Source organism: Papaver somniferum, chromosome 3, assembly GCF_003573695.1.
Source record: "Papaver somniferum cultivar HN1 chromosome 3, ASM357369v1, whole genome shotgun sequence".
Taxonomy (NCBI): Eukaryota; Viridiplantae; Streptophyta; class Magnoliopsida; order Ranunculales; family Papaveraceae; genus Papaver; species Papaver somniferum.
In genome coordinates, this window is record NC_039360.1 from 141,223,099 (window position 1) to 141,295,187 (window position 72,089).

The window sequence follows — 72,089 nt, forward strand, 5'->3', positions numbered from 1 at the left end:
TCGATTCCATCGTGGATTAGTAACCACAATAATTAGCTCTAGCAGTAGGAGCTGGCAGTGCTCGGACAAGGATTTGAGCTTGTATTTAACGATATCTAACTTCATCATGGATTAGAACAAAACATCGATTGCAAGCACGAAAGAGAAGACGGGGATAAAAGGCAGACATAAAAAAAGATTTGCTAGGAGTATTAATAACAACCTTTCTAGTCAATGGAGAGTTGAGAGGAACCATCAACTTAACCTCAAACATGTTACCAACAACAGATTCAGCATTGACAAAGACTCTAATCTGGTCCATAACTTCTCCTGCCTTCCTTTGTTTACCAGATCAGAAGGGATGGATACTTGCACTGGCATAAGTGTATTTTCCCATACCAGATCAAAGATATCCTCCAGCTTGTTCAAAGGCTGAACTGCAAAAAGCTTACCAAAAACCAAGGTAGGACGAGCCGAGAAGGTAATATTCCTATCCTGACTTTTCTTAAACAAGACATCAAACAGATTAGGATAACGCATTCCTTGCATAAAGGGTTTTGCAAGCTTAAAATCAGCAAAGTCAATTGGCCAGATCATATTAAGATTATGCTTCACTGAAGTTTTGTAGTAGCTTATAGTATTATCACATAGCAGAATAGCAAATAGATGTGGAAATTTTTCAACATCCTCATCTAAATCTAAAACTTTAACTTGTTCAGCAGCAAAAGCCATTTCAGAAAGAGAATGTGAAAACTATGGATAGATAAGTATGAATAAATTCAGGAAGATAGAAGTTTCATAATCAAAAACTTGAGAGACAAAGGTATAAATAGATAGGGGACTAAGGACAATGCATTAAGACACAGTCTAGGAAATGGAATGTGAAAGACCAGTCAATATGATAACCATCACGCCCAACATGAATTAACAACAGATAACAGGATGTGAAGAGACTGCAATGAATATTCACAGATTACAGAGAATCAAAGAGCAATAAAACTGGATAACCAAATTTGCCAAGTGTAAGACTTCCTCTGATGCAACCACCCTTTCCCAATGAGAATTAGTGTCCAGAATAAAAAATATCTAATCTCAATTAATAAAAAATTACCACTAAGTGGAAGCATAATAATTACATAGCTTTTGATGAAGAGAATCAGAACTCTTGATATCCATAAGTAATTTCAGAGTATAATAGTAGAGAGATAACTTTCATAAGTTCCCAAGCTAATCTCTAATACCATACTTAAGAAAAGACTACACCATGCAAAAGAAGATTTAACATACAACAACACTCAAGAGAGAGAAAAGAGCTTCAAAGGCTTTAAGATAAAAGAATCTTTATTATTCATAAAACTATAAGATACTAATACAATTCCAACAATAATAGAGTCACAGAACCCCCCAAAACCATTGAAAGATATATCTTCAAAACTAGCAGCTTTAACAGAGAAAGAAACTCAACATACAAAAGCCATAGACTTGATCTAAACCCTACAAGAGTAGGTTCTCAGTACCTCCAAATCCTTGAGAGAAAAAGCAACAAAATATTCTAATCCCTAGTAAAGTAGGGTCTCAAATTCCAAAAAAAAAACAATAATGAAAATTCCAGAGTATGAAGGATTAAGGTCTAAACAATAATCTTCAAATTAAACCCCAAATTACAAGTCCCATCACTGCCCAATTCTCTAAATAAATCGAACCTTATGATGATTATCAGAAAACCCTATGACTGCACCTCCACTAGCTCATGACCTAATAAAAAGAACAATGAGAAAACTCGTTAAAAGGAACTGAGTTGCAGAGATTAATAAGAACTAAAAAGCACTAATCAATAACTTATTTGCATCGAAAATTAAAAAAGATAGAAATCAGAAAAACCCAAAAAATTCTGAATTGAAAAATTAGGTCAAAAATAACGAGAAAGAAAACCTAAATCATAGGATGACAAGGAACTAAATAACAAAATTAAAAGATCAACAGTTACCAGTAGTACATAAAATCAAAGGGTTAATTGATTTGGAGTTCAGAAATCATCCAGAGATTGAAGCAGAAATCGCGTTTGACTAAGTCAACGTCGCAAGAAAAATCGCCTTCCAACACTCTTGACTTAGACCTGGCGATGACTTAGACCTATTTCTAAAAATAGAAGTCAATAATCAGTGTTACTCTTTTAAACAGTTTCTTTCGGTAAATTTGAGAATTAGGGTTTTCAGTACTGACTTTTTCTGTTCTGATTTGATGATTGTGTTGTGTCAGATTTTTGTGGTTTTCTAAGCGTGAGTGAAGATGGTAAGTATCTTTTTCCATTTTCTTTTAATTTAGGGTTTTTTAAGGTTTATTTGCTCGCTCTGATTGATTTTGTGTTTGCTTGATTGAGTACAACTTCCTCTCTCTTTATTAAAGACTGCCCAAGGGCATCCTACGGTAATATAAACGATTTCAGGCGATTATTTGGTTATAGTGGTTTGGTATGTAAATTTTGATTTACTTTTTGTTAATTTTTTATTTTGGGTTTACTTGTTCTAGTTGGTGGAGTTGAAGAATGGTGAAACCTATAATGGTCATTTGGTGAATTGTGATACTTGGATGAATATTCATCTTCAAAAAGTCATCTGTACTTCTAAAGTAAGTTGTTTCACCATGAAAATATCTCTTTGCTTATTCCCACAAATGTAGCATTCAGGCATCCTCCAAATCTCGTCTCCATCATGTATTCAGTGTCTATCAGACAACATAATAAACTAGTACAAAGAGCAAAGAGAATTTGAGAATTTGGTGTGCAAATACATTTTTTTTCTTTTTTTAAACCATTTTTATTGGAAATTACATGAAACTAGTTGGAAGCCTAACAATTAACAAGCTAAGCTCCAACGACATGCTACTACATTAATTGAACAAGTTGATGTGCTAACCTACCAGCGAGCCTCATAGGTAATCTAGCCAAGGGAGCCGTAAAGGCGGGAGAGGGGCCTGAGATTGTATCACAATGGGGCATACTAACACTACCTTCTATGTTAATTCCTGCAATATTACGCCATTGGGGACTCGAACCTGGGACTTCCTGGAGCGCATTAAACTTTGGGGAACGGGGATGACCAGCTGAGCTAGGGGACCGTTCTTAACTAGTTGGAAGTCTAACAAGCTAAGCTCCAACAACGCACTACTACATGAATTGAACAGGTTGCCGCAATAACCTACCAGCGAGCCTCATGGTAACCTATCCAAGGGATCCTAAGCGGGGGGGGGGGGGGGGGGGGGGGGGGGGGGGGGGGGGGGGGGGGGGGGGGGGGGGGGGGGGGGGGGGGGGGGGGGGGGGGGGGGGGGGGGGGGGGGGGGGGGGGGGGGGGGGGGGGGGGGGGGGGGGGGGGGGGGGGGTGGGGGGGGGGGGGGGGGGGGGGGGGGGGGGGGGGGGGGGGGGGGGGGGGGGGGGGGGGGGGGGCTGAGATTTTATCATAAGGGGGGCAATCTAACTCTACCATCCATGTTAATTCCTGCAATATTACATCATTGGGGGATTGAACCTGAGACCTCCTGGAGCGCATGAAGACTTTGGGGAACGGGGATGACCAGCTGAGTTAGGGGCCCGTTCTATTTTTTTTTTATGTTTTTACGTGTAAGGCTTATTCCTACGTACAAGGTTAGAGAACCATCAAGTGTCCTGATGGTTCTCATGCTCCTTTCCTTGAGGAGGTACGGGTTCGAACCCTGGACCTTGTAATTGTTAGTAGTATCTAGGGGCCACAACTAACCGCTTTACTAATCCATCCAAAAAATGCACAAGGTTAAAAAAGTATGTTTGCCATACCAATTGAATTGCGCATTATGAGTGTGAATACCAAATAATGGGCGCTAGTTCATCGACCAGATATGAGGTAGCAGAGTGGACCCAACAGTATTGATAAACCCGCAATGTACCAAAGCATCTTTTTAAGTTGCTTTATCTCATCACGAGGTGGGCAAAGATCAACGGAGATAAATGAGAGACAAAGCATAGCTTAGGCACTCAGAGGCGTCTGAGAGGTCGACTCAGCATAAAATGCAACGGAAAAATGTAATGACAGCGTGTTCTTCTCTCATGTGGAGTCAATGACATGGCACCCTTTAGATGGACGAGGTCAGCGGCCAAGATTGACCATAGACTATCAAATCTCGATGGAGCTAAAGACAACAAAGATGTGCCTGATTGAGAAGACGCTATAAATACTCAGCCTCTTCTCAAAATAATGGACATGCAATTACTAAGAAAGAGAACTAGGAAGAGATTATACTTGTGTTGAATACTTAGAGATTGTGTTCTTGTACTTATATTATTTGGCTTGATTTCATTCATTTCATAGCATTTAAGAGTTTGTAACCACACTCAAACCTTAATAAATAATCACTACTCATTACCCTGTGGAACCACGTAATCTCGCCATTGATTGTTAAATTAGTAGTATTTACTTTATTATTATCATAGTAGTTAGCTTATCTTTATTATTCTAGTTAATTGGCCAGATCATATTAAGATTGTGCTTCACTGAATTTTTGTAGTAGCTTCTAGTATTATCACATAGCAGAGTAGCAAAAAGATGTGAAAATTCTTCAACATCCTCATCTAAATCTAAAACTTTAACTTGTTCAGCAGCAAAAGCCATTTCAGAAAGAGAATGTGAAAATTATGGATAGATAGGTATGATTAAATTCAGGAAGATAGAAGTTTCATAATCAAAAACTTGAGAGACAAAGGTATAAATAGATAGGGGACTAAGGACAATGCATTAAGACTCTGCATTAAGACACAGTCCAGGAAATGGAATATGAAAGACCAGTCAATATGATAACCATCACGCCCAACATGAATTAACAACAGATAACAGGATGTGAAGAGACTGCAATGAATATTCACAGATTACAGAGAATCAAAGAGCAATAAAACTGGATAACCAAATTTGCCAAGTGTAAGACTTCCTCTGACGCAGCCACCCTTTCCCAATGAGAATTAGTGTCCAGAATAAAAAATATCTAATCTCAATTAATAAAAAATTACCACTAAGTGGAAGCATAATAATTACATAGCTTTTGATGAAGAGAATCAGAACTCTTGATATCCATAAGTAATTTCAGAGTATAATAGCAGAGAGATAACTTTCATAAGTTCCCAAGCTAATCTCTAATACCATCATTCAGAAAAGACTGCACCATGCAAAAACAGATTTAACATACAACAACACTCAAAAGAGAAAAAAGAGCTTCAAAGGCTTCAAGATAAAAGAATCTTCATTATTCATAAAACTATAAGATACTAATACAATTCCAACAATAATAGAGTCACAGAACCCCCCAAAAACATTGAAAGATATATCTTCAAAACTAGCAGCTTTAACAGAGAAACAAACTCAACATACAAAATCCATAGACTTGATCTAAACCCTACAAGAGTAGGTTCTCAGTACCTCCAAATCCTTGAGAGAAAAAGCAACAAAATATTCTAATCCCTAGTAAAGTAAGGTCTCAAATTCCAAAAAAAAAAAACAATAATGAAAATTCCAGAGTATGAAGGATTAAGGTCTAAACAATAATCTTCAAATTAAACCCCAAGTTACAAGTCCCATCACTGCCCAATTCTCTAAATAAATGGAACCTTATGATGATTATCAGAAAACCCTATGACTGCACCTCCATTAGCTCATGACCTAATAAAAAAAACAAAGAGAAAACTCGTGAAAAGCAACTGAGTTGCAGAGATTAATAAGAACTAAAAAGCACTAATCAATAACTTATTTGCATCGAAAATTAAAAGAGATAGAAATCAGAAAAACCCAAAAAATTCTGAATTGAAAAATTAGGTCAAAAATAACGAGAAAGAAAACCTAAATCATAGGATGACATGGAATTAAATAACAAAATTAAAAGATCAGCAGTTACCAGTAGTTCATAAAATCAAAGGGTTAATTGATTTGGAGTTCAAAAATCATCCAGAGATTGAAGCAGAAATCGCGTTTGACTAAGTCAACATCGCAAGAAAAATCGCCTTCCAACACTCTTGACTTAGACCTGGCGATGACTTAGACCTATTTCTAAAAAGAGAAGTCAATAATCAGTGTTACTCTTTTAAACAGTTTCTTTCGGTAAATTTGAGAATTAGGGTTTTCAATACTGACTTTTTCTATTCATATTTGATGATTGTGTTGTGTCAGATTTTTGTGGTTTTCTAAGCGTGGGTGAAGATGGTAAGTATCTTTTTCCATTTTCTTTTAATTTAGGGTTTTTTAAGGTTTATTTGCTCGCTCTGATTGATTTTGTGTTCGCTTGATTGAGTACAACTTCCTCTCTCTTTATTAAAGACTGCCCAAAGGCATCCTACGGTAATATAAACGATTTCAGGCGATTATTTGGTTATAGTGGTTTGGTATGTAAATTTTGATTTACTTTTTGTTAATTTTTTATTTTGGGTTTACTTGTTCTAGTTGGTGGAGTTGAAGAATGGTGAAACCTATAATGGTCATTTGGTGAATTGTGATACTCGGATGAATATTCATCTTCAAAAAGTCATCTGTACTTCTAAAGTAAGTTGTTTCACCATGAAAATATCTCTTTTCTTATTCCCACAAATGTAGCATTCAGGCATCCTCCAAATCTCGTCTCCATCCTGTATTCAGTGTCTATCAGACAACATAATAAACTAGTACAAAGAGCAAAGAGAATTTGAGAATTTGGTGTGCAAATACATTTTTTTTTCTTTTTTTAAACCATTTTTATTGGAAATTACATGAAACTAGTTGGAAGCCTAACAATTAACAAGCTAAGCTCCAACGACATGCTACTACATTAATTGAACAGGTTGATGTGCTAACCTACCAGCGAGCCTCATAGGTAATCTAGCCAAGGGAGCCGTAAAGGCGGGAGAGGGGCCTGAGATTGTGTCACAATGGGGCATACTAACACTACCTTCTATGTTAATTCCTGCAATATTACGCTATTGGGGACTCGAACCTGGGACTTCCTGGAGCGCATTAAACTTTGGGGAACGGGGATGACCAGCTGAGCTAGGGGACCGTTCTTAACTAGTTGGAAGTCTAACAAGCTAAGCTCCAACAACGCACTACTACATGAATTGAACAGATTGCCGCAATAACCTACCAGCGAGCCTCATGGTAACCTAGCCAAGGGAGCCGAAGCGGTAGGGGGGGCTGAGATTTTATCATAAGGGGGGAAAGCTAACTCTACCATCCATGTTAATTCCTGCAATATTACATCATTGGGGGATTGAACCTGAGACCTCCTGGAGCGCATGAAGACTTTGGGGAACGGGGATGACCAGCTGAGTTAGGGTCCCGTTCTATTTTTTTTTTATGTTTTTACGTGTAAGGCTTATTCCTACGTACAAGGTTAGAGAACCATCAAGTGTCCTGATGGTTCTCATGCTCCTTTCCTTGAGGAGGTACGGGTTCGAACCCTGGACCTTGTAATTGTTAGTAGTATCTAGGGGCCACAACTAACCGCTTTACTAATCCATCCAAAAAATGCACAAGGTTAAAAAAGTATGTTTGCCATACCAATTGAATTGCGCATTATGAGTGTGAATACCAAATAATGGGCGCTAGTTCATCGACCAGATATGAGGTAGCAGAGTGGACCCAACAGTATTGATAAACCCGCAATGTACCAAAGCATCTTTTTAAGTTGCTTTATCTCATCACGAGGTGGGCAAAGATCAACGGAGATAAATGAGAGACAAAGCATAGCTTAGGCACTCAGAGGCGTCTGAGAGGTCGACTCAGCATAAAATGCAACGGAAAAATGTAATGACAGCGTGTTCTTCTCTCATGTGGAGTCAATGACATGGCACCCTTTAGATGGACGAGGTCAGCGGCCAAGATTGACCATAGACTATCAAATCTCGATGGAGCTAAAGACAACAAAGATGTGCCTGATTGAGAAGACGCTATAAATACTCAGCCTCTTCTCAAAAGAAGGGACATGCAATTACTAAGAAAGAGAACTAGGAAGAGATTATACTTGTGTTGAATACTTAGAGATTGTGTTCTTGTACTTATATTATTTGGCTTGATTTCATTCATTTCATAGCATTTAAGAGTTTGTAACCACACTCAAACCTTAATAAATAATCACTACTCATTACCCTGTGGAACCACGTAATCTCGCTATTGATTGTTAAATTAGTAGTATTTACTTTATTATATAGTAGTAGTTAGCTTATCTTTATTATTCTAGTCAAATGCTTTGCGAACATACATTTTATTACTCACATACCAAGTCTCCTGGGGTGTCTTAATTTCGTAGCATAAGGTCACCAGAGTAAATTGTATTATGTAGACTATCGGGAAATTAGTAGTCACAATGGGGAAACTACGGAGCGATATAGAGATTCTAGGAAACGATCTTGACAACATCGCAAGCGATAAAGTCTTTATCGCCAATGCTACCATGAATACCGCTTGATATGAGTCTAGTGCATGCGTTATAATCAATATTGCCGACGTTCGACTTTCTAACGCCTATAAATACCGCACTGTCTCATCTATTCCCTCCACACTTTACCTTCCCTTCCCTTTTCAACAATTATCTGCTCTTCTGTTCTCTTCGCTAAGAAAATTCTCTTTAGCTTTACTTCCTAAACAAATATGGCGAGTGAGAAAAGAAAAAAACACAGAAAGGATATATTAATACCCCAACCAATGGATGAAGTTTTGTTGTGGATAAAGAATATGAGTTTAAAAATATTAGACAAGTAGCTGGTGATGGTGTACTCACTATGTACATATCTGGCCATCCGAAGCGAGTTAATTCAATATTTCTAAGAGGTGGATGGTTTGAGTTCCGTACGATGTTTGGGTTACTTCCCCCAGTTGTACAAGAGAGAGTTTGAAGATATTATTGGAGATATTTATAACAATTATAAATCAAGTTATATTATAACGATGGTGGAAGACTACAAACACTTTTTTTTTTTGCAAAGATTTTGAATGCGGTAAGTTAGTTTTTTCTAGTAATTAAATTTTTAGATTATGTTTTTTTTTTTTAAATAGAATTCAACAAACTCTAATTAGGAATATGTTGTTAAATAGGATATACTGATAGATTTGTACATGTTAACGGAAATTCCATGTGCTGGAAACTTACTTCTATTTAACATATTAAATTGGTTATCAGAAGATAGATGGAAGCAAAGACTTCCTTTATACTCAAATGATGCAGAAGGAAGTCAATCATATAGAAAAATAAAAGCGCATGGATCAAAAATGGTTGGGTTGAAAAACTTTACAGCGTTATGCTAGGAGAATGGAACAATTGAGGTTTGATAACCAACCATATTTGTTCCCTGACCATTATGAGGAGCTCGAACGCCTGTTTGTGTCGTGGACACTAGGCCAGTGTCTATTTCCAAATGCTAGCTCAGTGGTGTTAATTGGTTTTCTTGAAGCATTACAAGATTAAGAGCAAGCACCAAGATATGATTGGGGGTCTCCAATTTTATCGGAGATTTACATATCCCTTGGTGATTACGCGACGTGTGTTAAGGATAGTTTTAATGCTTTTTGGGGACTGTTGGAGGTAAGAACCAATATTTTTCACACTATTTATTTGTTATTTTGACATGAAAAATATACCAACCAATCATATTATTATTTTTAGTATTGGTGGTATACATATTTCCGTGTTTTGGAACCTTCCCTTAAGATTCACACTAATGTTTTTCGGTCGTGCTGAAGTACGATGTCGATAATTGGCAAGCAGAACCAATTAACGATGGTCAACATACTGTTATTTTTCAGAGGATTCAACAGTTGTGTAGAACAAGCCTTAACCTTGTCCCACACCATATAAAGCAATCCCTAAGTTCGAAGAAGAACAAGCTCACAGAATGGTACAACTAAGCCTTAAAAGGATTGTGTTATACAACCTTATTTCTGAAAAGGGTGCTTGGTATTATGGTGAAAGACTACTTATTCAGTTGCAAAAAAGAACAGTGATAGTCTTCAACCCATATCGAAGTAAAGAGGTTTCTGAAGATGACTACCTGAAATTGATAAGAGAAGTCCATCATTAGGAAGAAGCTAATGAATTGATCTAGAAGCCGATAGACAGAACTGACTACCTGTACTGGTTTAACACTATATTCCAGCCCAGTACTGTTGTGCAACCGTAAAGTTTGGGTCGGATGGATTTCCCAGCTTTAGGTAGGATGCCACTATTGGTGATGAATTTCTTCCTTCCCAACCTCCATCATAGACGAGCGACGCATTTGCATATCCTACTCAAGCGGGTTCATCGTCAACTACGCCACCAATTTATTGAGATGTACATACTCTATCCACCATATATGGACATATTGTTACTTATCCAATTGTTTCTAGTGTACCTGATCAGACTTATCCATATCGGGGGATCAATGATACAACAGAGCAGTATCAGACCTAGTTGAACGATTATCTTGTTGTACTACATGGATTTCAGAGATTCACTTAGATGAGTTGCAAAAACTGAGGGAAATCATGATGTTTGACATGAATCCAGGATTTTATGATCATGATGGTACAAGTAATGGTAGAGGCATGTGTCCCAATATTATATGAATGAGTCCCAGTAAAAACATTGGCATGGATGCAACTCCTACAAGTCTTTTTATCCAATTGCCAACTGACACAATGACTCTTGGTGGTGTGAACATGAAAGCAATTAGGAAATCGACGTGTGTCAAAGATGACTAAACCATCTTCTGTTGTCTTTAGTAAACTTGGTATGAGCTCCAAATTTTAGTTCTTCAATTGACAACCCAGCTGTTTGAGGGTGAAAACGATTTCTGCTGATTTCGGTAATTTCGGGTGTATGGGTGAGAAACGAGTTTAAACCCAAAACAATGTACTGCAAAGGAGTACTTTTAGATTCGAGATATCAATCTGTACAAATCCGGCCTAAACCAAGAAATGGCCGTTCCAGACTTGCTTCGGTCACAAAGTGAAGGAGAATGGGTTGGTTTTGGGGAGGAAGCGAAGAAAGTGTTGAGACCAGGTTGGTTCTGGAAGAGTAGTTGTTTCACGACTTGTATCAGAAAATGGGAAGCTCACTTATGGAGAGCTAGCGAATGCTTCTGAGTGTTGTCTTGCTCCTGATTGAACTTGTCGTTCGGTGGAAATAGGTAAGACCTATTTATACAAGTCGAAGTGAAACGTACTCTGGTCTCATTAAGGAATGGAAAAATGGGTGAGTAAATGGGAGGAGGTGGTAACCGTTAACACATGGAATTTATGATCCATAAAATATAGTGTTTCACCATTACTCCCTGTATTTACTAACCGCCTCATCCTTATGACACTTCCTTATGACGGGCGTAGTGTACGCCGCACGCTGTAAACCTCCAAACCAATACCCAAAGAGGATCCCCCAGTTTGTGATATGTGTTGATGGCTCGAATGTTTTTGTGGAAAACATGTAGCATATTGTTGTCGTCTGGCAAGTCGAGATTGGGAGACTTGCTAGCTTGGTGACCTTCGACGGTCGAGATTTTGCATCTTAAGAGGAAAGGTAGTCGTTGATCGTCACACGCTTTCATTTTTGGTAGCCGCATAGGGAAGGCCAGCATGGTGGCGCGGCAAGGTTGGCATGCCTTGGCGCGGCCAAACTAGGGTTTTGGGTCAAAGGTTACCATGCGTTGTCTGGTAACCTTGGACGACTAGAATTTGCTCCTGGGATTGAAGGGAGACCGTTGATTGTCGCACGCCTTCGTTTTGGTAGCCGCATAGGGAAGTCCAGCATGGTGGCGCGGCAAGGTTGGCATGCCTTGGCGTGGTTTGGCGTGGCCAATATAGGGTTTTGGGTCAAAGGTTACCATGCGTTGGCTAGTAACCTTGGACGGCTAGGATTTGCTTCTGGAATTGAAGGGCGACCGTTGATTGTCGCACGCCTTCGTTTTGGTAGCCGCATAGGGAAGGCCAGCATGGTGGCGCAGCAAGGTTGGCATGCCATTGGTGTGGCATGTCTTGGCGTGGTTTGGCGTGGCCAAACTAGGGTTTTGGGTCAAAGGTTACCATGGGTTGTTTGGTAACCTTGGACGACTAGGATTTGCTCCTGGGATTGAAGGGCGACCATTGATTGTCGCACACCTTCATTTTGGTAGCCGCATAGGGAAGGCAAGCATGGTGGCGCGGCAAGGTTGGCATGCCTTGGCGTGGTTTGGCGTGGCCAAACTAGGGTTTTGGGTCAAAGGTTACCATGCGTTGTCTGGTAACCTTGGACGGATAGGATTTGCTCCTAGGATTGAAGGGAGACCGTTGATTGTCGCACGCCTTCGTTTTGGTAGCCGCATAGGGAAGGCCGGCATGGTGGCGCGACAAGGTTCGCATGCCTTGGCGTGGTTTGGCGTGGCCAAACTAGGGTTTTGGGTCAAAGGTTACCATGCGTTTTCTGGTAACCTTGGACGGCTAGGATTTGCTCATGGGATTGAATGGCGACCGTTGATTGTCGCACGCCTTCGTTTTGGTAGTCGCATAGGGAAGGCCGACATGGTATAGTGGGGTCGCGGATTTGGAATGCCATGAGCGCATGGTGTGGATAGCATGGCTAGGGCCAAGGCAAGGTGCGTTTGGCTTGGCATGGTGGGGCCAAGGGCTTGGCATGCCATTGGCACATGGTGCGGCTAGCATGGCTAGGGCCACGACAAGGTGGGGCTTGGCATGCCGTTGGCACATAGTGCGGCTAGCATGTCTAGGGCCATGACAAGGTGCGGTTGGCTTGGCATGGTGGGGCTAAGGGCTCGGCATGACATTTGCACATGGTGCAGCTAGCATGGCTAGGGCCATGGCAAGGTGCGGTTGGCTTGGCACGGTAGGGCCAAGGGCTTGACATGCCGTTGGCACATGGTGCGGTTAGCATGGCTAGGACCAAGGCAAGGTGCGGTTGGCTTGGCACTGTGGGGCCAAGGGCTTGGCATGCCGTTGGCACATGGTGCGGCTAGCATGGCTATGGCCAAGGCAAGGTGCGGTTGGATTGGCACGGTGGGGCCAAGGGCTTGGAATGTGGTTGGCACATGGTGCGGCTAGTACGGTTTTCCATTGGCATAGTGGTGCGGCTGGAATGGTTGGCATGCCTTGGCGCGGTAGATGTGGCTGGCACGGTTTTGCCATTGGTACAGTGGTGTGGCTGGCATGGTTGGCATGCCTTGGCGCGGTAAATGTGGCTGGAACGGTTTGCCATTGGCGCAGTGGTGCGGCTGGCATGGTTGGCATGCCTTGGCGCGGCAGATGTGGCTGACACAGTTTGCCATTGATACAGTGGTGCGGCTGGCATGGTTGGCATGCCTTGACGCGGTAGATGTGGCTGGCACGGTTTGCCATTGGCACAGTGGTGCGGCTGGAATGGTTGGCATGCCTTGGCGCGGTAACATGAGAATTAGGTTTCCGGTATAGGCGAAGTCAATGCTAGGGTTCTGTCGTGGAACATGACCCGTGTAGAAAAAGATACCCTAGTAATTCTTACGTAAGCATGCTGATTGATTCAATAAATGTGCTAATGGTCAATAAATGGGCTAGAGGTCATGGTGACGTCATGCCAGATGCACAATTTTACGATTTTAACCCTAAGCTAAAAACCACCATCAACATTAAGTCCCCTGCTTAGCTCGGAATATGAGCATAGTTGCGAGGTAAGCATAAGATGGTGACAGGATATGAAAAAAATCGAAACAATAAAGTTACGAATAAATGGTTAGGAAAGTTTAACTAACCTTTTTCGAGAGATAAATAGAGTTTGTGTTTCCTGTGTTGGAGGACTTACATAAATCATACTGGTGGTGCAGACCGTGGAGTGGTGAGATGAAAATTGTCAGCTTAGTCTGGCTATGCATCACCTTGGCTAGGTTAGGGAACATCGTGACGTTAGCTTGGCGAGTTGTTGGTGTTGGAGAGGCAAGTCACGACATCGACGGCTTGGCATGGTGGGGCCAAGGTAAATGGCGTGGTTTGGCGAGGCGCAGCATGCGCGAATGTCAGCGCAAGTCATGACACGGTTTGATGAGGCAAAGCATGGCGCGGACGGCTTGGCGTGACAAGGCATGACGCGGACGGCTTGGATCGGCGGGGCCAAGGCGATGACGCGGTTCGGTGAGGCAAGCATCGCGGACAGCTCGGATCGGTGGGTCCAAGGAAATGGCGCGGTCCGGTGAGGTAAGCATGGCGAACGACTCAGATAGGTGGGGCCAAGGCAATTGCGCGGTCCGGTGAGGCAAGCATGGCGGAAGGCTTTGCATGATGGGGCCAAGGCAATGGCGCGACCGGTTTTTGCATGTTGATTGGTCTTCGCGGGCCCGATTGCCTCTTTCCCTAACTTGACTCAAATATGAATTCCTTTCCTCATTCCAACTCCCATGTATCACGCCTATAAAAGGGGTCGTCCTCTCCTTCTTCACACCTTTATTTTTATTTCATTCTGGCCGCGTGGTAGCAGTAAAGCGAGCGAATCCCAGGTATGTCCTCCAGCGCTTCCTTTTTAACTAGTTTTTCTTGTGTCCTCGTGTTAGTGCAAACCCTAGCCATAGGCGTGTCTTTTCATGAACCTGTAGAAATATTTTTCTTCTGAGTTGGTATGAATCTTAGCCGTAGATATGCTTTGCATGAGCTCGTAGTAACATTTAGGCATGAATACTATAATAATGTTGGCCGCCTTAATTACTGCGTAAAGTAGGCATGCGTGTGCTATTAACTGTTATCCCCTTCCCGCGAAAACTTAGCTTCTAGGGTTTCCCCCTTTTCCCGGTGTGGCCGTGTACATGGTTCCCAGGGTGAGGCGTGCCTCCTCGGCCGGGGGCAAATTTCCCGCTGCATGGTATGGCCCTGACATGAGGTGGCGATATAGGGTCTGTAAGTCCTCATTCCTTTGCATGCGCGTGTTATGACTTTGTATCAAATTCGCTTGTGTCCGGAATGGATCCCTCGTGTCTGATTGGTAGGCTTTAAAAGGGGACAGAAAATAAGAGCAAGAGGAAGCCTACATGTTATAACCGCAAGTGCACGGTGTCGGTTGTAGCTTGTGCAAATACGGGTCGAATCCACAGGGACTAGGGTGTGTAAGTTGAAGTTTCCTAAACTAGTTAATCTAAATGCAATGAGTGACAATGACACAATGAAGCAAAGAGAGCAAAACAGGGCCTACACAAGGTGAGTTAAAGGTGACAGTGGCATATACAATGGTATTTAGGCAGTGGCAAAGGCAAAGCAAACCAAGGCAGTGAGGGAAACAAAGATAATGAAACAGAGGTAGACATAGGCTTTACAGGGCAGTGACAGTGCATATTTACAAAGCATAGTGTAACAATAAGAGTGACAGGGGCATACAAAGAGAATGAGAGACAATAAAACAAAGAAAGAGATACAAAGATAGTGTTACAAAGAAGATGGTGACATTTACAAGGCAAGGCAGTGAATTTACAATGGAACAACAATGGCATATACAATGGTATTTACAGGGCAGTGATAGTTGCAAAATAAACAAAACAGATGCAAACCAAGGCTACAAACCAAGGCTACAAACCAAGGCTGCAAAATAAACAAAACAGATGCAAAGCAATATGGCAAAACAGTTAAGAACCAAGGCTGTAAGCCAAGGGCAGGGAGGAGTTTGTGCACTGATTTCAATGCACAACAGCTACAATTTGCAAGAAAAACTGAACAAGATGGCTAAGAAATTTAACTGAGCAGGGAATCAAAACAGGCTTGAAATTATAAGTGACTGTAAAAAGATTTGTGGCTAAGCCAAGGCTTAGAATCCACCTTGTGACCTAATCAAGCAATTGAATTCTAGGTTGAGTTGAAGACCTTGAGCATATATTAGAATGGGAGGAAAATCAGCTTGCTCACTGATATGCCCCTAGTATTGACTGTCTTTTGACAGCACAGTCAATCACAGGCATACCAGAGCACTGATTACTTCCCATTGCTCAAGCAAAACAGGCATCAAGATAACTATCCTAGCAATACATCATTCAACAGTGCACTAGAATGAGACTATCCTAAGAACAAATCATAAGAACATAACATAACATAAACATGAACATGAGCTTGATATAAATTGTAACAATCACACACTCAAATTCAATACATGTTGGAGTTCAGAACAGCTAAAATTAACAATGCATTTGAATTGAGAATCATGGAATTGAAAAGATTGATAACCCTCAAAGCTACAGTTCATGGAAATAACAAAACTAAACTATTCTACTGATGCTCTGGCTAATCAAGGCATGGTTAAAATTACACCCCAAGCACTCAATTTATACATGCAAGCATAATCCCCAAAATTCCCAAAAATTAGGGTTTCACCAAAAGTGAAATTAAAACTCACCAACTCTCTGAAAATTGATTCTGACTTCGACCCATTCTTCTTCTGACTCTCCTGATGCTACCCATGCCTCCAATTTGTGTTATTTCTCAACCTAATTTACCAAACTCACACGCCTAGGGTTTCTGAGAAGAGGAGAGTGAATTAGGTGAATTAGGTCTCTGAAATTAGAAGGGAATAGGTGATGGATGATGGGGTTGTTGGTGATTTGAGAGCTCGGTGGTGGTTGAGGCGGCAGGAAGTTGGTGGCGGAGCAGGTGGTGAAGGTGAGGCTGTTGCAGACGGAGGTGAGGGAGGTGAAGTCGATAGTTTTAGGGTTAGGGTTTGTTTGGGTTAGGGTATAGGTATTGGGTACTCGGGTGTTGAGCGGGTGTAGCAAATGTTGATGCGCAGCAAGGATGAGACGTTGGATGCGAAGATGGTGGATCGATCTAACGGCGAGACGGAGGCAGATCTTGAGCGACCGTTGGATTCTAGATGCAACAATTCTGACGTTCCAGATGAGAGTTAGGTGCTATGATGTTTGACAGGAGCTTCAGAATTTGATGCACTGTGATGAAGCGACCGTTGGATGCATCTGTGGATCCAATCTGACGGCTACGAGCTTAGGCAGGCTTTGGGCTTGGGCTTGGACTTAGGTTAGAGTTTGGGCTTAGACAATTCTGAGCCCGCTTCTTCTTTAAGAACAATTCTTCCTTCCAAGCCCACTTCTAGTTGGTCCGGCTCTTGCAAACATCGTTCTTCGCTGCCTTTCTGCGGGAGTCTTTGTCGTTTCTTAGCTCTTTTCGCTGTGCAATTCATCCAAGCTTTATTTGGTACCTAAAAATACAAAATTAATTAAGAAAAATATTTATTCTTGAAAACAATGAAAATACAGAATATGGGATAAAATGTAGAATTAATGCACAAAAGATGAGTTAAATGCCAAGAAAAATATATAGAAATATGCACTTTTTAGCACTCATCACTGATAAAGACAGCTTTCCTGCGCTTTCGCGGTAACTTCTCTTCGTTTTTTTTTTGGTGTAGTCCCTTTGATAGCGATGGCAGCATAAGAAATTTCATTGGTATGTCGCTCGAGGGACGCCCTGCCGTACTAAAGGACGTTAGCAACTCCAAGCCAAACGCGGCTGATGAATTCTTCACGATAATTTCTTCCAGGAGAAGTCATCTTAAGCATGTGTCGATTCTTCTGACCGGTCCGGAGAGTGAGGGAGGGGATCGGTAAGTTCCGCCAGGGAATGTAATACGGTTTTGTCTTCAGAGGAAAGAGTATTTTGCCTCTCTTGTTGATTTCAAAATCTCCGTGAGTCCATTGCGTTCCTTTGATAAATGGATGCAATTTATGATAAGTCAAGATTACGCAAGAGCTAATTTGACCAAGGCGCAAATCATTGATGCTGTCGCGTCTTTTGCATCACTTCAAATTAGGAAAGACATCCCGGGTTTGGTTGCTTTCATCTCCAGATGGTGTCCAGATACTCACACGGCCATATGCAGGTGGGGAGAAATGACTATATCCTTAGAAAGTGTGGCCATTCTGCTGAATCTTCCCATAACAGGAAACCTCAACATCAAGTTGTCATATGATGAAGAAAAAATGTGTACCGCCCTGGTTGCGAAGTCGAAAGGGTTTGTTCGAAAAGAAAATGAGACGAAGTGTTTTTACAGCTGGTGGGTGTCTCAATGGTTTCCTGATGAGCTGGCACGGGATCAAAAGAATAGTACACTCCACGTCGCGGCATTCTTGGCTCTTTGGTTATCCCGGGATATTTTCGATGATGGCTCTGGTAAGAAGGAGATAAGGCCAGAACTCATCAAATTTGATATAAGATTGGCTAAAGGAGTCGTTCTACCCATTGGCGGCTTGTTTCTCGGTTCTCTGTATACACACTTGGACCATTTGGTTGTGGACATGCGCGCTTCAAATGGTTACATGAAAGTGGACTCGTATGTTCACGTTGCTTTTCTCCAGGCGTGGCTATGGGATCATTTTGAGAAATACGCTCCTAAACCGTTGGTTTCACTTCCCCAGTCTTGTGGTGGTCTGAGAATACTTCGCTGGTCGAATAAGCGCCCAAGAGCTGGCTCAAACTTGGTTGATTTCCTCAATAATTCGTACGCCATTAATTTTCGTCAATGGGCCCCGGTGTGTACATCCATAGTCCAGGTCAAAGGTTACCATGCGTTGTCTGGTAACCTTGGTCGGCTAGGATTTTCTCTTGGGATTGAAGGGCGACCGTTGATTGTTGCACGCCTTCGTTTTAGTAGCCTCATATGCGGCAAGGTTGGCATGCCATTGGTGTGGCATGCCCTGGCGTGGTTTGGCGTGGACAAGCTAGGGTTTTGGGTCAAAGGTTACCATGCGTTGTCTGGTAACCTTGGACGGCTAGGATTTGCTCCTGGGATTGAAGGGCGACCGTTGATTGTCGCACACCTTCGTTTTGGTAGACGCATAGGGAAGGCTAGCATGGTGGCGCGGCAAGGTTGGCATGGCATGCCTTGGCGTCGTTTGGCGTGGCCAAACTAGGGTTTTGGGTCAAAGGTTACTAGCGTTGTATGGTAACTTTGGATGGCTAGGATTTGCTCCTGGGATTGAAGGGCGACCGTTGATAGTCGCACGCCTTCGTTTTGGTAGCCGCATATGGAAGGGCATCATGGTGGCGCGACAAGGTTGGCATGCCATTGGCGCGGTTTGGCGTGGCCAAACTAGGGTTTTGGGTCAAAGGTTACCATGCGTTGTCTGGTAACCTTGGACGGCTAGGATTTGCTCCTGGGATTGAAGGGCGACCGTTGATTGTCGCACGCCTTCGTTTTGGTAGACGCATAGGGAAGGCCGGCATGGTATAGTGGGGCCGCGGATTTGGAATGCCATGAGCGCATGGTGTGGCTAGCATGGCTAGAGCCAAGGCAAGGTGTGTTTGGATTGGCATGGTGGGGGCCAAGGGCTTGGCATGCCGTTGGAACATGGTGCGGATAGCATGGCTAGGACCATGGCAAGGTGCGGTTGGCTTGGCATGGTGAGGCCAAGGGCTCGGCATGCCATTGGCACATGGTGCGGCTAGCATGTCTAGGGCCATGGCAAGGTGCGGTTGGGTTGGCACGGTGGGGCCAAGGGCTTGGCATGCCGTTGGCACATGGTGCGGCTAGCATGGCTAGGGCCAAGGCAAGGTGCGGTTGGCTTGGCACGGTGGGGACAAGGGATTGACATGTCGTTGGCAGATGGTGCGGCTAGCATGGCTAGCACGGTTTGCCATTGGCACAGTGGTGCGGCTGGCATGGTTGGCATGCCTTGGCGCGGTAGATGTGGCTGGCACGGTTTGTCATTGGCACAGTGGTGCGGCTGCCATGCTTGGCATGTCTTGGCGCGGTAGATGTGGCTGGCACGGTTTTCCATTGGCACAGTGGTGCGGCTGCCATGCTTGGCATGCGTTGGCGTGGTAGATGTGGCTGGCACGGTTTGCCATTGGCACAGTGGTGCGGCTGGCATGGTTGGCATGCCTTGGCGCGGTAGATGTGGCTGGCACGGTCTGCCATTGGCACAGTGGTGCGGCTGGCATGGTTGGCATTCCTTGGCGCGGTAACATGAGAATTAGGGTTCCGGCATAGGCGAAGTCAATGCTAGGGTTCTGCCGTGGAACATGACTCGTGTAGAAAAAAGGTACCCCAGTAATTCTTACATAAGCATGCTGATTGATTCAATAAATGTGCTAATGGTCAATAAATGCGCTAGAGGTCATGGTGATGTCATGCCAGATGCACAGTTTTACGATTTTAACCCTAAGCTAAAAACCACCATCAACACCAGAATTATCCCCTTTTATTATCCACATAATTTGCTGATACTTTCTCTCATCGTTATTGATTAAACAATAACGATTTTTAAGATACTCATTTGTTCTTCTTGATTTTACGTGACTTAACGTCATAAACCTTTGAAACACAGTGTCCCATAAGTTAAAAATCTATAAATTGAAATATCTATCGCTTGCAACTGAAATCCTACATCGAATTAGAGAAACATCTTCTTCTCGAGTGAAGCTAGCCACTTCTGTTATGCGAGCACTAGGTATGTTGAAATGGATTTGAAGTTGAGATGGTGTAATTTGAAATGGGTATTTATAGGGGGAATAATAGTCGTTGGATGATGAACGATGATCAAGTCAGTGAGCGACGTAGCGACCATCACTAGCGCTGGAATGACCACCTAGCGATGGTTTGACTATAAAGCGATGGAAACTCTATCACTCGCTGGAAAGTCTGTTGTGTATGCCTATGTGTTATATTTGACATATATGCATATATGTTTGGCACTTTGGCATACCCATAGTGGGTGATAAAGTGACAAAATTAGTTGTTTGACATGTGCATAAGAATATGCCTAAGAGTTTTGTTTTTAAAAATATAACATGATTTTTTTATTATTATCCATTAAGATACGTACAAAACTTTGGTTGGTAGCGTAGAAACAAGTTGAGCACTAACACCCGTCTGCGACAAAGTTTTGTCGGCATGTTTTGTTTCAGTCGAGCATGACGTCCTGAAATTCCAAATTCCTTAAATAATTTAAAGATTTAAACCAACAAAATCCTCTGAAATTTTATTTTGAGAAATATTTAACTATAGTAATTCATTTCCATTTCAAATTCTCAAAAATCAATTTTCTTTCATAATAATTTTTCTAATAAAATTCATAAGTTAAATTTAACAAAAACAACGATCTGAATATTTACTTAAATAATTTAGTCTAACTATATTTACTTAATTAAATAAGTTAGTGTTAATTAATCACGAACAGTTCTGTTTTTCCATTATGAAAGATATACGGCTAAAGGGTTTTGGTTTCCACTTCCTAGTGATCCTGTTTTGGATTTATTACCTAACCCCCATTAATTTTAGCATATAGTCTAAGTAGGACTGCAAAAAAACCTAGCCGGACTGGCATACAGACCGAAACCGACCAAATTTATATTGAACCGATCCGAACCGTGTATGCAATAGCCCGTGAAAGTTTCAGCATCCAAAATCGTAGGATCTTCGGCTCGGTTAACAATTTGACCCTCAAAATCGACCGAGCCGAACCGATTGAACTGGAGTTTTATTAGCCATTTATATAACTTTTAATCTAATCCTAGCCGTGTATCTAAACATTAACCTAAATCTTAAATGACCCGACGTTTTCTTTTCTTTTTTATCTCTTCTTCACATATAGATAACACAACTACTACCTCCATCACCAGAGCAGTGCACCATTTTTTTTTCTTATGCTTAATCAGGCCAAAGCCCATAAGCAATCACCATTGAGAAACAAATCAGGGGTTTGGTGCTGATTTTCATGGTATCCGGTTATATTTGAATAAGATTTTTGAGCCAATAAGATCAAGCAGGATGGGTAATGATGAGTGCTGCTATGAATTCCAAGTGAAGAAGAATGGTTAGGGTTTAGTCGATTAAACATGGAAAAACAACTTGATTATGAAATAAAAGATGATAGAAGAGAAATTGATAAGGGTTTGACTCAATCAAGAAAGGATCTGGGAGGTGCTACTAATGAGAAATTGAAAGTCGATATGTATGATAGAAAAAGGGGTTTTGATAAGAACTCGAGTTTGTTGAGTTATGATCGAGATCCAAATTGTTTGAGAAGAATTGAGAAATTAGGTTATAACCATGGTTGCATTCTCATATATGAATGGTGAAATCCATATTTAATTCTTTGATTTTTCTGTGTCTTTTTTGTTCTTCTCAACTCATTTGCAATTTTAAATTTTGGATTGGTTTAAAATTAGAAATAATCGAGCCAAGTCGAATCGGTTAAAAACCGAACCAGACACTGAACGGATCGGTAACAGTTTCAGAAATGAAAACCTAGGTGCTTACAGTTCTGTCGGTGGTTTTTCCTAAAAACGGACCGACCTACCGTTGTGCAGCCTAAGCCGAAGCGAGTATAATTAAGTCAATATTTAACACAATCAAGTGACATATCAGTGATAAAAAAAACAGTTGTATAATTTTTTTTTATTTTACTTCAAAATGAGTTGTTTTACCTACAAGTGGTAGGCCTCAGACTAACCTTCCTTTACGCACTAACATGGAAGAAAAAGGTCTATAGTGGTGGTACTATTTGGTGCAGGTTGGTCTCCAGGATAGCTTCCTTCTCCATCAACAAGCTCATAACTTCTCACTTGGGTGATCACCAATTTGGTGTTGGTGTGCCGGTTGGAGGTGAGAGTATTTTACACGATGTAAATAGCTTGCTCGAGTTTAAAGGTCATTCAACCAAGATGCCAATGATGCTTATTGACTTTTCTAACGCTTTTAATTTGGTGTGTCTGTCTCATCTTATTAAGGAAGTTTGACTCCATTGTCCAGGTATTTCACGTTGGGTGTAATTTTGTTATAGTACGCCTGCTAGACTTTATTATGATCAATATATTATGTCCTTGGCACTTGGTGTTCAACAAAGGGACCCATTCGGTCCCTTATTGTTTGCCTTGACACTCCATCCACTTGTAAAATCCATTGCTTCTTAATGCAAACTTGATTTGTATGCCTGGTACCTCGATGACGGAACAATTATTGGTGACACTCTTGAGGTGCCCAAAGCTCTGAACATTATAGAATCTGAGAGTCCAAGTAGAGGTTTAAATCTTAATATAAAGAAAACGGGGGTCTTTTGGCCTACCGCTGATCCTATAAGTTTTGATGAAGATCTTTTCCCTCGAGATATTGCAGACCAACTAATGGTGTTAAACTTTTGGAGGAACCAGTGATCATGGATTTGAATTTATTAGTGACATGGCGCTGAGTAGGGTACACAAGACCATCCAGCTAATGTCTGTCATCCAAAAGCTCAAAGCCCAAAGTGAGATGTTATTACTTCATAACTGCACAGGTGAGCCCGTATTTTATTTTTCTATGCATACCACCAATCCTGCAACATTACAACAAGCCACTGAACTTTTTGATGACCATTTATTTCAGTATTTGAAACTTTTGGCAACGGGCGATGGGGCCGGTTTTGGGTCTTTGAAACAACGAATAGCTACTCAGCCCATCAAATAGGGTGGCCTTAGCATTTATACCATGGTAGACACTCGCAGCTATTGTTATTATTCTTCCTAGAGTTGGACAGTTTCGGTACAAAAGGTGATACTTGGTAGCTTATTCTCATTAGAAAAAGGATTTGCATATCAGTCGTCTCTTTAGAACTTCATCATGCGGACTACCTTTTAACAATTGCGTTGATGATAATTTTGGCAACGGGCGATGGGGCCGGTTTTGGGTCTTTGAAACAACGAATAGCTACTCAGCCCATCAAATAGGGTGGCCTTGGCATTTAAACCATGGTAGACCACTCGCAACTATTGTTATTATTCTTCCTAGAATCAGACAGTTTCGGTACAAAAGATGATACTTGGTAGCTTATTCTCATTAGAAAAAGGATTTGCATATCAGTCGTCTCTTTAGAACTTCATCATGCGGACTACCTTTTAACAATTGCGTTGATGATACTCCCCCCCTTATATGTCTTCCCTAACAGTCACTTATTTTGACGCAATTAAGAAGCAAATCCCCATCCAATTTTCAATGTTCCAGTCTGTGACAATGCACTTGTGTTAAACATTCACAAGATTATCTTTTGGCCGCATCCATCAGTGGTCTGAAATGCCTTGGACTAAGACAATTTAGAGCCGTAGTTTTCTACCGTCTTGATATCCCCTTGTTTGTCGAAGGTGGCTTCTGCTCAAGCTGCAATAGAGCCATGGATATTTTTGGTGATCATGTACTCCATTGTGCCAAATATGTTGGGATCAAGTTTCGGCATGATCTTGTACGTAACATAATTGCTGACATCTGTTACAAGGCTGGCGTGCCTGCAGTAAAGAAGTTGCCCTTGGGTTTTTGTCAGATGATAATTGAGATCCGCGCCCTGAAGATATTCTTGTTCATAACTGGGAGAATGGCCAGGATGTTTGTATGCAATGTTTTTAAAGCGTGAAGCGTTTTTTATTTTTAGGAAGCGAATCGTATGCTGAAGCATGAAGCGGCGCTTCATAGTTATGTTTTTTTATATGTATTGAAAATAATTTTCATATATAGATAGTTAGATACATGTAAATAATAATAATGAAACCCCAAAATATAAACTTCATTAACTGAGTCAAGTGTCACAGACTCGTCATACATGATATAACAGTCAATTTTCACTTTACAAAATATAGCTTCTAAGTTAACCTTTGATTATATCCACAAATATGCTTCTAATTCTCGTATCTAACTACCCAAAAAGTATATGTTTTCATGTTAAAGTATCTGAACCTTTGATTACAAAATATATATGCCGATAAGGCGACAACTACCTATATGTCAATTGCCCACTACTACTAACCACCAAAATAGGTTCATCTAAACAGTCATCAAGCTCCCAGATCACAACCATCATCAGAAATCCATTCATATCACTTTCTGCTTGCATTTGAGTTTCAGTTCTCTCAAAATCTTCCATTTCTTCCATATAGTCTCCTTCTATATCATCCTCTTCAACTTCTTGCATTTCATCTGCATCCACAAGTCTTATTTCCTTCTCTTTGCTGCTCCCTTTAACTTGTGCAAGTTCCATTGTACTTAGGTTCCTCGGTCTTACAACAAAGATGTATCACAGTCGATATATACAAATATTTAATGGCAAAAAATTGCAATATCTCCAGTTTTGTAAAATAATTACCAAGCTACATTGATGCTATTGATGCTGTCTATTAAAGTCACAAAGTTGTATCGCATAAAGTATATTCTAATGTATAAAACCAAATGATATACATTATTACTATGCATTTTCATACCTCTTTTCCGTTTCTTCTTATTTGCTTCGGCCTCAGTAATTTGAAAACATTCATGCACATTATTACTATGCATTGAGAGGCACCGCATTTGCAAAAAAAAAGTCATATAGCTATACAAGCATCATCTCTGCCTGGCTTCTTGTAGTAGCTATTAATTGTGTTTGGTGTTTTAGTTCTATCAAAAGCATCTTTCATCAACTTCTCTTTACCCCCTAACTCATCTTCACAATCCAAAGCACCTGATTCTTCACACTTTTCTTTATTGTTTTTAAAAATTTTAAGGTAGGAAATAATTAATTGTTTTACTTCTAGAGGAACCTTCTTACATGGACTAGCATCTTTCCTAGTATGTGCAAGATGATTTTTAATTCTATAAACACCACCGGAAAAGTCTATCCCACAATAATTGCATTTCAAAACATGTCTTCACTTACCAGGGTCTGCTGCCTCACAATGCTCCCAAGCTGGATCTTTTGCTGGTGTATTTGAGGTTGAACCACCAAACGAGATTTTGGATTGCTTGCTATTTTTATCCATGATGTATAAGTTTCAAGTTTGGAAGAAAACAGTAAGATAACATTTAAAATTTCAAATAATTAGGTTAAAATTTAACAATACAGCAAGCCAAAAATTAAAAGAATATCAATGCAAAATTAAAGAATTAATGAATTTGATGAGTGATGGCTTACACGACTTCAAAGTTTTGATAGTTTCATCTTTTATAATCTACTCCAGTAGCTTGAAATCATTGATTGGATTGATGGGTTCGATTAATGAATTTAAGATGAAAAGAATAATGAATTTAATACAATAATGAATTTAAGATGAAAAGAATTACTAAAAAGAGAGTGTTGTTAATTTTTTTATAAACCCTATATGAAATTTGGGGGTTAAAAATCTTTAGATACCTCCTATGATTAGAACTTGGGAGAGAAGAAGAAGAAGAGATGAATTGGGGATCTGGATTGGCTTCATTGACTTTATCGTATGGTTCCTATCTAATAAAAAAACAAAAGGAAAAAAAGCGTGAACCGTAAGATTTGAAGCGAATCTACGCTTCAGAAATAAAGCGTCTGCTTCATTGGAATTACGCTTCATAAGCACGTTTTGGAGCGGATTAGTGAAATTTGGAGCGAAGCTTACGCTTTTAAAAACCATGTTTGTATGGATTCTATAGACGTCTCATCCTTCACAGGTTAAGGTATTTGTGCTTTTATTCCGGGCCAGGCAATTTTGAAGGTTGTATTGGCGCAAATGTACTAAATATTTAGATCAATGTGTTATGCATGGTTATGGTTTGGGTATTTTAGCTTTTTCCATATTGGGGGAGCTTAGTGATGATACTTTGTGCTTTTTTAAGAGATTGAGGATTTGTCTTGTTAGTAATGACGTCAGTACTGGTGTAGGTAAATTTTTTTTATAGACTAGATGTTGTTATTCAGAAGGGCGTTGATATTAAAATAATAGATGACTTTTAGTAGTAACATCAGTCATTCTTTTCTATTACAACCATGTCGACTAACCATTTTTGACATCGTTTAACTGGGGGCTCCAAAATACAATCAGGGGCCTCATCGATTTTTTACCCACACCAAAAAATATAGAGAGCTCCCATATTGTGGTGAAATACCATTTTTCCCTTCACTAATACTAATCTTAAAATCATATTGACTCTTAACCCTAGGCCCCTAATTTATTTCCACTTTTAAAAATCAGACTACCCCTCCTCCTCCCTCTTCCACTCTCTTCTCCTCCATTAACGATCTCAAGAAGAATTTTTTTCTTTCAACCGATTCATCGTCGTAATCGTCGATGCAAAAACTTTAATCGACAATTAACCTTTTCTATAAACATGGCATGTACCAAGCAGACTGCTAGAAAATAATTCAGGTCCCTAATCTCGTCGATACAGTTAAAGCTAGGATTTATTCGAGAACCAAGCAGAAATCAAATCAGGCGGAATAGGAGCAAGGTATGGCTCCAATCAGAAAGTATGTGAACTAAAACCCCTAATCTAACCTTTTTTTTTTTGCGTTTAATTTGATATTCTGGTTGGAAAATTAGGTTTTTAACTGCAAAATTGCAGTTACAGTTCTAGGGTATGTGAACGATTTTTCATATGCATGTTGATATAATGAAAAATCGTTAACGTTTAGGCTAATGGAGACAATGACCTGGAACTAGGTTTGCCGTTTTTTGCCCTAAATTAGAGTCGTCAATTTAGTAATTACATTGTTGACGATTCTTGTTATAAAGTAGCGACTCTCTATAATTTAAAAAAAACTACCTTTATGTCCCAAATAATGAAAGGGTCGTCAATTATAATCTCTAAACCATTAACGATTCTTTTGTGACGACCCATTTCGAAACACTAACGACTCTATATGATAAATAACCACTTCTCCAAAAAATTGGAAAGGTCGTCATCTAAAAGCGCAGTAGAGTCGTCATTGTATATTTGAGAATCGTCACGGGCCAATTTGGAGTCGTCATTTGTGTTGAAGGGTCGTTTATGTTTAATATTTTCTTATTGATGACCCTTGAACTGAGAAAATTGATGTATTATTGGTTCCTTTTTTTGTCTTTGGACTATTGTAGCAAGATGAAAGATAAGAATCCCATGGTAACTCCTCATTCCAGACCTCCCCGCCATGGAAAATACTTAAATAGCGGTCCATTACGCGGAAAACGACCGAGTGAGGTAGCCTATTTCTATCCGTGAACCCAGAGATAAAGGTAATGAGTCGTCCGTATTCGTCGGCTTCATCCTCTCATGTTGTTTCTGCTTCCGAAAGAGATGAATAAGAAGGTACGGAATAAGAAAAAATTCCTCTAGGAGGCGAATACGTTATTGATGATGGTAATGGTGGTTCTGGTCGAGGTGATGGTGGCGGTGGTGATGAGGAGGAGATTAAGGAGGAGGAGGATGAAGGTAATGATGATGTTGGTGGTGATGAGGATGAGAATGAGGATGATGGTAATGGTAATGGTGATGGTGGTGTTGATGATAATGACGAGGAAAATGAGGAGCATGAGGAGCAGCCGCAGGCGAAACATGGTGTACATGCGGAGGTTAGAGCCCCAATTGCACCCAGTGCGAGACACATTCCCCCCAATATTTACAGCTGGAACGTCTTCGTGGTGGGAAATCCAGAGGAGAACCTAAAGATGTCTGCAAAGTTCTATTTGGATATAAGAGCACCTGGGCTCGTATAATCTATGAGACAATTGTATCAATCTCAACTTTGCTTTTCATATGATTTGTTGATATTAACTTTCTTATTTATGATTTTGTTGCAGGATAATAGGGAAAAATGAAGAAGATAGATAGAAGGATTTTCCATTGATTAGAAACAGTATTACTTACTGACTTGTGCTGAAATCAATTGAAAATGGAAGACTAAAAGACTTTTGTTTTGGACCGCACATCCATGGGTCGTAGGCCCTGTAACACTCCCCCTTGTGCGGTTCAATAACAAAGCTTTATACATAATGCTTCTTCAAATGTCGTTCTCTCCTTGATGACTTGTGCCGAAATCAATTGCCTTACTAAAACTTTGACAACTAAAACCCAGTGGGTTAAAACCTTGGCACGACACTTCACATGTAGTACTTCACATGTTGTCTCGCATTTTACATATAGTTCGTCACATGCAATAAGATCTTTAAAGATCGACGAGTCTAAGTTAATTGCCTCGTTAAAACTTCGTCAAGAAAACCCCTGAGGGACAAAACCTGAACTAAAAAAAGAGAGTACAACTTTAATTAAACTTAGAACATAGTTGGATGCGTATACGTTGCCTCATTAAAACCTTGACAAGGAAAACCCAGTGGTATAAGACCTTGACGAAGGGGAAAAAGTAAAACGTGACAGATGCAAGTAAAGGTGATTTGTTGCAGATGATCACTTTGCTCCATTGAAGTTGACTAGTTGCTTCACAACTCCTAAGGCAGAAAATCCTCGTGAGAGAGACAATAACGTTAGATGGGAAGTTACATTCCTGGTGTTTGTCGTTGTCTCATTAAAAACCTTGCCGAGCAATAAAACCCTGTGGGAAAAAGTAACCTCGGTGAAGGAAAAGAGTTCAACATACCATTAGATGCTCCCCTGATGTCAGACAATTTCCGTTAGTCTACTGTAGTCAAAGATAGTTTATCACACATTACTTTGGTGACTTGAATGTTTATAAAACCCTGTTGTTGATTCTGGAAGTTACATTTCTTAACAGACTATCGGCATTCATTTGTTTAATTCATATATTTTCAGTAATATCAACGCGATCTTTATGTCTTAAACGTTCAACATACTTGATGCGATTAGTGTTGTCTCGCTAAAAACCTTGTCGAGTAATGATAAGCATGTAAGTGCGACACGTTTATACCCACATTTATACTAGCCAGACCTCGATATTTCACTAATAACTATATTTTTAGAGCTTTTTCATGGAATACAAGTGAAATCCTCTCACCCTGAGAACTAATGGCTTAGAAGCTAAATTGGCGCTTGCAACTTGCGTGTCAAAGGAGTCAGAGCTTGCAAGCCAACAATTCATGGGCCGCACCACTTAAGCGATCCGATGGCCAGGAGGTTGAGCAAAGAAATTATCTCTTTGCCAAGCATGTGAGCTGCACTAGAGAGTAAGTGGGTGACGTGGCCAGTTCTATACCACATCTCTCTCTTTGTGGTCATCGAAACCGCATGAATTGTTCTGTGTAAAGAAAAATAGAAACTTCATTTCTCCTAGCTGCTGCTACTTTCATCTTCAATGGCGAGAGATCGAGACAACAGGGAGAGGGAAGATAGATGAGAAAAAACAACAGAAAGGGGATCTTAGGCATGAACTGAATTGGGGTTTTTGGGCATATCTCCATTGAGAAACAACAACAACAACAACAACAACAACAACAACAACAACAGATGGAGTAGAAGATGGTGTTGAACCGACGAATCTGTGGAGGTTTTTGAAGTTAACCAAAATTGGGGTTCTTTGATTTGGTCTTGGGTTCGAGCTGGTGATGTATTAGGCGATTGTTGAAGTTGCAGAACAGCTGAAAGTAAGTGTTGTTGGTGATATTAAGAGTTCGATTGATTGAATATTGTGAACTGGATTCAGTCAATAATCAGCGAGAAGAGCCAGGAGATATGCAAATTACTTCAAGGTCCTACAACAGCGAGAGTGGATCTGTGTATCTTGGGGTCGATTGAGTTTTGACCTAAAATTGGTGTTGAATGTCGAAGAGCAACTGCTGCTGGTGGTGGATTTGATGTTTAGAAGAGCAAGGAAATGGCTGTTATATATCTTGATCTACAGATGAGAATGAGAACAGATTTGTGGCTTGGCAGTTGAAGTGAATTACTGCCATCGATTTATTGTATGGAGCAGGGTTCGGAGCTGATTCAGTGAAGTTATAGGGTCTGTGTTTGGCATTGCAATGCTTGCAGACATGAATGAAGATAAAAGCTAGCACACCAAGGAATGATACATGAGGTTGATTAGCCTTGGAACAATCTCGTAACAGAACAACAGCAACAATGGGTTCATGAACCGAGTTTTCAGACTACAAAGATCAAGGAGCTGGTGCAGTAGCTTGAATTGTAGTCAATTCACGAGTGCTGCTGTCACGGTTTGTCGACCTGCAGTTGCTGCAAGGATACTTGATTTGCACAGAAGAGGATGATAAGCAGCATCAGTTCAGCTGAAATGTTGGTTGCAGGCAGTGGTGTTTGTGGTTGGTGATTACTGTGACCTCGTTGCTCGGACTATAATTAGTATTGTACTATTCTTGACGATGATGGAAATTCGCAGAGAAGATGATGCATTTTGAGAAGAACTCGAAGGTTCTGTAGCTGTTTGTGAGAAAGAAGAGAATAGAAGGCAGAGGTGATGTTTTTGGTACGCTTAGTGGGTTTGTCTTGTTGGTGGTATTGGTCACAGCTGTGAACACAGGGAGTTGGGTGTTGTGGTCGGACTTGGTCGGAATTTGGAAAGGCCTGAAGTTGGAAGTAAGGGCCTGGACTGGGCTTTGCTATTTTCTGGAGTCTGTTGCAAGAGGAGGAACTGACTGCTTTATAAGCCAGCGATTAGGAGAAGAGAAGATACGCCGTATACAGGGAAGAAAACTAGGGTTAGCTATTTTGCTTTTCTGTGATTCATATGCTTAGTTTAATATTCATCTCTATATCATTTTTTATAGCTTTGAGCAAAACCATGTCTAGCTAAACTCCTCATTAGGGTGAAAGATGAACTTGTAGGTTTGATTTACTTATGTTCTTAAACAATGGTTTCAAAAATAAAAGCTTAACGTAATGTTTGTGTTTCTCAAGATTGGGTTCTTTGTTTAATGAGTTTTCATGTCTTATGCCATGTATATTTCATAGTTGAATTCTTGAACAACATCCATATAGAATCTTGGTGATAAATGATTTATGATAAACCTTTGACTATCTTTGCCTTGTATGGTTACTGCTTAGGATTTCTTCCTTCTAGGTTGAGAATAAACATATCCTCTTGATAATCCTTGTCTATTGTTCTTAATTGAAATATCTTCCGTGTGTTAGTAGCTAGGTTTGCAACTTCACACTAGTAAATCTGAGACCTTATGATAGAACATAAGTAAAAATAGCTTGCAACGGATTTCGAAGCCCTAATATTTCCACATCCTGATTTACAATCTTCATAATTTTGCGCTACTTGACTTGTTAGCTTATTTTCTTGGTACAACAATCTCTGAAAATATTGAATTTGGTTAGATAGTTCTTGATATTGATTAGTAGTTTTCACACTCCTTGAGGGAACGAACCGTGCTTGCTTTTGTGTGCTCTTTTTGACACCGTGTGCTTGCGGATAAACAAAGTCGGGTCTCCGACTCATCAAGTTTTTGGCGCCGCTGCCAGGGAGTGGTTGCAAAACCCTCTCTAATTGATATTTAGACTTTCTAGTCAGTAGTTTAGGATTTAATTTTCTTTAGTTATTGCTTTGTTTTTAGCTTTTCTCTTAGATTTTTGTTATTGCTGTTTGCTGATTTGGTTCGACTCTTATAGGTACCATTCTTAGTTTGTTTGGACTGCGGCATAGGAATTGGTAACGATCTCAAAGAGAGTAAGTGCTTGATTTACTTGCAAATCTTTTGCAAGGTAAGTGCGATTCAACACTTTGCTTGTTGTTGTGTATGCGAGATTTAGGTAAGTGCGATTCAACTCTTTGCTTGTGGTTGTGTATGCGAGATTTTCCGATTGGTTGGGATAGAAATAAATTTGCTCCATTATTTATGGCTGGATCCGATGATGAGGGTGATAACCCTCCAGTTAAGAGTTTGAGAGACTATATGTATCCAAATAGAGTCTTTCAACCTTCATGCATTGTTTTGCCTGCTACTACATGCATTGGATCCGATGATGAGGGTGATAACCCTCCAGTTAAGAGTTTGAGAGACTATATGTATCCAAATAGAGTCTTTCAACCTTCATGCATTGTTTTGCCTGCAAATAGAGTCTTACAACAACTTATGAGATTAGGACAAATACCCTTCAACAACAACTTATGAGATTAGGACAAATACCCTTCAACAACAACTTATGAGATTAGGACAAATACCCTTCAGGCTCTTCCCAACTTTTATGGTAGGAGAATGAAAATCCTTACTATCACATTAGAGACTTTGAAGAATTGTGTGGTACGGTTAAAATTAAAAATTTGTCTGATGAATACCTTAAACTTAGGTTGTTACCTTTGTCATTAAAGGATAAGGCAATATCTTGGTTAGATGCTTTGGCTCCTTCGTCGGTTAGGACTTGGGAATACATGACAAAACTGTTTTTGAACAAATTTTTCCCTTGGTATAAGACTTCTGCCATCCGTCAGAAACTGAATAGTTTTGCGCAACAACAGGGAGAATCTCTTTGTGACTACTTAGAGAGATTCCATGATCTTTTGCTGCAGTGTCCACACCATGGATTTGATACTCCTAGGCTTACGTTGATTCTTTACGAAGGATTAGATCATAAAACTATGACCACGGTTGAATCACTTTGTGCTGGTAATTTTCAGGATAAAAGTGTTGAAGAGGGTTATGGGTTCTTGCAAGAGGTAGCTGAAAAAACCCAAGAGTGGGATGCTAAGGAACCAGTAAGGTCAATTGCTAATAGCAAAGGAGCGCACAGAGTTGATATTCAATTTGACTCTGACGCTAAAATATCTTCTTTGACAAGAAGGCTTGAATCGCTAGAACATAGTTCTAAAGCTAAGACTTTTGTCGAGTCTTCAGACCAGACCTTTTATGACGATGGTAGTGAGCAAGTCAATGCTCTCTATCAAGATAATCGTCGTAAATGTGACCCTTATTCCAATACTTACAACCCAGGGTGGGCAAGACACCCTGACTTTTCATGGTCTAGAGGTCAGTATGAAGGTCAGTCTAATAATGTTAGTGGTTACACACAGAAACCTTCCATTCCTAATGATTCTTCTAACCAAAGAATGCCTAGTATGGAAGAAAGTCTAAGTTTGTTTATGCAGGCTACTCAAAAGTCAATAACAAACTTAGAGCAGACCACTGCAAGGTCCATAGCAAATATAGAACGACAAGTAGGTCAGCTTGCTAGTCAAATGAATGATAGAGACAAGGGACAATTCCCAAGTCAAACAATGCCTAACCCTAAGGGTCCATTTGAGGTCAGCACATCTGGTGCTAAATCCTCCGATCAAGTCCAAGCCGTTACTTCCTTAAGAAGTGGACGGGTCATTGATAATCATGTTAGTAATCCTAAGGAAAATGAGCATGCTGGGAACACTCCCATTGTGACGCAGGTTACACCTTCGGCACAAAAAGAAACCAATGAATCTGAAAAAGATAAATATGAAAATACTTATGTTCCTCGTGTTCCATTTCCTCAACGATTACTACCCGTAAGAAAGGAGCTAGTTCTAGTGACATCTTAGAAGTTTTTAAACAGGTTAAGATTAACATTCCTCTTCTAGATGCCATTAAACAAATTCCTATGTATGCTAAGTTCTTGAAAGATATGTGCACTGTGAAACGTAATTTGGATATTCAAAAGAGAGCTTTCCTTGCTGAACAGGTAAGCTCTATCATTACGCAAAAAACGCTACCTAAATACAAAGATCCTGGTTGTCCTACTATTGCTTGCACTATAGGAGAACACAAGATTGAACATGCTTTGTTAGATTTAGGCGCTAGTGTGAATCTTTTGCCATATTCTATGTATGAACAATTAGGACTTGGTAACTTGAAACCCACTAATGTTACACTCCAATTGGCTGATAGGTCCATTAAAATTCCTAGAGGAGTGGTAGAAGACATTCTTGTGCAGATTGATAGCTTCATTTATCCTGTGGATTTCATAATTCTAGATACTCAACCTGTGGCAGACCCTAGTGGTCAGATTCCTATTATTTTAGGACGACCTTTCTTGGCAACCGCGAATGTGATCATAAACTGTAGGAATGGTATTATGGAACTGACTTTTGGTAGTTGGAAAATGGAAGTGAATGTTTTTACTGTTGCACGTTCTCCTCTTGATTTTAATGACCATGAAACTGTTTGTATGATTGATGAAATTATTCATGATACCTTCTTGCAGAATCATTTAGAAGATCCATTAGAAGCATGTTTAACTCATTTTGGGCAAGGTATGAATGATGATAGTGTTATTTGCCCACTAATGTTATTTTGGGCAAGGTATGAATGATGATAGTTTAACTCATTTAGAAGATCCATTAGAAGCATGTTTAACTCATTGTTAGACTCCACCCCACTGCTGGACACTAGTAAATGGATGCCTAGAATTGAACCTCTTGTACTGTCCGAGTCTCGTCTAGTCCCATCAGTCGAGAAAGCTCCAACTTTGACCCTTAAGCCATTGACCGACACTCTAAAATATGTTTACTTAGGCTCTGAAAACACTTTACCTGTTATTATTGCTTCTAATCTCACACTAGAACAAGAAAGTAAGTTGGTAGATGTCCTTAGAGAACATAAAACGGCTGTAGGTTGGTCCATTGCAGATTTGAAAGGTATTAGTCCTAGCGATTGTATGCATCATATCTACTTAGAAGAGAACTCCAAAACATCTAGAAAGATGCAACGTAGGCTAAATCCTAACATGAAAGAGGTAGTAAGAGAGGAAGTTCTGAAACTGTTGGATGCATGTATCATTTACCCGATATCCGACAGTACTTGGGTCAGCCTTGTTCAAGTTGTACCCAAGAAATCAGGAATTACCGTAGTCAAGAATGATGGTAATGAATTGATTCCCACTCGGCAGACCACCGGATGGCGTGTATGCATTGACTATAGGAGATTGAACAAGGTCACGAGGAAAGATCATTTTCCTCCGCCATTCATCGACCAAATGCTTGAGAGGTTAGCCGACCATAGTTACTATTGTTTCTTAGATGGTTACTCCGGTTATAACCAAATCCCTATTGCCCCTGAAGACCAAGATAAGACCACTTTTACCTGTCCATTTGGGACATTTGCATATAGACGCATGCCATTTGGGTTGTGTGATGCACCCGCCACTTTTCAGCGTTGTATGTTAATCATATTTTCTGACATGGTAGAAAGGTTTATTGAAGTTTTCATGGATGATTTTTCTGTATTTGGTTCTTCTTTCGATGAATGCCTCCATCATCTCACTCTTGTCCCAGTGAGGTGCAAGGAGAAAAATCTTGTGTTGAATTGGGAGAAATGTAACTTCATGGTTCAGTCTGGAATTGTGTTAGGTCACATTGTTTCTTCCAAGGGTATAAAAGTAGGCAAGGCTAAGGTTGTTTTAATTTCTAAGTTGAAACCTCCACGTACAGTTACGGAAGTTAGATCATTCCTAGGTCATGCAGGTTTTTACTGTCGTTTTATTAAAGATTTTAGTAAGATCTCACGTCCTTTATGCAGTCTTCTTGGTAAGGACGTTGCTTTTGTCTTTGATGAAACTTGTATTGCAGCTTTTGAGAAGCTGAAATTGTTGCTAACTTCTCCCCCTATTATACAACCGCCTGATTGAAATCTTCCATTTGAGATTATGTGTGATGCTTCTAATTTTGCAGTTGGAGTTGTTTTAGGACAGCACAAGGATAAAGCACAACATGTTATTTACTATGCTAGTAAGACATTGAATGATGCACAATTGAATTACACCACTACTGAAAAAAGAACTTTTATCGATTGTGTTTGCCTTAGAAAAGTTCAGGCCTTATCTCTTAGGGTCTAAAATTATTATATTCTCTGATCATGCCGCATTAAAGTACCTTCTTTCCAAGAAGGATGCTAAACCTAGGTTGATTAGATGGATATTATTGCTGCAGGAGTTTAATTTTCATATTCAGGACAAGAAGGGTTCCGAAAACGTAGTGGCAGATCACCTTTCTAGGATCATTTCAGAGTCTTCTAATGATGCTTTGCCTTTGCATGAATCGTTTCCAGATGAACAATTGTTTGTTGTCTCACAGTTATCTTGGTTTGCTGATATTATTAATTATCTTGTTATTGGTCAAATTCCTGAGCATTGGTCGAAACAAGATAGAACTACATTTTTAGCTGAGGTTAAACATTTCTTTTGGGATGACCCATATTTGTTCAAATATTGTCCTGATCAGATCATTCGCAGATGTGTGCCTAATGATGAAATTATGAGTGTTATCATTTTTTGCCATTCTTATGCTTGTGATGGCCATTTTAGCTCTAAGAAAACTGCTGCCAAAATTCTGCAATGTGGATTTTATTGGCCTACTTTGTTTCATGATACTCATGAATTTTTTCGAAGTTGTGACATGTGCCAAAAGCTGGGAAGGATTACTAGGCGCAACATGATGCCGCTGAACTCCATATTGATAGTGGAAATATTCGATGTATGGGGAATAGACTTTATGGGACCTTTCCCTTCTTCGTACGGTAATGTATACATCTTGTTAGCGGTTGATTATGTGTCTAAATGGGTTGAGGCCATAGCTACCAAAACGAATGATCGCAATGTTGTGATCAAGTTCGTTAGAGAATACATATTTTCTTGATTTGGTACCCCTAGAGTCTTTATTAGTGATGGAGGGTCACATTTTTGCAATAGTTCTTTCAAGACTCTTTTAAGTAAGTACTCCATTACTCATAAACTCTCTACCCATATCACCCCCAGACTTGTGGTCAAGTCGAAGTTTCTAACCGACAGATTAAGCAAATATTAGAGAAAACGGTGTATCCAAATCGTAAAGATTGGTCTGCATGATTATTGGATGCACTTTGGGCTTACCGAACTGCTTATAAGACACCCATTGGTATCTCTCCGTATCGACTTGTCTATGGTAAGGCATGTCATTTACCGGTTGAGTTAGAACATAAGGCCTATTGGGCCATTAAGACCTTTAATGTTGAGTTGTCTACAGCTGGGAATCACCGTAAGCTTCAACTCAATGAGTTAGAAGAGATTAGGAATGATGCATATGAGAATGCAAAGCTTTACAAAGAGAAAACTAAAGTGTTTCATGATAAGTCGATTAGTCGTAAGTCATCTGAACCTGGGCAGAAAGTTCTCTTGTATAATTCTAGGTTGCATTTATTTCCTGGCAAGTTGAGATCTCGTTGGACAGGTCCTATGCTAAAGAAGTTTTCCCTCGTGGGGCTGTCGAGCTTGAGAATATAGAATCTGGCAATGTGTTTAAGGTTAATGGACAACGAGTGAAACCATTTTTAGAGCGTATCAATACCGAGGTGGAAATTGTCCTCCTCGATGATCCGGTTTATCAAGACTAAAACTATTTGAATCATTGTTGTTGTATATTAGTAGATTATTGTTCCTTTTTACGTTTTGTTTTCTTTTTGCAGGGAAACAAATGCGAATTGCTTCGTGGTAGTCAACCCACCAGATTTGTTCCCATTTTCTTTATCTTTTGTTTTAATTTGTTTGTTGTAGATTGTTCCCATCAACTTTACATTGGATGACTCAATTACATTGAGGACAATGTAATGTTTAAGTGTGGGGGAGTGGATAACACTCAGATTTTTTTTTGGTAGGTTTTCACTTTCCTTTTGATTTCTCAAAAAAAAAAAAAAAAAAAAAAATACACAACATGACCAGCTGTTTAGCGGGTCATTCTGATCTCCAGTCTTGCTGTTTAGCAGACTTTTCTAAGCCACTGTTTATTAGCCGTCTTGCTGTTTAGCAGACTTTTCCAAGCCACTGTTTAGTGGCCGTCTTGTTGTTTAGCAGACATTCTTACACCACTGTATAGTGGTTCGCCTTGCTGTTTAGCGCGTTTCTCTCAACTACTGTTTAGTGGTTCCGTCTAGATGTTTAGCAGACGTCTCTCCGTATCCAGCTGTGTAGCGGATATAATTTTTCTTGTTTTGCTCGGGACTAGCAAAATGTAAGTGTGGGGAAATCTGATAAGCACGTAACACTTTTATGCCCACATTTATACTAGATAGACCTCGATATTTCACTAATAACTATATTTTTAGAGCTTTTTCAGGGAATACAAGTGAAATCCTCTCACCCTGAGAACTGATGGCTTAGTAGCTAAATTGGCGCTTGCAACTTGCGTGCCAAAGGAGTCAGAGCTGGCAAGCCAACAATTCATGGGCCGCACCACTTAAGCGATCCGATGGCCAGGAGGTTGAGCAAAGAAATCATCTCTTTGCCAAGAATGTGAGCTGCACTAGAGAGTAAGTGGGTGACGTGGCCAGTTCTATACCACATCTCTCTCTTTGTGGTCATCGAAACCGCATGAATTGTTCTGTGTAAAGAAAAATAGAAACTTCATTTCTCCTAGCTGCTGCTACTTTCATCTTCAATGGCGAGAGATCGAGACAACAGGGAGAGGGAAGATAGATGAGAAAAATCAACAGATAGGGGATCTTAGGCATGAACTGAATTGGGGTTTTTGGGCATATCTCCATTGAGAAACAACAACAGCAACAGATGGAGTAGAAGATGGTGTTGAACCGACAAATCTGTGGAGGTTTTTGAAGTTAACCGAAATTGGGGTTCTTTGATTTGGTCTTGGGTTCGAGCTGGTGATGTATTAGGCGATTGTTGAAGTTGCAGAACAGCTGAAAGTAAGTGTTGCTGGTGATATTCAGAGTTCGATTGATTGAAGATTGTGAGCTGGATTCAGTCAATAATCAGCGGGAAGAGCCAGGAGATATGCAAATTACTTCAAGTTCCTACAACAGCGAGAATGGATCTGTGTATTTTGGGGTCGATTGAGTTTTGACCTAAAATTGGTGTTGAATGTTGAAGAGCAACTGCTGCTGGTGGTGGATTTGATGTTTAGAAGAGCAAGGAAATGGCTGCTATATATCTTGATCTACAGATGAGAATGAGAACAGATTTGTGGCTTGGCAGTTGAAGTGAATTACTGCCATCGATTTATTGTATGGAGCAGGGTTCGGAGCTGATTCAGTGAAGTTATAGGGTCTGTGTTTGGCATTGCAATGCTTGCAGACATGAATGAAGATAAAAGCTAGCACACCAAGGAATGATACCTGAGGTTGATTAGCCTTGGAACAATCTCGTAACAGAACAGCAGCAACAATGAGTTCATGAACCGAGTTTGCAGACTACAGAGATCAAGGAGCTGGTGCAGTGGCTTGAATTGCAGTCGATTCACGAGTGCTGCTGTCAGGGTTTGTCGACCTGCAGTTGCTGCAAGGATACTTGATTTGCACAGAAGAGGATGATAAGCAGCATCAGTTCAGCTGAAACGTTGGTTGCAGGCAGTGGTGTTTGTGGTTGGTGATTACTGTGACCTCGTTGCTCGGACTGAAATTAGTATTGTACTATTCTTGACGATGATGGAAATTCGCAGAGAAGATGACGCATTTTGAGAAGAACTCGAAGGTTCTGTAGCTGTTTGTGAGAAAGAAGAGAATAGAAGGCAGAGGTGATGTTTTTGGTACGCTTAATGGGTTTGTCTTGTTGGTGGTATTGGTCACAGCTGTGAACACAGGGAGTTAGGTGTTGTGGCCGGACTTGGTCGGAATTTGGAAAGGCCTGAAGTTGGAAGTAAGGGCCTGGACTGGGCTTTGCTATTTGCTGGAGTCTGTTGCAAGAGGAGGAACTGACTGCTTTATAAGCCAGCGATTAGGAGAAGAGAAGATACGCCGTATACAGGGAAGAAAACCAGGGTTAGCTATTTTGCTTTTCTGTGATTCATATGCTTAGTTTAATATTCATCTCTATATCATTTTTTATGGCTTTGAGCAAAACCATGCCTAGCTAAACTCCTCATTAGTGTGAAAGATGAACTTGTAGGTTTGATTTACTTATGTTCTTAAACAATGGTTTCAAAAACAAAAGCTTAACGTAATGTTTGTGTTTCTCAAGATTGGGTTGTTTGTTTATTGAGTTTTTCATGTCTTATGCCATGTATATTTCATAGTTGAATTCTTGAACATCATCCATATAGAACCTTGGTGATAAATGATTTATGATAAACCTTTGACTATCTTTGCCTTGTATGGTTAGTGCTTAGGATTTCTACCTTCTAGGTTGAGAACAAACATATCCTCTTGATAATCCTTGTCTATTGTTCTTAATTGAAATATCTTCCGTGTGTTAGTAGCTAGGTTTACAACTTCACACGAGTAAATCTGAGACCTTGTGATAGAACATAAGTAAAAATAGCTTGCAACGGATTCCGAAGCCCTAATATTTCCACATCCCTGATTTACAATCTTTATAATTTTGCTCTATTCGACTTGTTAGCTTATTTTCTTGGTACAACAATCTCTGAAAATATTGAATTTGGTTAGATAGTTCTTGATATTGACTAGTAGTATTCACACTCCTTGAAGGAACGAACCGTGCTTGCTTTTGTGTGCTCTTTTTGACACCGTGCACTTGCGGATAAACAAAGTCGGGTCTCCGACTCATCAAGTAACAAAACCCTTTGGGAAAAACTATTCTCGATAAAAGGGAAAAAGAGTACAACACATCTTCAATTTCGAAATAAAATATGTCGACATCATATCCTTGGATCCTCCCCTGATGTCGGCATCTCCCCCTGATTACTTTCAGAGTTGTTCCTCACAGTTCCTTTAGTCAGGTACTTTTTCGAAACTGAATATCAGTAATAACCTATAGAATAATCTACCATATCTCCCTCTGATTACTTTCGTTGGAGAAGAGGTTATTGTTCTTTTATAATAACAACTTTTGGATTGCACTTTCATTTGCACTCCTTTTAATGTCTTTGTATGGATAATACAAATTTATGTCGATGGTTACTTTTAAGTACATGATTACATTCACTATACCATTCCAATGACGTTGCGTTGCCGCTGAGCTACATCTAGCTAACAAGTTCACTGAGGATGTAAAATTTAATCGAGTTGATTATTATACTAAGTACAACAATGCGTCTATCGTACTTAGATATGGGAATTTCATCTCCCAACACATATTCGTCATCTTCCTTTAGACGAAATGGTCACTTACTTACATTTGAACCTCGACTAATCATGGGAGTGCTATCAGGATGCATGTCTTTGTTAAATTTCCTGACAACTTACACATACGCAAACTGGTGGAATAATATCCCATAAGCTCAGTACTAGGTTGAGCTTTCCCTAAATCTTTCATCTCAAATTCGGATTTTTAAATAGCTTTTAAGGTCTCTTATTACATCAAGAGTACCCATCGTGTCTGTACCGTCGACATAAATAACTACAATTCCAAATTAGGAACTTTCTTGTGATTACGCAAAAAAAAAAAAAACTTATTTGTCTATCCCCTCCAAATCAAATAGCCACTTCGACGGATATACCACTTCCTTCTGATTGCTTCAATCTATAAGTGAACGATCTATCTAATTGTAAACGCACTCTGTGGTTTAGAGTTACTTAATTTGGGCAACAAAAGTATATCAAGTACTTTTGTAAATATCTTCTATTTCTTTATTCTTTCAGAGATACGTAACAGCCACATACATATGCTGCATTTCAAGTCCTTTTGTAATTACCAAGCTAACTAAGTAGCGGAACTCTATAACGTTCATTACAAGAGAACAATTTCAGGGCTTTGTGAGAAACCTCGCGCCACAAGGCAAGTCTTTGTGCTTCAAGACTACTTTATTCTCATTATGCTTTATGAAAAATTAATTATGTGTGTCCAATAGGCTTTATACTTGGTTGGTTAGCACTACCACACCAAATACCCGTATATCTTCCAAAGAACTAAGTTCTACCTGGATTGTGTAGGCCAAGTATGCTATTCATTTGAAATTAATCAAAATAAAACATGGTTCGATCTCATTGTGCTTTACTTCTGGAGAAACTATTTATGTATTATATCTTCACTGTGCACGCATGATCCTTCCATTGACTCATGTGCGTTCTCATAATCCGTCATGATTTCATTGTTCTCTAGAATCATTTAAAACTTCGGAGCGTCCTCCAGTATTGATTCATGGACATAGTCAGAGACAATCAAATGAGATGATTTCATTAATGATACAAATTAGGTTGTGCCTTACTCATCTACTTCCTTTCTAGGTGAGCATTAATCGAACCTGGTGGTCTCTCCATCTTCCTTTATGGAGACACGGCCTTAACTACACTTCCACCAAGTGTAGTTGCAACACCTTAGTCTATGGTGTACCCCATACTGAGGATTTCTAACCTTGCAGGAATATTTGCAGCTGGTATGTGTGATCTTGTCACTGTAGCGACATCAGTGTACATTCTGAAAATTGATTATTCTTTGTCACTTCACATTTACATTTGTGGAGTACAAGAATCAATATGAGATACAGTGGGAAGACACCACGACAATTCATGTCATTCCCATAAAAATACTTTTTCTTATCTCCTCCTAACGACGGGAAGACTGTCTCATTAAAGTGATAACCTGCAAATCTAGCAGTAAGAGATCTCCTGCCAAAGGTTTTTAAAAGCGGATAATTGTTGAGAGTAAACATCCAACAAAAATACTTAATCATTTTCGTGACCCATCATAGTACGATGTGGACTCGTAATGGCACATATATAGTGCAACCAAAAATGCATAAGAACACAAATGTCAGGCTTAAATTCAGTTACCAACTGGTACGCAGAAAAGGTTGACTAATATTGGGTTCTAAAACGAATTAAGTAAAGATGCGTGTAATACTGCATATTCCCAAAGCAATAAAAGGTAGGTTGGTACGCATAAGCTATTCCTTAGATACCATATGTGACCTTTGATGGTAGCCTCTGCGAGACCATTGGGTATAAGATGCTCTATATTGATCCTATTAAACATGCAATATGCATCAAGTCTTTTTGATGTAAATTCTCTAGCATTAACAAGGGTGGTTAGCCTTTGCACTTTGAATTGTGTAATATGTGCTAGGAGTTTTCAAACGCAAATTTCTTGAGAACTATAATTAGTCCGAAATGTCAAAACATTCACCAGATCCATCAGTCACTTTAATGGTCCGCATTCTGCATGAATATTTTTCTAAATTTCACCTTGTTTTCTTTGTAATATGGAAATTTTACCATTTGTATCTTAGGATGGTCTCGATCCTGTTTTACTGAAGACTTTGTAAAAATGAGTGATATGCTTTCTTACCTAAAAGCATAATGGGAAGGGGGGTTGTGCATCTAGTAATTTAGAAAACACTTATTGAGAGATATGCCGTCACTTTGCATTCTGTCAATCTTTTTCCCATTTTCGTTCACTCAAATAAAGTGATATTTGTATGAGTTCTTTCAAAACAATAATTATGTCACAACCAATGTTTCTTTATGGTTATGCCCAGTTTCCAACATTTCATCGTCGGAGTCAATATGGATTCAATAATCCAAATATTATAGTGAATTAAATTGCACTAGATTGACTCATTAGTTTCTCTAAAATATATTTCCTTCCAAATATATTAGAGACTATAAAAGATGCAATCAGTTACATTCTCATCATTTTGATGTTCCACATGATATCCATTTGCATGGGTTACTTGGAAATTTAATAAGGTGTGATTATCTCTTGGTACATTTAGAGATTTTGTGACATATTTGTTCTATCTTGAAAAAATAAATGAGCAGTGCTGCGCTCGATAATATAGGGAATTGGCCAGGCAAAGTTCTTGTTTCCATCAAAGTTGATGTGAAAATAGGTTGTTACTATGATACACATACACATTACATTGTATATACCAACACCTATGGCCAGGTGCATTTCCAACTCTTTTATTATGATGGTAGCTAGAATTACATCTTAGCTGATCCCATGTTCAGTTGATACCTACTTTGGTGTCATTACTGCTGGGAATTTTTTTTGTCTCATGATATATATGTCCCTTTTCACATGATTTATATGAGTCGGTACGTCTAACCCTCATTACTTTGGGGTTCTTTCCATTTTCCATTTTGCTATATTTAGCTTAATTTGAGAAATTTCTTTATCTCAATAGGCCAAGAGAATCTCACTACACATGTCAACCACTTACTTTAGGTTGAATATATTACTAAAGATAATTCTCTTGTTGTCATACTTCAACATCCGGTTCGTTAATAGTATGGCTGAAGTAGAGAAATGAAAATTTTATGACTCATATCATCTTTTGTGAGTTCTTCCACAAAAATTGGAATACATGTGACTTTTTTTGCAACCTATCTTTTGAAAATACCGACTCTTTGATAGTCGAGCCAGTGGTTTACATCCCACGGAACATTTAAAATTTTTGGGGAGAAAATATCAAGTATGCAATAATGGTGCTCAAGTACTTCTAAACCCCATATACACACATTTGAATCGAGTTGGTACAACCAATTGTACAAAAAACATCACTCAACTATATAACTAACATCATATTCAAGATTGAAATTGACCCTTTATATAATATGGACTTATCTAAGACAAAAAAATATTTCAAAAACAAATAAATAATCCCGACAGATGTTTCTTTAGTTACATACCCCGGTTTTGGTTCTCGCCTCACATAGACAGAACCAGAACAACTTTAGCCGCACACGATCCAAAACTAGGCACCAACAGGAATATGAACGCCTTGGACCGAACATGAACGGGTTGGACCGGTTCAATTTGACCGGGGCTGGACCAGTGGGGTTGGACCGGTTCAGATTTTTCCTTACTGACCTAATCTCTTCTTCATCTGCGTATCGCAGAGCGGGTGAGGAGATAATTACAACAGTCGCAGGAAAAAATAAAGAAGAAGTGCAGCACTGTAGATGAGAATGAATCTTACGCCCAGATGTATACAACATGAAATATATATATATATATTATTTTATCAAATGAATACATTGTAGTGAACCCACTACAAATGAGACAGATCTAGTCATGAAATACTAACTGATGTTGGAATTTAAGATGAGAAGAGAAGAGAACTGATAGAGAAGAAGTTGTAGAGCAGCAACAGGGAAGAAAAGAAGGAGAAGAAGATGAGATTTAGAACCAGAGAGAGGTAGAAAATTTGTGGAGGAAAATAGTTTTAGATAACTCAATAATACTTGTCTTCTTACAACCACAAAACAGATCAATATAAAGCAACAAGGCATTCACGTCATGCATGTGAATGATACTAAATGCACACGATAAAATAACTAAGGGAAGCCTAATAGTTTAAGGAATTTATCTAAGGCAACAAGTGAGGTGCATGACAACTGCCTATTGCTCCAAAAGATCCTTGTCCTCAAGGATCAGCTTAGGAAAGTTCTGCAACATGACAGCCTTGTCCTCCCAAGTGGCGTCATCTGCAGTAGAATGAGACCAGTAAAATAAAACTTGAGCAACAGTCTGTCTATTTCTTTTCACCAGTCTGGAACCCAAAATATGGAGTGGAGCTATCTTCATGCAACCTTCACTATTGATGGTTGGCAGAACAGTTTGAGGAGTAACTTGCTGTCCCACCTTAAGCTTCAACTGAGAAACATGAAAAACAGGATGGATCTTGATGATGCTGGTAACTGAAGCTTGTAAGCTACTTTTCCCACCTTCTCTATGACTTGATATGGCCCAAAAAGTTTAGCAGCCAACTTGAGATTCCTTCTCAGCTGAACTGAAGTTTGCATGTAGGGTTGAAGCCTGAGATAAACCCAATCTCCAACTTGAAAACTCTCTCAACTCTGTTTTTATCAGCACGTTGCTTCATCCTGTGCTGTGCTTCTTCTAGAGTGGATTTGAGTAAGATATTCATGGCTTGCCGCTGCTGTAAGTAGTCATCCACCTTGGCATTAATAGCTGGAGGATAAGAGATCAATCCAAACTGTGGTGGAGCATATCCATATAAGGCTTGAAATGGAGTAAGATGTAGACTAGAGTGATAGGTGAAATTAAACCACCATTCTGACAGAGAGAGCCAGCTGACCCATTTGGTTGGCCTGTAACTTGTCATACACCTGAGATAAGCCTCCAAACAAGCATTCACCCTCTCAGTTTGACCATATGTTTGAGGGTGATAAGCTGTGCTGAGATGGAGTGAAGTGCCCAGCTTCTTAAACAGCTCTTGCCAGAAATTTCTTAAGAACACACTGTCTCTGTCAGAAACAATAGTTTGAGGAAGTCCATGTAACTTGTAAATGTTATCAAGAAATATTTTTTAAACAAACTGAGCTGTATAGGGGTGGCTCATAGCAATGAAATGGCAATATTTGGTGAATCTGTCTACTATGACCATGATAAATTCCCTTCCCTCTGATTTAGGCAATCCTGTAATAAAATCTATACTGATGTGCTACCATGCATGCTCAGGGACTGGAAAGGGTTGTAGTAGTCCTCCAGGTAAGGTATTCATCCCCTTGTGTTTTTGACACACATCACATTCTGCCACAAAACTGAAAAATCTCCTTCTTCATGTGAATCCAATAAAAGAATGACTTAGCTCTTTGATAGCTTGCCTGTGTGCCAGAGTGTCCACCAATGGAAGATGAATGAATCCCAGTCATAATGAGTTGTCTGAGATCCCCACAGCTACCCACATAAATTCTTCCTTTATACTTTACTACACCTTGAGAGTAAGAATAATGTGGAACACTGTCAGCTGAAATAATAAGTTTCTGTATAATGCCATGAACATGCTCATCCCCTGTATAGCTAGAAATGACCTCCTTTATCCAGTTTGGCCGCACCTCATAAATAGCCTTGCATTCAGCAGATGATGGATGAGTGACTCTAGAGAGTGCATCAACAGCTCTATTTTCAGAACCCTTCTTATATATCAACTCATAGTCATACCCTAACAATTTTGACAACCATTTTTGTTGCAATATTGAATGCAATATCTGCTCCATAAAGAACTTAATGCTTTGATGATCAATGAATATTTTGAAGTGGTTATTCAATAAGTATGACCTGTATTTTGTGACAGCCATTACTATAGCCATTATCTCCTTCTCATATGTAGAGTAAGCTAGAAATCTGACTCCCATGCTATTGCTGAAATATGCTATTGGCTGTTTGTTTTGCATGAGAACTGCAGCTAATCCATTGTCAGAAGCATCTATCTCCACTTCAAAAGGCTTTGAGAAATCAGGCAGTGCAAGGACTGGAGTAGTAGCCGTGGCCAGCTTGAGTTGGTCAAAAGCTGATTGTGCTGTTGAGCTCCACTTGAAGTTATTCTTCTTCAGTAACTCAGTAAGTGGTTTACTGATTAACCCATAGTGCTGCACAAATTTGCTGTAACATCCAGTCAATCCCAAAAATCCCCTCAATTCCTTAATATTGTTTGGAGTTGTCCAATTAAGCATACTTTCTATTTTTGATGGATCGGCTGCAACTCCTCGAGCATTGATGATATGCCCTAAATACTCCACTTGTGGTTGACCAAAAGAGCACTTGCTTAACTTAGCAAAGAGAGAATGCTCTTGTAAGAGTGACAAAGTGGTTTGTAAATGTTGTAAATGAGTTTCCATGTCAGGGCTATAGATGGGAATGTCATCAAAGAAAACTAGAATGAATTTTCTGAGGTGAGGTTTAAACACATCATTCATGAGGGATTGAAAAGAAGCAGGGGCATTGGTTAAACCAAATGGCATTACTAAGAATTCATAGTGCCCTTGGTGGGTTTTGAAGGAAGTTTTATGTATGTCAGCTGGGTGTACTCTAATTTGATGATATCCAGCCCTGAGATCAATCTTGCTAAACACTCTAGCTTCTTTAAGTTCATCTAGCAGCTCTTCTATGATGTGAATGGGATATTTGTCTTTAACAATCAATTCATTCAACTTTCTATAGTCTACACGAAACCTCCAACTGCCATCTTTTTTCTTTACTAAGAATATTGGAGATGAAAATGGACTATGGCTTGACTGAATGACCCGTGCAGTGAGCATTTCTTGAACCAACTTCTCAACAACTTCTTTTTGAACATAAGGAATTCTATAAGGTCTTTGGTTTGGTGGGGTGGCTAAGGGTTTAAGTGGAATGTGGTGGTCATGAGCCCTTGGTGGTGGAAGAGTTGTAGGTTCTTGAAAGACTTTTGGGAAGGTGTTAAGTAAACTTGAGATTTCAGAGGGAATTTCTGGTTCCACCTTGGAAGCTGTTATAGAAAATAATTAACCAACAAGTCCATGCTTATTTTTCTTAAGAAATTTATGTAAGGCTGGGCCAGAAATTTGTGTTACCTTTATTGCTTCCTTCTTACCTTGTAGCACCACTTTTTGCTCCCCTCTAGTGAAGGTGACTGATAATTTGTTAAAATCAAAAACTGTGGGACTCACTCCCTTCATCCAGTCTACCCCCAAGACCATGTCACACCCTCCAAGTTTAAGTAATCTCACGTCAAACTGGAAGTCATACCCTTGCATTTTCCAGTTAAATGCAGGGCACTTAGCATCACTCACTAGCTTATTCCCATCAGCTACAACTACTTGTAGAGTTACAGCTGGTTCAATATATACTCCACACAATTTGGAAGCTTCAGGATCTAAGAAGCTGTGTGTGCTTCCACTGTCAATGAGTATGGACAGTTTCTTCTTTTTATGTGTTCCCAAAATCTTAATAGTATTTTGAGTAACACTACCAGATAAAGCATGAACTGATATCTCAACACCCTCTTCAGAATCTGGAGATATGGCTGTGTCAAATGGAGATCCTTCAGAAGGATTGTGTGTATCTTCTTCTTCAGCAGCTAGCATAAAAACCTGTTGCTTAACACATTTATGACCAGCTGAAAAGACCTCATCACAGTTATAGCATAGTCCCTTGTCTCTTCTATCTTTCATATCTGCATAGGATAATCTCCTAATTGGAGGAGTGGTTGTATGAGAGCTGGATGAACTAGCTGAAATAGTTTTTGGCAATCTTGGGCTAGTTACAGGGGAAGTGAGATTCTAATGGGTATTGTAGTTTTGGGTATAAATGGGTGTGGGTCTGTTTGAGTTCTTATTCTTCTTTGCAGTAAGCTCCAGCAAAGCTTCTTGCATTCTGGCTAGATATATGGCATTGGCTAGTCTCTTGGGAGAAAACATTAAAACATGCATACATAATTCTTCTTTTAGACCACTTATAAAGCTTGATGTAAATTATTCCTCAGTTAAGTGTCGATTCTTAGCTAGCATAAGAGCCTTAAGCTCTTAAAACAATTCCCGATAATCTAATGCAGTTCCAATTTGAGAAAGTTTGTTAAACTCACCCATAATATCATCATGACCCAACTCCTGGAATCTGTTGTTAACAGCTGTGGTAAATTCCTCCCATGTAACAGCAGGCTTTCCCTCTTGATAATCAAGATACCATGCATCAGCTCGTCCTTCGAGATATAGAGATGCTAAGTGTACTTTTTGTTCATCCTCAACAGTATGTATAAGGAAATACTTCTTACATTTACGAACCCAAGATATAGGATTAGTGTCGTCGAATTTTGGAAACTCTACTTTAGGTTTTGACTGGTGATATTGATGATCATGTAGGTGTGTATGGGAAGTATTTGTACGCTGACTTGAATCATGAAACTCACCAGTCCTTGGTATATGTCCAGCTTGTGGTGCAGGACCTAAGATACTATGAGAGCTTTCTTGTGTTGGAATTTGCATCGCAGGAATCCTTCCTTCCTCTTCTCTACTCTCTCGAAGTAGCTCCTTGATAGACTGTAAAAGTCTTGGTGATGGTTGTTCATAGTTTTGATCAACTTTTATGAGTAGATATGAGTGTTTGTGAGCAAGTTCATCCTGCTTCTAATTGTACTCTCTCTGAGATCTAACTAACTCGTCGATCTTCCGGTTTAATTTATCTATAACAGCCTTGTTAGCCATGGAAGCAGTCTGAGAATCGACTGCTCTGATACCACTTGTAGTGAACCCACTAAAAATGAGACAGATCTAGTCGTGAAATACTAATTGAAGTTGGAATTTAAGATGAGAAGAGAAGAGAACTGTTAGAGAAGAAGCTGTAGAGCAGCAGCAGGGAAGAAAAGAAGGAGAAGAAGATGAGATTTAGAACCAGAGAGAGGTAGAAAATATGTGGAGGAAAATAGTTTTAGATAACTCAATAATACTTGTCTTCTTACAACCACAAAACAAATCAATATAAAGCAACAAGGCATTCACGTCATGCATTTGAATGAACACTAAAGGCACACGGTAAAATAACTAAGGGCAGCCTAATAGTTTAAGTAATTTAGCTAAGGCAACAAGTGAGGTGCATGACATACATATATTGTTATAAAATAAAAATAAAGATAATCATGGTCATGTCATGGTACATAACATATTCAATTTTCACGTTATGGATTTGGGCACAAAATAGATCATGGCAAAGAAAAGAACAATAGATCATGGTTTGAATATATATATTTTTTTTCAACCAATCTATAGGGTGTTTTAGCTTTCTCTAATTTAGGAGAGCTCGGTGAGGATACTCTGTGTTTTTTTAAGCGTTTGAAAAACTGTTTAGTTAATAATGATGCTAACAGTGGCCTAGGTAGTTTTATTTTTTTTATAGATTAGGCATAGCTATTCAAAAAGGCGTTGGTGCTCAGCTTGTTGCTAGGCTACCAACCAAAGGAATGTAAAGCAAATTTATTTTCGAATAATATATTGTATAAGAAATTTATAAAATAATAAATCTATAGGGTATAAAACAGATTCAAAAAATCAAATCAATTCCTAGTGATTTGATTCAAGGAAAAAGAAAAGAAAAAAAAATTCAACTTATCTGATTTGACGATGACGATTCCATTGATTCCAATGGTTCCAACAGAGTGTATTTGATATCAAACCAAATAAAAAATATCAAAATCCATTGCCGCAGGGTTAGAGCTCGTGCGTGATAACGTGTTGCAGGATAATAGGGAAAGATGAAGAAGATAGAGAGAAGGATTTTCCATTGATTAGGAACAATACTAGTTACATGGATAAAATACTCTTTATATACATGGAAAATGGAAGACTAAAATACTTCTGTTTTGGACCGCACATCCATGGGCCGTAGGCCCTGTAACATATTTTTATTTATTTCTCTTTTGAAGGATCATAAGAATGCTTCACGACTTTTTAGACACCAATCTTCTTATGTAAAAATGGCAAAATGGCCGCTAGAAGGTGAATGTGCAAGAGTGAGAGAGATTGTTGAAAACTCAGGTGTGCATGTTGCAATTCAGAACTCCGTGATTGTGTATGACAAGGTCGCAGTATCATGTTTTAGTGAGAGGTTTTATGGTGAAGTCAATACATTTCAATTCTCTTTTGGCGAGATGGCAGTGACTCCTGACGATGCAGAACATATTTTCGGGTTGCAGGTCGAAGGAAAATCCATCGGTGACAAGTTCAAAAAAAACCTAACTTTGAAAGAAATTTATGCATTCACCAAGAAGTTGTTTGGTTGGGAAGAAACTGCGGCTTCCCTTTTCGTCAAGGGAAATAAGTACCCAAAGAAAGAATTCAAACTTAAGCCCATTATAAAGATGTATGCTGGTTCACTTAAGAAAGACGAAGACAATAATCTCCTCTGTGATTTGAAAGTTCATGCTACGGTGGCCGCATATCTGTTATACGTCCTTGGTTAAGTTATATTTCCCGATGGCAAAGGAAACAAAGTCAGCGTCAACCTTCTTCAACTTTTGGATCCCTTGGACGAGGTGAGTAGGTACTCGTGGGGAACTTCCATAGTGGCACATTTGAGCACACAGCTAGCAAAGGCATCCTGGGAACGAACTTCTCAAATTAACGGGAATTCGACTCTATTTTATGTAATTGGAGTGATCAAATTTGTTCGGTGTCTGTAAAAAATATTTGTTCCATATTTTTAGATTTATCGTATTTTTTTTATTGTTTTGATGTTATTTTAGGTGTGGATTTACGACCATTTCCCTTCATTGATCAAATAGGATGAAGACATCCAATTGGAGCCAACATGGAACAATACTAAACTAAGAGGAACCCAGTACAAGTTCACTAGGTCTCAGGATAAAGAGCAATCGCAAATCAACGCATTGATATCCATGCGCCAAAAATTGGACAACATGACAGCCAAAGAGGTAAAATTCGATCCGTATAAGAAAGATAGAGTAGGAGGAGTCCAAGATCTTGTATTTTACCATGGCCTTCTATTTTACCCTTATGGATATTAAATGTATAATCCGAATAGAATAATGCGTCAACTTGGGTATATTCAAGATTCACCCGATCCCGATTATGTAACATCATACAAACATAAATTAGACAAATGCAAGGTGGACGGAAAGGCGTTGGATGTTGTTAATGAACCTAAGCCTGAGGCCAAGCATTGGAATGATAAGCATAAGGGTACTATCAAGGTAGACTTCTCTTTTTGGGAGCATGTGAAAGAAGGTCAGGAGGCAAGTGAAGATTACATGCGATGGTATGAAGGCTTCTCCATGTTCGGGTGATTCAGATAGATTCTGCAGGCGGTAAGAGGAGCAACAAAGCATCTTCCTCGGATTCCACATCTGACACTATAAATGATTCTACCATTCTTAAGCTTGTGGTAAGTATTTATTTTTGGAATTGTGTTATTCATATACATACAAATATAAGTTTGTTAATCTGAATTGACATTTGAATGCAAATAGAGGGAATAAATAAGATTCCTATAAAGGAATTTTTTTGCTCGGTCGATAAAGGATAAGTGTTAGAACCTCAACGACATCATCAGTACGCTGATTACTTCCAACACATTGAAAATCCACAAGCGAAGAAAATGTTTGCTGATCTGGCTAAGCAAAGTAAGAGGACCAGGAAAACAACTTGCTAACTAAGACAAGAACGTGCTGAACGGGGTGAAGGAACCAAAGATGATGATGAACAATCTAGTGGAGAAGAAGGTGGTTCTCCAAGGGGAAGTCCAATACAGGGTCCTTCTAAGAGAAGCCGTGCATCATCAAGTCAGGGAAGTCAGAGAGGTCGAGGCGTATGTCGAGGCAAAGGTCGAGTTGGTGGTCGTTGGGGAGATGTTTTAAAGTTTGAATGGATCTAGTTGGTTTTTTCTTTTGGGATTGTCGATTTGAACTCATGTTTCTTCCATTTTCTTTGATACAACTATTTTCTGTAGTACATACTATGGGTTTGGTTTGGATGGTTTTTTAAAACTATTTTGCTTTCCTAAGAAGTTAGGATCAAATATTTTTATAAGTTTTTGTTTTTAAATGATTGTTAAAATGATGACGAGCTTCACATTGAAAAGTTGGAAAATATTATCAATGTGTTAGAGTCGTTCTCAACATACTTAGGAGAATAACGACCCTACTGCTAACAAGTAAAAAAAATAATCGCAGTATAAGAGTCGTCGTCATCATACTGAGCAGGTTAACGACCCTAATACCAACAAGTTGGTATACCTTGGCGCAAATTAAGAGTCGTCAATTTCATATTATGCAGATTAAAGACTCTAACCCTCTATAAAGAGTCGTGAATGGTTTAAAATTGAAAACTAACGACTCCTTGGTAACAAAACATCCAGGAGATAACTAAAAAATGAGTGTAGGAGTCGTCAATATTATACTTAGATAGGTGTAGATGGGGAAAAACGATTTGCTGGTTTTTACGGAATTGAAGAGTCGACCGTGTGGAGACTCCTTGAACCGAGCGAAATGTCGAACCTCACACAGATGCACTGCAAGAAGGGAGTGATTTAAGTTCAAGAGATCAATCTGTAAGACTCCGGCCTAAACCAAGAACAATGGCCGTTCCAGAGTCAATTCGGTCACAAGAGAGGATGGGTTGATCTGTAGGAGGGAAGCTGAGAAATGTGTGAGATTAATAGTGATCTGAGATTGTAGGTATGTTGTGAATTCAGCGTAAAAATGCTCTGTATGATTAAATTTTGCTCAATTGAGAGTGAATGCTCAGACGATGAGTTCGTGTAGACGAAAGATTGTCTGTATGAACTTGCCGAGAATTCCTTGTTTAGGCGAATGTTTGAGTGTTTGAATCTTGTCCCTTCAATCAGGATTCAGAGACATCTTATAATGCCAGAGCTGAAAACACCATGATCTCATGAAGTGTGACAGTTACTGGAATCAGAGAGTGGGAAGTGGGAAATCGTGTTAAAACCAGTTGCTCATTGTGCGTAGACTTGGTTAATTTTCCACCCACTACTTTGCTGACTCTTCTAACTGATTGCACGACTTACTCACATTCTCGTCGTGGGTGAACACACGTGTCGTAGACCGCCATACCAAAACCCTAGTTAATATCCCCCATGTGACACGATTGAAATCTCATGGAATCAGTTGCTGACTTTATGGGACGATGAGTCCATGTATTGCTGAGTTGAACATGATTTGCAAATGCTCTGAAACTTATGAATTAAATACGTCTGCTGAGACGAGGTATTATTATGTTGATTACCTAAGACGAGCAAACTGTGTTGCTGAATTGTTGAATATTGATAGTTGAACCAATATTCTTGAATATGAGCAAATATTGCTGGTTCGAGCAAATATTGCTAGTCTGCTAGTTTGAACAAATATTGCCGGTTTGAGCAAATACTGCTCGTTTGATGAATTGTTGGTAGCAGGACCAAATAAAGATATTAATTTAAGATACTGACTGATGGGTCGAGTAAATAAAAATGTTGATCATGGAATCAACATAAAATTTTCAGAGTATTTGAATCTGCTCAGAATCATGTTTCTGTAGAGCTCTGGATTCAAAACCCTAATTTTACTGAAATGATGATTTATTGCAAATCGATCCCTAGAGTGAAGCAGGGAACGGCTACATGGAACGATGAGTTCACCATGTAACGTCCATATGCTCTAATGAGAAAAATACCAAAGTCTCTTAAGGACCAATTGGTGAAAGAATGATTAAATGCTGGTTTAATCATTTATTAAAATAATGCTCGTGTGAGCGACGGATAATAATAAAACCTAGCCGTGAAAAGATGAGGGACCGGCCAAGAGGTCATGGGACCGACTCTTGGTGGCCGTGGGACCAATGGATGGTCGTTTTAGCAAACCCTCGATTGTTCGAAAAGAGTTTGAACCTAATATGAGCAGTTGAGAAAATTAGGTTAAAATCATTAAAACGTGTGGGACCGGCTGTTTGCAAGCCTTAGGGTCACCCTTGGTCGGTCAAGGGGATGTGCCCGTTTCACCATAGTGTCCGTGTCTCGGTCCTGAGAGTTTCAATATTTTTCGATGCGCATTTGAGAAACATTTTGAGAAAATATGCAGAATCCAGGGTTTTGCTGAAAGTATGAAAAATACATGAGATGATGAAAAATAATAAATAAAACAGGGAATTGCAAGGTGTGGGACCGGCCAAGGCCAGGGCATGGCCGGCCGGCTGGCAAGCATGGTCCCACAGTTTCCCAGTTTTATGTAGTTTTACGTATTTTCTCTGAATTGAGGGAAATTCCATGGAACCGTAGAGTTTTATGAAATTAGGGAACTTCCATGAGATAAGAGAAATAAAATAATAATAAAATAGGGAATGATGGAGTGTGGGACCGGAAATGGCTAAGGCATGGCCGGCCGGCCAAGGGACACGGTCCCAGGGCACTCTTCCCAATTTTATGTAATTTTTCATGATTTTAGTGAATTTTCATAAAATCAAAGAGATTTGTTATAACCATATTTTGTTGAAATCAGGGAGTTTTCATGGAATGAGGAAAACAAAACAAATAACAATAATAAAATAAAAGGAGTGTGGGACCGGCTAGGACATGACTGGACGACTAGGGCCCGGTTGCCACGAATTACTTAATTTTATAATATTTTTCATGGGTTTAGGAAAAATTCATGAAATTAGGGAATTTTCATGGTTTTAGGGAAAATTCATGAAATCAGAGAATTTTCATGGATTGAGAGAAATAATGAAATAATGGGGAACCGTGATGTGTGGGACCGGCCACGACTAGGGCATGGCCGGCCGGCTGGTGCTCGAACCCGTGACATCTTTCCCTAATTTTATTATTTTCTTTGACATAAAGAAATATCATGAGATTAGAGAATTTCCTTGAAACGAAAGAGATTTGCTCGAATAAGAGAATTTTCATGAGATCAGGAAAAAATAATAAAATATGATAAAATATAAAATTGGGCCTGAGACTGGTCACAGCATGATTGGCTGGATGGTGAGCCTAGTCCCTTGGTGCCTTTGCTAATATTTTATTATTATTATTTTCCTTCCTATTTTGCATAGGTTCCTCATTCATTCGTATTTTTGAAATGCTCGTTTGCGCATTCAAATGTTGGTTTGTGCATCATTGGTAAATACACTTGCACCATTTTAGTCAGGGCTTATTCGATGCTCAGATGCCTGTTTCGTTGAATATTTATCACTAATCCGTGGAATTCTGTTGGGAAGAACCACGAATTGAAGTGGCGAAATATAACGAAGAATCGTAGAATATTGTTAGATATTCAGGCGATTAGATATAATTAACTGATGGATCTATACTAGCAGGGCTTCCTATCTAGGAGCATTAATTATCTAAGAGTTGAGAAATATGAACTTGATGGAGTATCATATTTCTCCTATATAGCCAGGGAAAACCTGGTTGCATCCTGAAGACGTTGTCGCTCTACACTAGCAGGCATGCTGTCTAGGAGCCGTCCAATCTTTCGATTCTATATAGAAATAATTACCGAAATTGCTCAGTATTCATGAGATGTGTCATGGCCTCAGCTGGGAGACTACACATCTACATATACTCTGAGAGACAGCCTTCTCAGTCAGAGGTTTTATGGCATGAGCTTTCATGCTTTATTGAGATACATGAGTCTCAATACTTATGCGATTGTCGGATCCGGAGTATAAATAATTACTGAAATTTCCCAATATTCATGAGATGTGTCGTGGCCTCAGCTTAGAGACCACACATCTACATATACTCTGAGAGACATCCTTCTCAGTCAGAGATTCACGGCATGAGCTTTCATGCTTTAATGAGAGACATGGGTCTCAATACTCATCCGATTGCCGGATCTGGGGTATGCATAGTTTGGGTTTTATAATTTTACCCTTGCCGTAAATCCACCATCTACAATAGGTAACGACCCTAACTATCTATCTAGGATCATCATTTGTTAATTTTACATACTGACGACTCATTCATCGAAAAACATCCAGGAGATATCTAAAAAAAATTAAGATAGAGTCGTCATTTTATAGATTTTAGAAATTGACGACCCATTTTAGAAACATTGAATCAGAACAAGAACGAACATTGATTTCATTAAGAAAATAACATTACATCAATCTTGCGTTACATAAGAGTTAGTACAGGTATTCTAAAATCTAACACATAAAATGTTCGTTGATGAACCTCCTTGTACGTTGGTACAACGTCGTATATTCTTTATGGTGAATGAACTTAGTCTCGCTATTACGAATTCTCCATAGCCCATTGAAACGTTCCATCTAAAATTCAATGAATTCTTAAATGTTAGTATACGAACTTTTAACGATGACGTAAGTATAAATATTATCGGATTGCTCACTTTTTCCCTGAGAGAAGCTTGTGAATGATGTTGGTACACCATAGTCCTAACTTTAACATACTCTCTCATTGCACTTTTTATGTAGTTGAATCGAAAAGCCAAGTCGCTCCATTTGCGGTTATTTTGATTCCCGGTACGCCCGTTAAAGAACTCTTTAACTCTTTTCCAAAATATTGAATAAGTTTCATTCGGACGTTCACAGAACGTATTAGCAAATGATTTAATGAGACACAAATCTTCATACGGTCCCCATTCCACCATTGCCATTGAAAGTTTACGTAGTTTGGTATAAAATGGATGGTTTTGGGAAAAATTTTCAAGAGAAGGGGGTGGTATTATATAAAAGAAAATCTCAACGGTCGGATTTTTCGAAATGCACAACAAAGGTCGTTAGGATATAAATAAACCATATGACGACTATTAGTAGGTTGTATAATTAAGTTAGAGTCGTCAATTAACTACAAATATGAAGGTAACGACCCTTATTCAGAATAAATAGAAACTCCATTTAATTAAAACTTGGAAATAGTAGCATATGAATTATATGGTGGAAATTACATTACATTTGATCTAAATAAACACTTTTTAACACATTACATGTTATTCCTTTTCCTGGTGCGTGATTCAACTATCAATGCGGTTTCGAAGTGATAATACGACTCTTTTCTCCATTTTAAAAAACTAACCGTTGGTTTTTTTTTTACGTATCCCTTTTAAAGTTATTCACCCATCACTTTCAATCTTCCTAACTCATTCACCCATCACTTTCAAACACCAAAAAATGGCTCAAACTCTATTAAACAATCAAGAAGATGTTGCTATTTTTAGAGCACGCATCACGGTCATGAAGCACGACTTTGAAAGAGAGTACTTGGTCGCCAGTAAGCACGAAGAAACGGGAGATCCATACCTTAACATGGATCAAACATCCAATGACTGGTGGGGACGTGTGTTTATGATTTTCAAAGCACTAAATAGAAATTTTTACAGAAGGACGCTCCATCACATAAGGGAAAGATACGATTTACTATTCAATGAATACATAGCGTTGAAAGACGAATTGAAAGCTCGGGCCGACGCTCTTCCCAACGAATCTCGGATGAATAAAATAAGTTTGTCAATCAAAAGGCCTTTCATCAAAAAATGTTTCTTTGGCTATTTTTATTAAACAATGCTAACTTATAAATAAATTGTTTTTCCAGTACACTTTGGGTCGCCATCAATACGAATTTAAGTATAGAAAGACGTTTTCGCACGAGGACTGCTATTGTCTCTTGGTAGAAGGTACCTGGAAATTCACCCTACATGTTTAAGTGTTCAAGCGCAATGTAGTGAACTATGTTTATGTCTTTTCCTTCTGTTTTATATTTCATATTACATTTATGTTTTTTTCGATTCAATAAAATGAGTTCACAAATTTATTCAGTAAATATTCCAAACAAGGGACGTTAGGGTTTATAAATATACAAATGACGACTCTCATGTTTATTTGGAATCTTTAGTTTGAGTCGTCACTTTTGGAGAACGACATATTAACGACTCTAAATGTTACTTAAGACAGAGACTTTTGGTTACTAGAGTCGTCAGCACATAAACATAACAGATGACGTCTTTCTTTATCTGAAAGGGTCGTTACTTTGTTAATATTTCTATTAACGACTCTTCAACAATTAATGCATAATTTGAATTCAACCAATCCGGTTGAGTCGGCAACAATTTTTTTTCAAAAACTTGGCCGTTGGGTCGTTAATTTCTATAAATAGACATCCATATCTCACCTCTTCCTCACCCAACCGTAATTCTCAACCTTCACACATTCATTCTCATCTGTTTATCATCCAAGAGGAAAAATAAGAGAAAATACCATGGCTACTCCTTACACTTACGAAGAGAATTACGCCATTGTGAGAGCTTGGGTGACACTCAAACATCCGACGCTTGGTGGAACCGTGTATTCATCATATTTGTGGCATTAGATGGAAATTGTAACTCAAGGACTTTGAAACTCATCAAGCAACGGTTCAAGGAGATATTCGAAGAATGTAAAGCCTTCAAAAAGGAATTGAAAGCCTTGAAGGAAGTCGAACCCGATATGTTGGGTACTATAAGAGTAAGTATTTAAACACATACACATTAGAAATCCCAAGTTTTGAATGATACAAAATGACTAACTTATATTTGTTTTGTGTTTTCAGTGGGCTAGAGCTTGTGCCGGATATGAGACTATCTATGGGAAACCGTTTATGCTCGATGATTACCATATCTTAGAAGGCACTACCTTTGGTTATAACCTATATGACTAAGTGTTTAAGTGCACCGTTATTATCTATTTTATTTCATTTCCTTCGATGTAACTATATATAAGATGTAAGCCTTTTACGATTCAATGAAATGATTCTACGAAATCAAAAATTATAAAAAACTGTGATAGAGTCGTTAATCTTTATATATATCGGGAATGACAACTCTCAGGTATGTATGAAATGGTAGGTTAGGGTCATTGAAAAAGCGGGGGTCTAACAACCACACCCAATATTTCGCTTAGCAATCTGTATGGACTAACTCCAATATACTTTCAAGAGAATCAACTAGACAGCCAGATCAATCTTAAGAAAAGTATATGAAGGAGTTATATCTCTATTTCTCAATTCAATCCGCAATCAAAGAAATATGAATTTGCGAACCCGATTGAATATAAGAAATAACTTGGACGATATCAAAAACCAATATCCAAGTGTTAATCAATTTAATCAACAACCAAAGGTTGGATTCACAATTGATTGATCTTACGCACAACCTGTGATATTTTAATTATATAAACAAATATAATGCGGAAAAGAAATAACACTGACACCAAAAGTTTTGTTAACGAGGAAACTGCAAATGCAGAAAAACCCCGGGACCTAGTCCAGATTTGAACACCACACTGTATTAAGACACTACATACACTAGCCTACTCCAAGTTAACTTCGGTACAGTTACGCTCCTTACGTCTCTGAATCCCGATGGGACTCTACACACTTGATTCCATTATATGATCTTACCCACAACTAAGAGTTGCTACTACCCAAAGTCGAAGACTTGATAAACCAATATGTCTCACACATAAAAGTATATTGAATAGATAAATCTGTCTCTCACAGATAAACTTATAAATTTTTTTTCCGTATTTTGATAAATCAAGGTGAACAGGAACAATTGATATACCGTACTTATATTCCCGAAGAACAACCTAGAAATATCACTCACCTCGCAATAATCTTAATCGTATGGTAGCGAAACAAGATATTGTGGAATCAAAAACGATGAGACATTTTTATCTTGCCTATCGGAGATTAAATCTCGAGCAAATCTTAGATAATATAGTACTCAATCACGATAGAAAACAACAAGATCAGAACACTCAACTACAGAGAAAATAGTTGGGTCTGGCTTCACAATCCCAATGAAGTCTTTAAGTCGTTATCCTACATTTTTTTGGAAAAACCTAAGGTTAAAGGAGAATCGAATTTAGTCGCAACAGGGGGTTTGGGAATTAGGTTTACAAGTTGCTAGAGTTATCCTTTATATAGTCTTCAAATCAGGGTTTACAATCAAAGTTACCTTGGTAACAAAGCATTCAATATTCACTGTTATATGAAAACTGATTAGACTCAAACTAATATCTTTCAACTGTTAGATCGAAGTTAGCTTGTTACGCACAAATGAAAAGTGACTTCATTTAGATATGAGTAACCGTACCTAAACGTGTGCACCTTGTTGGCTCAACAATAGTTAACCGAAGTTAGCCATATGAACACTTTCATATCAACCTTATTCATCTTAACCATAAGTAGTTCAAATGACTCAAATGAGACTAGTTTTAGAGTTTCTCAATTGTTTATATTCTCATAGAAATATACAAGACAAAATTGAAGCAAAATCGATTTTGATTCACATGAACCAAGTCATGAACATTATATCCACGATTTGCAAAAGATTGCATTCCTTATTATATAAATGTATTAGTTCATGAAGAAACCGATTTTAGAACATAACCCACTGAAGTATGCAAACAGGTACGCATACCTTAGTGGTCGGACTGAGTTTGGCTTCGCCAGTATGAAAACTGGTACACATACCACAACCTCAGTAAAGTCCCGGAACTTGAACCTCACACCAGTACGCGTACCAGTATGCATACTTGGTTCCCGGACCTTGACAAACCAATCGGTACACATAGGGGTATGCATACCATGGTTCTCGGACTTGGATTACACATATGCAAGTACTCATATTGTGCTTAAAACCAATTCTTCTAAATTCTTATTTCAACCATTGAGATATTTTCGGAATACGCGAATAGCTGTCTCACACAAACTATTAGCTTCAAAGCAATTTTCAAGTAATCGAATGATCAATACGAAACATTCTGAGTCTACATCAAATGTCCGTCTCACACAAATCATGTAAGATGTTACAGGCTGTAGCGCCCCCTAAGCTAGTAGCTGACTAATCCAAAAGATTAACTATAAAATGAGGCACTAACGATCTAAAACATCTATTTAAAACATTAAGAAAGAAGTTTCAAACAAAAATTAACCCAAATCTAAACCCCCTTTGAAATAAATACAAGAACTTCTTTCAAGTGATGCATATTTAATAATGAGTTGGTTTATAAATAGGATATAAACACAAAAGTAAACATAGCGGAAGCTAACCAACTATCGAAACCATCTCCTCGAAGCTTTTATCGCCACGTACGCATCTTGATCTGTTTCTGAAACTGAAAGTGGGAATGGGTGAGCACATTATCCCTAAAAGGGGTGTCCAACAAAAAATAACAACTAATTTTCAAGTAATCACTAGAATGATTTAAAAACAATGCAGGTTTTACTGAAAACCGATAAAACACGAAAAAACAGATAAAACATATTAAGATAATAAGTTGTACTGAAAATGTAAAGTTCTACTAACCAATTCGGCACACATTCACAACAGAAATAGTAGTTGAGCGACGTATTCCTTTAGAGTAGTAAGGAATGACTCTTGCGGATTCATTAATGATCATTAAAGCACCCTAAGGTTTGCGTCCTCGTAGTCAGATAAGATTGGTACCTTACCAGTACCTCAATGTACGCACACTCTACATAGAAAGTATCGAAAGAGAACTAATGATGACAACGTTAAATCCGACAGAAGAACTTAATCATGGAGATCCCTGTACCGCTCGCAAATCAAGTCCAACAATCAGACATAAGATTCCCAACATCATTCTCTCCAAACACTAAATCATAATATAATAGCTTTTGAAAGTAATTTACCAGAACAATAAAAATTCACGTATGAGACATGCGTTGCCCGTACAGGAATACGAAAAGTAATATTCAGTGACGTGTCACACACCTATTAGTTTATTAGTTGGAAGCAATTTTCACTCCTTTAGCGCATAAATATAGATATACCTTTTAGAAAACCACATCTCACACCAATCAAAAGGAAACCCTCTCCCTTTCATGCTAACAATAAGTAAAGATTGTAACCACTTTCCAGTCAATCGAAATAATCACATGTTGAAGATAAGCAATTACTCCCAAACACACAAATATTAGTTGTTTCTAAATATCCAAACCCATCCCAAAATGTAAAAGAAAACTAGTTTGTATTACACACAGATAATACATGCATACACTACCATATAGTAACAAAGATATGCATGGATTTCACAAAAGATAGATTTGTAAAACAATAATGAATACAAGAGAGTTCGTTATCAATTCCCATCTCTTTTGATGACAAGCCTCGCCTACCTCGAGATCCATAATCCATTGGTTCATTCTTTCAATCGATCGTTTTAATAACACAGTAACTGTTAATCACACAAGCACTCTAAATATTATCCAAAAGGCTCATACAAGGTTCCTAACATAATCTCATACAATTGTCTAATTATAAACTAAGTGAACTATCTAATGGTCCTAAGTCCATTTATGATTCTACATCATATTATTCTATATCTTTAGTTTATCTAAAAGTTTACTAATCCAATTAGATTGGTTCTATAGTCCATTAGATATGTCTTATGAAAATCTACAACTTTGTAGAAAGAACCAAGGTCAAATTCATCAAAATAGGAAACTATGCCCAAGCCCAAGTCCACTAAACCAAGTCCAATACACAAGGCCTGGTCCATATGATTCAACTAACGGTCACTAACAGTCAAAAGGTCAACTAACAGTCAACGTATAAGTCCAGGTCAAAGTCCAGCCAAAGGTTAAGTCAAGGATCAACTGGTCAAGTCTGGTTTTGGCTCACTGAGCCAGTTCTGAGTCGGACCAATTCAACTCAGTCAAATATGCTGAGTCAGCTAAGAACATAGACAGTCAGACAATCTGAATGGGATGACTAATAGGCCAAATTCCTAAGCCAAACTTCTACTGCATAATCATGGCGCAACACAAAGCATGTAAAGACCAAAAGATGCATTTTAAACTTTACACAGTTCTATAGGCTATATCTAACTTCCATATTCATTTCAAACAAACTTTAAACAATAACATCATTAGCTTCAGTTCTTCTATCATATACATACATCTCCATTTTGGTTAACCAAATACAACTCTTCTCAACCTTAATTCTACATTGAGCAATTGCCTGCCATAAATTCAAACCAAATCATGTAGCTCGATCACGTTTCCAAAAGCTCATTCGCATACACATTCTCATTCAGTTCAGCTCAAAGTTAATTTCTAAATAGCTACAACCTATTAATCAAACCAAACTTCAATCACAAATATCTCAACAACACCACCACTATAACCCAGTTTAGTTCAACACATATGTAAGTTTCTACACTATACCATTAGCTCCAACTGCGAATATCACCTCATAACCAACACACCTATACCATCAATGCCAACACCAATTCCATTTAATTCCTATTTCATTTAACTAAACTCCAACTCCAAAAACATTACCATACTGTCGAGAAACCTTACGTTCATATCGAAGCGGCATATTTCCATAGAGGTCAATTCCATGAAACATCCTACTTTGGATAACTTAGCTCGAATCCGTCTATTACATCTTTAGATTAGCATGATCAGATAATAGTAGCACGAATATATAATCAACACGATAATAAACAATCATACACGACACAAAGATTACGTGGTTCACCTATGTAGGCTACATCCATGCACAAAACCACTCAGAGAATCTTCATTATCATAACAAGTTATTACATCGACACACATCACATAATCAAATATTTATGTAACCCACTAGCGCAAAATGTTAGAAACAACAAGACATATTACGAAGAGTTTACCTCTTCCTTTATTCTTCTTCTTCCATAAACCTCCAAAAACGCCATGGTTTCTTCGACTTTAGACAAGAACATGAAGAACATCATGAATTCTAGCTTTTCCCATACGAACCCTAGAAACCCTAGATTTCTCCCATATCCGTTCTCACTGCAAGTCTCTTTTCTCACATAGATTTTGTCACATCACCAACCATTGTAGGACACAACAGTTGTGACCCAAACACTCTCATAAAGTGAGAGCTACTAGAGAATTAACCAAGAGAATGGATTTCTACTCACAATATAAGCCCTCTTATATAGTAAACAAATCCTTGCTCCCAAAGTCTTAGAACTCTTAAAAATAGACTCACACCTTAATTAGGAAATCCTAAAATTGGAAATCACATAACTTAGGAAACAACCAAGTTACGTTCCGGTAAGTTCCGTAATCTTCACGGAATAAAACCCCGACAATCACCACATTTTGTGACGTGAACAAAACCTTCATCTTCACTCCAAAAAAAACATGGATGTTTACCACCTTATACAAGGCCATCCTCGCGGACATCATAACTAGCACGAATCAAAATTGTCTTGTAATTTGAGCTTGAACCACCACCTAAGCCAAATTCCTCTTTTGCACTTGCACCACCAGAATCGCTATCTGTCGATCTTCTAGCCTCACCACAAACAACTTCTCACAGAATCTATACAAGTTTCTTCAAGACTTGTATCAAACTACTTCGTCGCCATGACCACTCATTATTCCACCTTTTGTAGAATACTTCTTCTTCGACACATGTCTAACACTTGAAAATGTTTGAACTGAGCCATTCAAACAATTCCAGACGGACTTCACCAACTCCAAGAACCAACAATATTGAGTCATCCTCCATGTAGAAAAAACATGATGCAACCTTCATATGTTGTGTATGAACGATTGTCACTTAGCACCACCATGATTCAAAATATCCTCCTGAAAATATTTGCAGACGTCAGTTGAATCTACGAACGATCTTCTCTTGTAAATAAAACACCTTCAACACGAATCATAATCACATCAAGCAAAGTTGTCGAATATTTCTTGATGTCATCCTATTCTTTGTTCGGTCTTGATTTACTCATCATCTTCATGATCTATATCATTCTGCTCCGAACCAAGATTTTATCTTCTTCGAAACCTCTTGTTTAAAATACCGAATCACTGCCATCTTTATCCACGCTCACCGCACCACTTGTCGGGAAACTGAGGTTATGTTCATCTCGAACCGGCATATTTCCATAGAAGTCAATTCCATGAAACATTCTACTTTAAATAACTTAGCTCGAATCCGTCTCTTACATTTTTATATTAGCATGATCAGATAATACTAGCACGAATATATAATCAACACGATAATAGACAATCACACACGACACAAAGAATACGTGGTTCACCTATGTAGGCTACATCCACGGCCAAAACCACCCCTAGAATCTTCATTATCATAACAAGTTATTACATTGACACACATCACAAAATAAACTAGTTATGTAACCCACTAGCGCTAAACGTTAGAAACAACAAGACATATTACAGAGAGTTAACCTCTTCCTTTATTCTTCTTCTTCCATAAACCTCCACCTCGATGGTTGCTTCCACTTTAGACAAGAACATAAAGAACATCATGAATTCTAGCTTCTCCCATACGAACCCTAGAAACCTTAGATTTCTCCCATATCCGTTCTCATTACAAGTCTCTTTTCTCACATAGATTTTGCCGCATCACCAACCATTGTAGGACACAACGGTTGTGACCCAAAAACTCTCATAAAGAGAGAGGATTCTACTAGAGAATTAACCAAGAGAATGGATTTCTACTCACAATATAAGCCTTCTTACATAGTAGACAAATCCTTGCTCCCCAAGTCTTAGAACTCCTAAAAATAGACTCACACCTTAATTAGGAAATCCTAAACTAAGAAATCACATAACTTAGGAAACAACCAAGTTACGTTCCGGAATCTTCACGGAACAAAAACCCAACAAAACCTACACCGCACAACCATTTCAGTACCTTTATAATCATCACCTCCACCTGTATATCAGTTGTGAACAAAATCACTCAACTGCAGATTCACGTAATCTTCTTTAATGACTTGAAAAACCCTCCATGGATGCCCAAGCCATTAAAAATATCTGTAACCTCATCTCCCCTGTATCTCAACCTTTAGCTAGTCAGCACAAGTCCTCTGAAGCAGCAACTAAACTTTATATTCACAATTTAATTTAACTCATAACACCTCCACCAATTATTCATGTCTCTGCAGTTCTATATAAACCAGAGCTACAATCCCAACTTCATATGTAACAACAATTAGTTAGCAAACTCTCTTCATAATTACACCACCACCAAATCGCCACCCTAGCTAACTTTACAAACATCTAAATTACAAATCAGGAACCCTAATTCCTAATTTGGGGAAGAACAGGGGAAAACCCTAATTCTCTATGAAATGAAAATTAAACGTCATACTATAATCTACGCCTCAATTAACAACAAACCCATGAAATAATTCATCACAACAAACTCAAATTCATAAAGAAATAACAACAGATTAAGAACCCTAATTAACGTCTCGATTTACCTTTCCCATGAAGTTGAAATCACCAATTCAATTAAAACCCCTCTCAACAACACTTCCATAGTCTTCATAATCTTCTTTAGATATCAAGACCCATCTTAAACTCTTATTCATCTGAAAAACAGAACTCAAAATTTGACTCAACAACATCACTTTCTTCTTCTCATGGAACTCAAACTACCCTAACTTCTACGGTTCATCATGCTACCTAACTATCTATGAAAACTCACACATAAATAACTCAGTTCTTCTGAACTGAGATCGACTGAGAAATTGAGAAGAACAGGGAAGAAGGGAAGACAAGAAGAAAGAAGAAAAAAGAAGATGAACGAGAAAGAAAAAATAGAAATGAATTTCTCTACGACACGTCTGGGTGATAAGGCCAACCAAAAATGCTAAAGGCACCCGATAACGGATAAGGGCATCCAGGCGGTTTAAAACATAAAAATTATTTTTCCCTTTCATATAAATCTGATGATATCTTCTTCTTCCGGTATCCGATTGACACGTTTGTGTAGTCTATTTCGCGTAAATTTTCGAGTTCTATCCAGTGATACTAGTTTCGTACCTAAATCGTTGTTAGCTTAGGTTCATCTCTAATTAATCGAGTCATTACCGGTTTAGTCGTCTCTTGACTGGTCTAACAACGTTGACGAGCTTGAGGGTCCTTACAGTCTCCGCACCTTGTGCATTTTCGTCCTCGAAAATCGAATCGTCCTTCTAGTCTTCAAAGACTCCCCACCTTATAGAGAAACACTATCTCTCGACCAAATGCAAGTACCGCTCATACTTACAAACACGTAAAAACTAACTCATTTTAAATGAGTTCGAAGCAACAAGAAAATAAATACAAACTTATATTGTTTTCTACAACTAGAATCTATAATTTGTATCTCTAGGTTCAATAGTCTAATTTCTATTTCATAATAAGATTGCATCTATGCTCACTACGGTGAATTTGTTTCTAACCGATATGTGTCTCTAAGTCCTCCTCGCTAAAATGTATAACCTAGTATTTAAGAATTTATTAATTTGATTTAATTCCATATATGTTATATATTTATCCACATAACTAATCCAAATTTGATTTCACGTAAATTCATAACATCTGATATTTTAACTTTATTGTTATACAAATATATAAATTTTCAAATATTATTTACTTTAAATCTGTTAATAACATAATTATTAGAATACTAATATCAACACTGTTACTATTCCATTTATAAATATTATTATCTTTATTGGTTTGTCGATAGTCTGGTTGGCACACTAAGTCTTAATTTTCTAAATATAACTGTACATTCACGTAAAGATTGATATACTAAATCATATTTATTCTTATTGGATCTGTATATTAAATTTTGTAAAATATTGGCGTTGGTAACTTACTATTATTTCAATTTGAGTCTGCATAAAAAATTTAGCGTATCGTAAAAATCTTTAGATTTTTCTATCCATGTAAAGTATCCTTTATTTTCTTTCAAGTTTACTATTGTGCTAGGCATCCAAATACTATAATCATTTCTTCAGGTGTATTTTATTTTTAACAATTATCCATTACTAATTTATTTCAATAAAATTTAGTTAATGTCAAATGAAACTATGTTCCCGTAAACTATTTATTCCTTATCAACATTCAGTCAGTTATTAGTTCACAAAAATATTATTCTTTAAATCAGTTATTAGACTAAATATAATTTGGGTATAAGATTACTAAAAAATTCAGTCTTTTTATTTTATGCAATATACTCGCACGTTCTTAAGTCTTATTCTAATAAGTCTTATATTTACTGTCTGGTAGTTATTTCAAATGCAAAATAATATATTTCTAACTTCATTTAATTTACTAAATCTGAGCGTAGATGAAAACTGATAATTTTGCGTAGCTACTAGATCCTAATTATTACTTTTATCGTTATAACTTACTAATAAGATTTTTAATTAAATAAAGTTCAATACAATACTACTTGATAAGTGTTAGAATTACCCTTATTATGATTATTAGTGATCTTATTATCATTTATGTTAGCGCATTGCTCGGTTGAACCCACCAAGCGTTGGTATGTCAAGTTTGGTTGTCATATTTTAGTGAACCAAAACTCATGTTAAGAGTCGCTAGATTATGTACTAGAGTTATACTTCGTATAAGATAGCTTGAAAGCATTAGGATATGAGACATTACAAGTATTGTGAAGTCTTGAAGATGTGAAGAAGCGAGGAGCTACAACGACAACAATCATCCTTCCACTTGAGGTTAGTGATATTTGACTTGAACTGTTTCATTCCCTAACGTATCTTTCAAGTCATGCATATTGAAAACATAACTGTGAAGCATGTTTGAACTCTAGATAGACATAGTATTAAGGAATACAATACGAGGTTTATTGCTTAACCATTAAACTTTGTAGATAAGACATCGCCATATTCATTTGAATGCTATTGTGATTATGTATGGGTATAAGATGAGGATTTCATCCTAGGGAACAATGTTTACATGTGTTCTAAGAAAGTAAGTTCATAAACTTGTTTCGTGAACCGAAAAAGAAATTTCCAGGAGTTATTGGTTTTGTTATTCATTGCTTATCTTATGAACAACCAATATGTGTGATAAAGTAGAACCGCTCACAACTTGTTGTGTTCTTGGTATAACTGTTCACGAAGTACTGACTTTTGTATTGGTACAACTTTTATTAGTAAAACCAATCTTAAGTAATCACCTTGGTATGTATCGGTTATGCAATTGCCAAATGGAAGAGGGGAACCGATCCTTGTAAGGGGTGAAGGGAACCCATCCTAGTAAGGGGTGTAAGGGGAACTGATCCTTGTAAGGGGTGAAGGAGAATCGATCCTAGTAAGGGGTGCAGTGCAAAGAGGGAACCAATCCTTGTATATGGTGCAGCATGTTTACAGTAGAAAGGGGAACCGATCCTAAAAAGGGGTGCAACACATATAAGTTAGATACCATATATGTGGGGAACCGATCCTAGTACCTAGTCAACCATATCTTTGGTAAGCTAGTGTGACTATGCGTAGTACTCACATGGAGGTAGAACCGAAACTTGTTTTGGTAGAACCGCAAACCCATGATTGTGATTGAATGTTGGTCTGATCAATCACATAGTTCTTGAAATTCAGATGAACCAATTCTAAACTTGTTTGGAAGTGTGGAAAATCGGTTCCAATATTGTAAGTGTGAAAGAGAACTTACAAAGTAAAGATGTCGACAAACTTTGAATACGTGCTGAGAATGTTTATTTCTATAATTGTTCAAAGATATTCCTTAAAGGCTAAATGGAAGAGAATCCCAGAATCGAAACATATAAGTTAAGAATCTTTTAATTAAGGTTATTAATTTATCTTGGAAGGAAACTTATGGAATTGGTAATGTGCATTTACTAATTATATTTTCCAAGATATTTCTATTATATTTTTGGACAGAGCATTTCCAGGAATTATGAAAACCGAATCTGTGCATTTATGAATATCTTGAGAATATTTTCGGTTTTTGAAATTCCTTGGTGTCCAAACTTCCTTGTCTATATATACACGAAGTTTGCCTTTTTAGCAAACTAATACTTCGTAACAATTTGACTTCCTCTTTTGTCATTGTTACTGGTGTAGCCGCCTATCGGAGAGCAGAGTAATCTAATTATGTGAAATCTCTTACGACAGCTCGTTTTAAAGTCTTCTTTGGGATTGAGAAGCTCTAGCGCGACCCGTCGGTGGGAAACTAGATAATTGCGGTTTATCTTTGATTTCGATTGATTTGATTGACTAACGGAGGTTGAAATCTGATTGCACCTAGTTTGTTTATGCTTGAGAATCTTCTCTTCTGATATAAGATTCACTCAAACTAGTTCAGAGTTTCGACAGGGATCTTTAGACTGTTTGTAGATCTAAAGACGATCTTGTGATAATCCATTGTTAGCAGACTCCGTTCTGTGCGTGATTGATCACAAGAGATTCAAGTGATTGTGTGCAGGTATTTATTGAAGATCAAAGAAGATTTGAAGACAAAGAAGATATTGAAGATCTGACTTGGGTTTACAATATTTGGTGTGCACAATACTTGTTTGGGAAATTAGGATCCAATTAATAATCTATTTATCTTTGTGGTAGATTGGATTGATTAGTTGAAGTAGATCGGCATCAACA

At 38.6% G+C, this 72,089-nt stretch overlaps 1 protein-coding gene and 1 long non-coding RNA gene across 2 annotated transcripts; one reads left to right on the forward strand and one right to left on the reverse strand.

Moving 5' to 3' along the window:
* Positions 1–24,448: 24,448 nt before the first annotated feature.
* On the reverse strand, positions 24,449–26,121 carry LOC113357553. The gene is made up of 2 exons (XR_003363687.1): positions 25,850–26,121; positions 24,449–25,683 (listed from the first exon to the last, which is right to left on the reverse strand). It is a non-coding gene; the product is annotated as an uncharacterized LOC113357553 (long non-coding RNA).
* A 6,308-nt stretch (positions 26,122–32,429) lies between these two features.
* Positions 32,430–34,869, forward strand: LOC113360044. The gene is made up of 3 exons (XM_026603596.1): positions 32,430–32,651; positions 32,786–34,066; positions 34,114–34,869. Exons 1-3 carry the CDS (start codon positions 32,430–32,432, stop codon positions 34,867–34,869), a joined length of 2,259 nt encoding a protein of 752 aa, XP_026459381.1.
* Positions 34,870–72,089: the final 37,220 nt, after the last annotated feature.

Coding starts and splice junctions, on each gene's coding strand:
- LOC113360044 (XM_026603596.1), top strand. CDS start 32,430: ATGGCTGGATCCGATGATGAGGGTGATAACCCTCCAGTTAAGAGTTTG. Junction 32,652..32,785: donor TTGTTTTGCCTGCAAATAGA/GTCTTACAACAA, acceptor CTTTTATGGTAG/GAGAATGAAAATCCTTACTA. Junction 34,067..34,113: donor TTCCTCAACGATTACTACCC/GTAAGAAAGGAG, acceptor GTTTTTAAACAG/GTTAAGATTAACATTCCTCT.